This window comes from Dendropsophus ebraccatus, chromosome 3 (assembly GCF_027789765.1).
Source record: "Dendropsophus ebraccatus isolate aDenEbr1 chromosome 3, aDenEbr1.pat, whole genome shotgun sequence".
In the NCBI taxonomy this organism is placed as follows: domain Eukaryota; kingdom Metazoa; phylum Chordata; class Amphibia; order Anura; family Hylidae; genus Dendropsophus; species Dendropsophus ebraccatus.
In genome coordinates this window covers 200,098,576-200,170,664 of record NC_091456.1, presented here as the reverse complement: position 1 = coordinate 200,170,664, position 72,089 = coordinate 200,098,576, and the positions used below count along the sequence as shown (strand labels likewise).

The 72,089-nt window shown below is 50.8% G+C and overlaps 1 protein-coding gene across 2 annotated transcripts; it reads left to right on the top strand.

Annotated features, from left to right (window-relative positions):
* Nucleotides 1–12,007: 12,007 nt before the first annotated feature.
* On the top strand, nt 12,008–60,324 carry TESK1 (testis associated actin remodelling kinase 1). 2 transcript variants are annotated; one of them, XM_069963349.1, is made up of 11 exons: nt 12,008–12,231; nt 17,690–18,413; nt 44,815–44,936; nt 47,929–47,977; nt 48,075–48,221; nt 49,786–49,868; nt 50,115–50,196; nt 50,287–50,370; nt 54,617–54,706; nt 55,504–55,636; nt 57,965–60,324. In XM_069963349.1, exons 2-11 carry the CDS (start codon nt 18,228–18,230, stop codon nt 59,563–59,565), a joined length of 2,577 nt encoding a protein of 858 aa, XP_069819450.1. In that variant the 5' UTR covers nt 12,008–12,231; nt 17,690–18,227; the 3' UTR covers nt 59,566–60,324. The 2 variants fall into 2 exon arrangements, with proteins under 2 accessions (XP_069819450.1, XP_069819449.1); XM_069963348.1 differs by having other exon boundaries at nt 17,687–18,413.
* The last annotated feature ends 11,765 nt before the right edge of the window (nt 60,325–72,089 follow it).

The window sequence follows — 72,089 nt, the reverse complement described above, 5'->3', positions numbered from 1 at the left end:
ACACAGCAATGCTGACAATATTTCTGGATGGTCAGAGGACGTACTGGCCCATATCTCAGCCCTAGTGAATGGGACGAGGTGGGATGTGAGCAAGATGATATCGCCATAGTGCCAGCATTGTACAGTGCAAAAGTTTGGGCACCCATGGTCCATATTCCAGTTACTGGGAACAGTGAAGCAAGTTAAAGCAGCTGCCGAACACTCTTAAAATGGCAATTGTTGAGGCCATAAAGCAGAGGACGCTAGAATAGGGAGATAAGAAGAAGCAAAGTGTTTTCAGGTCACCATATCCTCAGTCCAAAATTACCTAAATTGACTTCTTTGGTATTCAAGCCTACGACAAGCTTGCTGTGATTAGTACGTCTCCACTGATATGTTCAAGACTGATATTTCTCATGGTGACTGTAATGGCACATGGCCGTGTCCGTTACCCCATACCTGCTCTGGGTTGCACTGCGCTGTGATCACCTTTCTCTCAGCTTCTCTTGCTCTGAGCTTGCCTCCTGGAGGATTGGGCTCCCTCTAGTGCCAGGCATGCTCCTGTCCACCTGTATTTATAAGCTCAGCCCACAGGTTCTGGAGTCTTCTGGTATGTTCTCCTGGGAGGATATATAATCTCCACCTTCTGCTCAGTTGTTGTTTGTCAGTCATTCAGCATACATGTCTGTTCTCCCTCACTGCCACTTCCTAGCGATCTTTTAGCTATTTGGATCTCAGTCCATTCCTAGTTCCAGCTCAGTTTTAGTCTGAACTACGTCCTAATGTTGCATCCTGCACTTCTACAACAGAGGAGGAGCACCTAGTCCTTGACTCCAGCACTTCTTCAGCTCTTCAGTTGGTGGTCGCTGAGGTCCTTCTCTGAGGAGTTTCCAGCAGCGGAGTCCATCCTGCCTTGCGGCGGGCGCTGGTGAAAACCGGGAGCTCCTTAGACTCTACTCCTCTGGGAAGGAACGCCGGCACTCCTCAGTGATCCACCTCCTAAGGTGGGGAATTGTACAATGTACTTTATTAATAGAGTCCATCTCTCAGCCTCCTGAATATACACAATATGTTGATAGATTTGTGTCAGCCATGTTTTGTTTAGTCCATTTTTAACAGTTATTTCTACATAACCTTGGATATGATGTATGATGTCCTTGTGATAATGATAATCTTACATGCTAGAGTCGTCCATCTTTGCTATCAGGATTCTCATGCATGATACACGCTTTTTTGGTCTTGCTATGGCACTTTAATGCTGAGTACAATTATTTTCTGCACCCCATGTATGGTGAGTTTGGTTTTATAAATGTTTATATAGGAGAGTCTGTGATTTGTATTCTGTTAGACTAATAAAGCTTGGCTTCAATTGTGACATGTTTGGTCTGGAAGATCAAGAGTAATGTCAGAGGCAGCAGCTCATAGATTACTAGAAATCAGACCTTCAGGAAGAGTTAGCAGATTCTGAAGTTGTGGTTAATAGGGCTACTGTTCAGCGACACAAATATGGTGGTCATGGAGTTATCCGAAAACCTCTCCTGCGTTCTCACCCCCAAAGAACATCTAACAAGCCAGATGCATTGTGGGAAGAAGTCCTGTGGACCAATGAGGTAACATAGAACTCTGTGGCTACAATGAGAACAGAGGTATGACTGGAGGAAAATGGGGCCAGAATTTCATGAGAAGACACCACTATAGCCACTAAGCATTGGGTCTCCATATCAGGACCACAAGGCAGCAGATCACTGGCCAGCAAAAGGACAATATAGTCTACTAGAATTACCCACCAGTGATACACAGGGAATGAACTAGCTGAAAGTGGTATAATCCAGGAGGAAAGGGGAACTATGAGCAGGTTAGATGAAAGTAAACACAAAAACACAACAAAATGCAACAGCTCACCGCAATGGCAAGATACAGACCCACTAGACATGAAAATAGGTAAAAGCATTCCCACAAAAATAATGAGGCTCTTGGTTACTATTTGCAAAGTGTGTAAACCACCCCGACAAGGTAGCCTCATACCAGGGCAGTCCTACACTGTACTATGGCCTCTCCATGGCGTATAATATGCCTTTGCTCTGGGCATGCAAGATCTATCTTATACCTGCAAAAATAATTGCACCACCTGGGTGGGATAGGTGGAGTCCACGACCAATTAGAGGCAGCCACTCCCCCAACTGGAACACAGAAAAAAAGACAAATTTGGTCAGCTCTCCTAGAACACCATTCACACTAAGCAGAAGCACGTTGCTATGGCTGAAATTGCAAACACACAAAAACACAGAAAAATGCAAGATACAGACCCACTACAGACATGAAAATAGTTAAAAGCAGCCCCCCCCCAAACTGCCAAAACATGAATGTTGTCTGCTGATATGTTCCTATAATGCACAGATGACGCAGGGGAGGAAGATATGTCTCTCACTTTCCTCCTCGCCACTATTCCAGTGCAGTTAGTCGTGGTCCCTACTGTCTGGTGAGACCGTTAGGCGTACTGGTGGGTTTTAGCACTGCTCATTCCCATAGCGCAGATCCAGCTCACTCCATTCATTATCATTAGAAGGGGGCAGGCACACTTTTATTTTTTCCTCTTCATGTTTAAAAGGTTTCACCATAAAATATACAAAAAAAAAAAAAAAAAAAAAAGGAAAAAAAAGGAACTTGTTTTCATTTCAGGGGGTTTAGTGTTTACACCATTCACCCTGTGGTAAAACTGACATGTTATCTATGTATCCTAAGTCAGTACGATTACAATGATATGTAACTTATATAACATTTATTTGATGGCATTTAAAAAATTTTAAACTTTTTTTTTCCATTGAATGTTTAAAATCCATCTATTCCCTCCTTATAACGCTGTTATCCTTTGCTCTATTCCCTCTGTATAATGCTGTTAAAGGAGTAGTGCGGCGCTCAGCAATTATTCACAGAATAACACACATTACAAAGTTATACAACTTTGTATTGTATGTTATGTCTGTGAATCGCCCCCTTCTCGTGTCCCCCCATCCCCGCACGTGTACCCGGAAGTGTGGTGCGCTATACATACCTGATCCGTGTCGACCGACCCCGTCCGCCATCTTCTTCAAAGACGCCATCTTCGCGAGGCCGGCCGACCCCCCTCTGCTGCGTCATAACTGTGCTCAGCCCCGATTGGCTGAGCACAGTTATGCTCAGCCAATCGCGGCTGAGCAGCTGATGACTGCAGAGGGAGGCCGGCATGCGGGACGGCTGCAGCGAGACGGCCGGCCTCCCGAAGATTGCATCGACAGAAGACGGGGGGTCGACACGCGTCAGGTATGTATATCGCACCACACTTCCGGGTACACATGCGGGGATGGGGGGACACGAGAAGGGGGCGATTCACAGATATAACATACATTACAAAGTAATGTTTGTTATTCTGTGAATAATTGCTGAGCGCCACACTACCACTTTAACCTTTGCTCTATTCCCTCCTTATAACGCTGTTGTCCTTTGCTCTATTCCCTCTATTTAACGCTGTTATCCTGTGCTCTATTCCCTCTATATAACGCTGTTATCCTTTGCTCTATCCCCTCCATATAACGCTGTTATCCTTTGCTCTATTCCCTCTATATAATGCTGTTATCCTTTGCTTTATCCCCTCCTTATAACACTGTTATCCTTTGCTCTATTCCCTCTGTATAACGCTGTTATCCTTTGCTCTATTCCCTTCTTATAACTGTTATGCTTTGCTCTATTCCCTCTGTATAACGCTGTTTTCCTTTGCTCTATTCCCTCCCTATAACACTGTTATCCTGTGCTCTATTCCCTCTGTATAACACTGTTATCCTGTGCTCTATTCCCTCCTTATAACGCTGTTATCCTTTGCTCTACTCTCTCCTTATAACGCTGTTATCCTTTGCTCTATTCCCTCTGTATAACGCTGTTATCCTTTGCTCTATCCCCTCCTTATAACGCTGTTATCCTTTGCTCTATTCCCTCTATATAACGCTGTTATCCTTTGCTCTATTCCCTCTGTATAACGCTGTTATCCTTTGCTCTATCCCCTCCATATAACACCGTTATCCTTTGCTCTATTCCCTCTATTTAACGCTGTTATCCTTTGCTCTATTCCCTCTATATAACGCTGTTATCCTTTGCTCTATTCCCTCTATATAACGCTGTTATCCTGTGCTCTATTCCCTCTGTATAACGCTGTTATCCTTTGCTCTATCCCCTCCATATAACGCTCTTATCCTTTGCTCTATTCCCTCTATATAACGCTGTTATCCTTTGCTCTATTCCCTCTATATATCACTGTTATCCTTTGCTCTATTCCCTCCATATAACGCTGTTATCCTTTGCTCTATTCCCTCTATATAACGCTGTTATCCTTTGCTCTATTCCCTCTGTATAACGCTGTTATGCTGTGCTCTATTCCCTCCTTATAACGCTGTTATCCTTTGCTCTATTCCCTCTATATATCACTGTTATCCTTTGCTCTATTCCCTCCATATAACGCTGTTATCCTTTGCTCTATTCCCTCTATATATCACTGTTATCCTTTGCTCTATTCCCTCCTTATAACGCTGTTATCCTGTGCTCTATTCCCTCTGTATAACGCTGTTATCCTTTGCTCTATTCCCTCTGTATAACGCTGTTATGCTGTGCTCTATTCCCTCCTTATACCACTGTTATCCTTTGCTCTATTCCCTCTATTTAACGCTGTTATCCTGTGCTCTATTCCCTCTGTATAACGCTGTTTTCCTTTGCTCTATTCCCTCCCTATAACACTGTTATCCTCTGCTCTATCCCCTCCTTATAATGCTGTTATCCTTTGCGCTATCCCCTCCTGTTATCCTTTGCTCTATTACCTCTATATAACGCTGTTATCCTTTGCTCTATTTCCTTCTTATAACACGGTTATCCTTTGCTCTATTCCCTCTGTATAACGCTGTTATCCTGTGCTCTATTCCCTCTGTATAACACTGTTATCCTGTGCTCTATTCCCTCTGTATAAGGCTGTTATCCTGTGCTCTATTCCCTCTGTATAACACTGTTATCCTTTTCTCTATTCCCTCCTTATAACGCTGTTATCCTTTTCTCTATTCCCTCTGTATAACGCTGTTATCCTTTGCTCTATCCCCTCCATATAACGCTCTTATCCTTTGCTCTATCCCCTCCTTATAACGCTGTTATCCTTTGCTCTATTCCCTCTGTATAACGCTGTTATCCTTTGCTCTATCCCCTCCTTATAACGCTGTTATCCTTTGCTCTATCCCCTCCTTATAACGCTGTTATCCTTTGCTCTATTCCCTCCTTATAACGCTGTTATCCTTTGCTCTATTCCCTCCTTATAACGCTGTTATCCTTTGCTCTATTCCCTCTGTATAACGCTGTTATCCTGTGCTCTATTCCCTCTGTATAACGCTGTTATCCTGTGCTCTATTCCCTCTGTATAACGCTGTTATCCTTTTCTCTATTCCCTCCTTATAACGCTATTATCCTTTGCTCTATCCCCTCCTTATAACGCTGTTATCCTTTGCTCTATTCCCTCTGTATAACGCTGTTATCCTTTGCTCTATTCCCTCCTTATAACGCTGTTATCCTGTGCTCTATTCCCTCCCTATAACACTGTTATCCTTTCCTCTATCCCCTCCATATAGCGCTGTTATCCTTTGCTCTATTCCCTCCTTATAACGCTGTTATCCTGTGCTCTGCTCTGGCTATATAGTTCAAGAGCGATTTGCCTAATGAGAATTTTATTAAGTATGTTAGACAATCTGTCATAGCCTTATCTCTTCTATCAGACCCTGCCTAGTCAGTATGAGATGGCCTTGGTGTCGGACCATCTCTTCTCAGTATAAGACTCCCTTTCCTCAGTACAGGGACATCTCTCCCTCTCTCTCCCTTTATGTCTGTCCTCAATATTTGGCCCTATTGCCTCAGTTCCAGATTCTACTCATCATCAGACTATATTGCCTTGGTATCAGATGTTCCTCACCATCAGACCCTATTGCCTCAGTATCAAGATCGACTCACCATTGCACCCTATCGCCTCGGTATGAGATTCTCCTCACCATGAGACCCTATCACCTTGGTATCAGAAGCTCCCCACCATCGCATCCTTTCACCTCGGTATCAGATTCTCACCATCAGACCCTATCACCTTGGTATCAGATTCACCTTAGTATGAGATTCTCCTCACCATCAGACCCTATCACCTTGGTATCAGATTCTCCTCACCATCAGACCCTATCACCTTGGTATCAGAAGCTCCCCACCATCGCATCCTTTCACCTCGGTATCAGATTCTCCTCACCATCAGACCCTATCACCTTGGTATCAGATTCACCTTAGTATGAGATTCTCCTCACCATCAGACCCTATCACCTTGGTATCAGATTCTCCTCACCATCAGACCCTATCACCTTGGTATCAGATTCTCCTCACCATCAGACCCTATCACCTTGGTATCAGATTCTCCTCACCATCAGACCCTATCACCTTGGTATCAGATTCTCCTCACCATCAGACCCTATCACCTTGGTATCAGATTCTCCTCACCATCAGACCCTATCACCTTGGTATCAGATTCTCCTCACCATCAGACCCTATCACCTTGGTATCAGATTCTCCTCACCATCAGACCCTATCACCTTGGTATCAGATTCTCCTCACCATCAGACCCTATCACCTTGGTATCAGATTCTCCTCACCATCAGACCCTATCACCTTGGTATCAGATTCTCCTCACCATCAGACCCTATCACCTCTGTATCAGATTCTCACCATCAGACCCTATCACCTTGGTATCAGATTCTCCTCACCATCGCACCATATCACCTCGGTATCAGATTCTCACCATCAGACCCTATCACCTCGGTATCAGATTCTCCTCACCATCGCACCATATCACCTCGGTATCAGATTCTCACCATCAGACCCTATCACCTCGGTATCAGATTCTCCTCACCATCAGACCATATCACCTTAGTATGAGATTCTCCTCACCATCAGACCCTATCACCTCGGTATCAGATTCTCACCATCAGACCCTATCACCTCGGTATCAGATTCTCCTCACCATCAGACCCTATCACCTTGGTATCAGATTCTCCTCACCATCAGACCCTATCACCTTGGTATCAGATTCTCCTCACCATCGCACCATATCACCTCGGTATCAGATTCTCCTCACCATCGCACCATATCACCTCGGTATCAGATTCTCCTCATCATAAGACCCTGTTGCCTTAGTGTCAGATTCTCCTTAACATCACACCCTTATGCCACAGTATCAGATTGTCCTTACCATCAGACCCTATCGCCTTGGTATAAGAATATCCTCACCATTGCCTCCATTTCAAATTCTCCTCACAATCGGACTTTCTCTCCTCTGTATCAGATTATTCTATCGGACCCTATCTACTCAGTATCAGATTTTCCTCACCATCGGGACCATCTCCTCCCATAATCATACACTCTATCAGATTCTCCTCAGCATTGGAAGCTCTCTCCTCTGCATCACGTTTTCCTCACCATCGGATCCTCTCTTCTTTATCGGATTCTCCACCATATCAGACCCTCTCTCCTCAGTATGGGATTTTCCTCAGTATCACACTGTCTCTGCTCAGTTTAGGATTCTCCTCAATATCGGAACCTCTCTCCTCAGTATCGGACCCTCTCTCCTCATTATTGGATTCTCCTCAGTATCAGACCCTCTCTCCTCAGTATGGGATTTTCCTCAGTATCAGACTGTCTCTGCTCAGTTTAGGATTCTCCTCAATATCGGAACCTCTCTCCTCAGTATCGGACCCTCTTTTCTCAGTATGGGATTCTCCTCAGTATCGGACCTTTTGTCCTCGGTATGGGATTCTCCTCAGTATCGGACTCTCTTTCCTCAGTATCTGACCCTCTCTACTTAGTTTCACCTCAGTATCTGACTCTCTCTTCTAAGTGTCAGATTCTCCTCAGTATCGCACTCTCTCTTTAGTATCAGATTCTCTTTAGTTTGGGACTCTTTCTCCTCTGTAGCGGATTCATCTCACCATCGGACCCTCTCTTCTTGGTATCATATTCGCCTCAATATTGGACTCTCCTCACTATCACACCCTCTCTCTCTGGTATCAGATTCTCCTCAGTATCAGACCCTCTCTCCTGGGTATCGGATTTTCCTCAGTAAGGGACCCTCTCTCCTCGGTATTGAATTCTCCTCGGTATCGGACCCTCTCTCCTCAGTATGGGATTCTCATCAGTATAGGCCCTCTCTCCTATGTATGGGATTATCCTCAGTATTGGACCCTCTCTCCTCGTTATTGAATTTTCCTCAGTACGGGACCCTCTCTCCTCGGTATTAAATTCTCCTCAGCATCGGACGCTCTTAACTCAGTATAGGATTCTCATCAGTATCAGACCCTCTCTCCTCAGTATCAGATTTTCATTATTAGACCCTCTCTCCTTGGTATTGAATTCTCCTCAGTATCGGACCCTCTCTCCTCTGTATGGGATTCTCATCAGTATCGGACACTCTCTCCTCAGTATCAAACCCTCTCTCCTCTGTATGGGATTCTCCTCAATATAGGACCCTCTCTCTTCAGTATCGGACCCTCTTTCCTTGGTATCGGATTTTCCTCAGTATCAGCCCCTCTCTCCTAAGTATCGGACCCTCTCTCCTCATTATCAGATTCTCCTTAGTATCGGACCCTCTCTCCTCAATATTGAATTCTCCTCGGTATCGGACCCTCTCCTCAGTATTGAATCCTCTCTCCTCAGTATCGGACCCTCTCTCCTCTGTACGGGATTCTCCTCAATATTGGACCCTCTCTCCTCAGTATCAGATTCTCCTCAGTATCGGCCCCTCTCCTTAGTATTGGACCCTGTCTGCTCAGTATGAGATTCTCCTCAGTATCGGCCCCTCTCTCCTCAGTATTGGCCCCTCTCTCCTCAGTATGGGATTCTCATCAGTATCGGACTCTCTCTCCTCAGTATCGGACCCTCTCTCCTCAGTATGGGGTTCTCCCCAGTATCGGACCCTCACTCCTCAGTATCGGCCCCTCTCTCCTCAGTATCAGATTCTCCTCAGTATCGGCCCTTCTCTCATCAGTATTTGACCCTCTCTGCTCAGTATGGGATTCTCCTCAGTATCGGACTCTCTCCCCTCAGTATCGGACCCTCTCTCCTCAATATGGGGTTCTCCTCAGTATCGGACCCTCTCTCCTCAGTATCAGATTCTCCTCAGTATCGGCCCTTCTCTCCACAGTATCGACCCCTCTCTCATCAGTATTGGACCCTCTCTGCTCAGGTTGGGATTCTCCTCAGTATCGGACCCTCTCTCCTCAATATGGGGTTCTCCTCAGTATCGGACCCTCACTCCTCAGTATCGGACCCTCACTCCTCAGTATCGTACCCTCTCTCCTCAGTATCGGACCCTCTCTCCTCAGTATCGGACCCTCACTCCTCAGTATCGGACCCTCACTCCTCAGTATGGGGTTCTTTTCAGTATCAAACCCCCTCTCTCCTCAGTATTGGACCCTCTCTCCTCAGTATGGGATTCTCCTCAGTATCGGACTCTCTCTCCTCAGTATCGGACCTTCTCTCCTCAGTATCGGACCTTCTCTCCTCAGTATCGGACCTTCTCTCCTCAGTATCGGACCCTCTCTCCTCAGTATGGGGTTCTTTTCAGTATCGGACCCTCTCTCCTCAGTATGGGGTTCTCCCCAGTATCGGACCCTCACTCCTCAGTATCGGACCCTCTCTCCTCAGTATCAGATTCTCCTCAGTATCGGCCCTTCTCTCATCAGTATTGGACCCTCTCTGCTCAGTATGGTATTCTCCTCAGTATCGGACTCTCTCTCCTCAATATGGGGTTCTCCTCAGTATCGGACCCTCACTCCTCAGTATCGTACCCTCACTCCTCAGTATAGTACCCTCTCTCCTCAGTATCAGATTCTCCTCAGTATCGGACTCTCTCTCCTCAGTATCGGACCCTCTCTCCTCAGTATCGGACCCTCTCTCCTCAGTATTGGACCCTCACTCCTCAGTATGGGGTTCTTTTCAGTATCGGACCCTCTCTCCTCAGTATGGGGTTCTTTTCAGTATCAAACCCCCTCTCTCCTCAGTATTGGACCCTTAATCCTCAGTATGGGATTCTCCTCAGTATCGGACTCTCTCTCCTCGGTATCGGACCTTCTCTCCTCAGTATCGGACCCTCTCTCCTCAGTATGGGGTTCTTTTCAGTATCGGACCCTCTCTCCTCAGTATGGGGTTCTTTTCAGTATCAAACCCTCTCTCCTCAGTATCGGACCCTCTCTCCTCAGTATGGGATTCTCCACAGTATCGGACTCTCTCTCCTCAGTATCGGACCCTCTCTCCTCAGTATGGGATTCTCCTCAGTATCGGACCCTCACTCCTCAGAATCGGACCCTCTCTCCTCAGTATGGGATTCTCCTCAGTATCAGACCCTCACTCCTCAGTATCGGACCCTCTCTCCTCAGTATGATCTTCTTTTGAGTATCGGACCCTCTCTCCTCAGTATCGGACCCTCACTCCTCAGTATGGGATTCTCCTTAGTATCGGACCCTCTCTCCTCTGTATCAGATTCTCCTCAGTATTGGACCCTCTCTCCTCAGTATCAGATTCTCCTCAATATCGGACCCTCTCTCCTCAATATAGAATTCTTCTCAGTAGTGGACCCTCTCTCCTCAGTATCGGCTCCACTATATGGGACTCTCCTCAGTATCGGACCCTCTTTCTTCTGTATGAGATTATCCTCAGTATCAGCCCCTCTCTCCTCAGTATGGGATTCTCCTCAGTATTGGACCCTCTTTCCTCAGTATGGGGTTCTTTTCAGTATCAAACCCCCTCTCTCCTCAGTATTGGACCCTCTCTCCTCAGTATGGGATTCTCCTCAGTATCGGACCTTCTCTCCTCAGTATCGGACCTTCTCTCCTCAGTATCGGACCTTCTCTCCTCAGTATCGGACCCTCTCTCCTCAGTATGGGGTTCTTTTCAGTATCGGACCCTCTCTCCTCAGTATGGGGTTCTCCCCAGTATCGGACCCTCACTCCTCAGTATCGGACCCTCTCTCCTCAGTATCAGATTCTCCTCAGTATCGGCCCTTCTCTCCTCAGTATCGACCCCTCTCCCATCAGTATTGGACCCTCTCTGCTCAGTATGGTATTCTCCTCAGTATCGGACTCTCTCTCCTCAATATGGGGTTCTCCTCAGTATTGGACCCTCACTCCTCAGTATCGTACCCTCACTCCTCAGTATCGTACCCTCACTCCTCAGTACCAGATTCTCCTCAGTATCGGACCCTCTCTCCTCAGTATCGGACCCTCACTCCTCAGTACGGGGTTCTTTTCAGTATCGGACGCTCTCTCCTCAGTATGGGGTTCTTTTCAGTATCAAACCCCCTCTCTTCTCAGTATTGGACCCTATCTCCTCAGTATGGGATTCTCCTCAGTATCGAGCCCTCTCTCCTCAGTATCGGACCCATTCTCCTCAGTATCGGACCCTCTCTCCTCAGTATCGGACCCTCTCTCCTCAGTATGGGATTCTCCTCAGTATCGGGCCCTCTCTCCTCAGTATGGGATTCTCCTCAGTATCGGGCCCTCTCTTCTCAGTATCGGACCCTCTCTCCTCAGTATGGGATTCTCCTCAGTATCGGGCCCTCTCTCCTCAGTATCGGACCCTCTCTCCTCAGTATGGGATTCTCCTCAGTATCGGACCCATTCTCCTCAGTATCGGACCCATTCTCCTCAGTATCGGGCCCTCTCTCCTCAGTATGGGATTCTCCTCAGTATCGGGCCCTCTCTTCTCAGTATCGGACCCTCTCTCCTCAGTATGGGATTCTCCTCAGTATCGGGCCCTCTCTCCTCAGTATCGGGCCCTCTCTTCTCGGGTCTGCTCCCCAGCTTTATCGCACTGTTTCTCGGTATCGCGCCGTCTCTATTCAGTGAAGGATCCCGTTTCCTTGGTAACGGGAGTTCCGGAATCCTCGCGCTTCTTCGGGAGTGACGTTTGAGGCGGAGACTTTCCTCTCGCCCCGCCCCCTCGCCGTCCCCACCCCGCCCCCGCCTCGGCCTCCGCTGCTCGCTGGCTCAGTGTCCGGGAGGCCTGGCTCGGATGTCGGGATCGCAGTGCGGGAGCAGCGGAAAGGACGCGGCCCGGGAGACAAGCGCACTGCGGCGGGAAGAAGCCGAAGCACCGGGGACCGAGCCCTGACCGGAGCCGGGTCAGCGGGTGTTAGCACGGTGACAGGAGGGCGTGATCAGATGACAGGTGGGTGTTATTAGGGCGACTGCCAGTTAGGAGGGTGTTGTCCTGGTGTTGTTTAGTTAGGAGGGTGTTATCAGGTGACAGGAGGGTGTTATTGGGGGGATCTGTAGTTAGGAGGGTGTTATCAGGTGACAGGAGGGTGTTATTGGGGGATCTGTAGTTAGGAGGGTGTTATCAGGTGACAGGAGGGTGTTATCAGGTGACAGGAGGGTGTTATCAGGTGACAGGAGGGTGTTATCAGGTGACAGGAGGGTGTTATTGGGGGGGATCTGTAGTTAGGGGGTTATCAGGTGACAGGAGGGTGTTATTGGGGGATCTGTAGTTAGGGGGTTATCAGGTGACAGGAGGGTGTTATTGGGGGGATCTGTAGTTAGGGGGTTATCGGGTGACAGGAGGGTGTTATTGGGGTGATCTGTAGTTAGGAGGGGGTTATCAGGTGACAGGAGGGTGTTATTGGGGGGATCTGTAGTTAGGGGGTTATCAGGTGACAGGAGGGTGTTATTGGGGGGGATCTGTAGTTAGGGGGTTATCAGGTGACAGGAGGGTGTTATTGGGGGATCTGTAGTTAGGAGGGGGTTATCAGGTGACAGGAGGGTGTTATTGGGGGGATCTGTAGTTAGGGGGTTATCGGGTGACAGGAGGGTGTTATTGGGGTGATCTGTAGTTAGGAGGGGGTTATCAGGTGACAGGAGGGTGTTATTGGGGGGATCTGTAGTTAGGGGGTTATCGGGTGACAGGAGGGTGTTATTGGGGTGATCTGTAGTTAGGAGGGTGTTATCAGGTGACAGGAGGGTGTTATTGGGGGAGCTGTAGTTAGGAGGGGGTTATCAGGTGACAGGAGGGTGTTATCAGGTGACAGGAGGGTGTTATTGGGGGAGCTGTAGTTAGGAGGGGGTTATCAGGTGACAGGAGGGTGTTATTGGGGGGATCTGTAGTTAGGAGGGTGTTATCAGGTGACAGGAGGGTGTTATTGGGGGGATCTGTAGTTAGGAGGGGGTTATCAGGTGACAGGAGGGTGTTATTGGGGGGGATCTGTAGTTAGGAAGGGGTTTTCAGGTGACAGGAGGGTGTTATTGGGGGATCTGTAGTTAGGAGGGGGTTATCAGGTGACAGGAGGGTGTTATTGGGGGATCTGTAGTTAGGAGGGTGTTATTGGGGGATCTGTAGTTAGGAGGGTGTTATCAGGGGACAGGAGGGTGTTATTGGGGGATCTGTAGTTAGGAGGGTGTTATCAGGGGACAGGAGGGTGTTATTGGGGGACAGGAGGGTGTTGGGGGGATCTGTAGTTAGGAGGGGGTTATCAGGTGACAGGAGGGTGTTATTGGGGGGGATCTGTAGTTAGGAGGGTGTTATCAGGGGACAGGAGGGTGTTATTGGGGGGGATCTGTAGTTAGGGGGTTATCAGGTGACAGGAGGGTGTTATTGGGGGGATCTGTAGTTAGGAGGGGGTTATCAGGTGACAGGAGAGTGTTATTGGGGGGATCTGTAGTTAGGAGGGGGTTATCAGGTGACAGGAGGGTGTTGGGGGGATCTGTAGTTAGGAGGGGGTTATCAGGTGACAGGAGGGTGTTATTGGGGGGATCTGTAGTTAGGAGGGGGTTATCGGGTGACAGGAGGGTGTTATTGGGGGGATCTGTAGTTAGGAGGGGGTTATCAGGTGACAGGAGGGTGTTATTGGGGGGATCTGTAGTTAGGAGGGGGTTATCAGGTGACAGGAGGGTGTTGGGGGGATCTGTAGTTAGGAGGGTGTTATCAGGGGACAGGAGGGTGTTATTGGGGGGATCTGTAGTTAGGAAGGGGTTTTCAGGTGACAGGAGGGTGTTATTGGGGGATCTGTAGTTAGGAGGGGGTTATCAGGTGACAGGAGGGTGTTATTGGGGGATCTGTAGTTAGGAGGGTGTTATTGGGGGGATCTGTAGTTAGGAGGGTGTTATCAGGGGACAGGAGGGTGTTATTGGGGGATCTGTAGTTAGGAGGGTGTTATCAGGGGACAGGAGGGTGTTATTGGGGGACAGGAGGGTGTTGGGGGGATCTGTAGTTAGGAGGGGGTTATCAGGTGACAGGAGGGTGTTATTGGGGGGGATCTGTAGTTAGGAGGGTGTTATCAGGTGACAGGAGGGTGTTATTGGGGGAGCTGTAGTTAGGAGGGTGTTATCAGGTGACAGGAGGGTGTAATTGGGGGGATCTGTAGTTAGGAGGGTGTTATCAGGGGACAGGAGGGTGTTATTGGGGGGGATCTGTAGTTAGGGGGTTATCAGGTGACAGGAGGGTGTTATTGGGGGGGATCTGTAGTTAGGGGGTTATCAGGTGACAGGAGGGTGTTATTGGGGGGATCTGTAGTTAGGAGGGTGTTATCAGGTGACAGGAAGGTGTTATTGGGGGGATCTGTAGTTAGGAGGGTGTTATCAGGGGACAGGAGGGTGTTATTGGGGGGGATCTGTAGTTAGGGGGTTATCAGGTGACAGGAGGGTGTTATTGGGGGGATCTGTAGTTAGGGGGTTATCAGGTGACAGGAGGGTGTTATTGGGGGGATCTGTAGTTAGGAGGGGGTTATCAGGTGACAGGAGAGTGTTATTGGGGGGATCTGTAGTTAGGAGGGGGTTATCAGGTGACAGGAGGGTGTTGGGGGGATCTGTAGTTAGGAGGGGGTTATCAGGTGACAGGAGGGTGTTATTGGGGGGATCTGTAGTTAGGAGGGGGTTATCAGGTGACAGGAGGGTGTTATTGGGGGATCTGTAGTTAGGAGGGTGTTATCAGGTGACAGGAGGGTGTTATTGGGGGGATCTGTAGTTAGGAGGGGGTTATCGGGTGACAGGAGGGTGTTATTGGGGGGATCTGTAGTTAGGAGGGGGTTATCAGGTGACAGGAGGGTGTTGGGGGGATCTGTAGTTAGGAGGGTGTTATCAGGGGACAGGAGGGTGTTATTGGGGGGGATCTGTAGTTAGGAAGGGGTTTTCAGGTGACAGGAGGGTGTTATTGGGGGATCTGTAGTTAGGAGGGGGTTATCAGGTGACAGGAGGGTGTTATTGGGGGATCTGTAGTTAGGAGGGTGTTATTGGGGGGATCTGTAGTTAGGAGGGTGTTATCAGGGGACAGGAGGGTGTTATTGGGGGATCTGTAGTTAGGAGGGTGTTATCAGGTGACAGGAGGGTGTTATTGGGGGATCTGTAGTTAGGGGGTTATCAGGTGACAGGAGGGTGTTATTGGGGGGATCTGTAGTTAGGAGGGTGTTATCAGGGGACAGGAGGGTGTTATTGGGGGGGATCTGTAGTTAGGAGGGGGTTATCAGGTGACAGGAGGGTGTTATTGGGGGGGATCTGTAGTTAGGGGGTTATCAGGTGACAGGAGGGTGTTATTGGGGGGGATCTGTAGTTAGGGGGTTATCAGGTGACAGGAGGGTGTTATTGGGGGGATCTGTAGTTAGGAGGGTGTTATCAGGTGACAGGAGGGTGTTATTGGGGGATCTGTAGTTAGGAGGGGGTTATCAGGTGACAGGAGAGTGTTATTGGGGGGATCTGTAGTTAGGAGGGGGTTATCAGGTGACAGGAGGGTGTTGGGGGATCTGTAGTTAGGAGGGGGTTATCAGGTGACAGGAGGGTGTTATTGGGGGGATCTGTAGTTAGGAGGGGGTTATCAGGTGACAGGAGGGTGTTATTGGGGGGATCTGTAGTTAGGAGGGGGTTATCGGGTGACAGGAGGGTGTTATTGGGGGATCTGTAGTTAGGAGGGGGTTATCAGGTGACAGGAGGGTGTTATTGGGGGGATCTGTAGTTAGGAGGGGGTTATCAGGTGACAGGAGGGTGTTATTGGGGGATCTGTAGTTAGGAGGGGGTTATCAGGTGACAGGAGGGTGTTATTGGGGGGGATCTGTAGTTAGGAGGGGGTTATCGGGTGACAGGAGGGTGTTGGGGGGATCTGTAGTTAGGAGGGGGTTATTAGGTGACAGGAGGGTGTTATTGGGGGATCTGTAGTTAGGAGGGAGTTATCAGGTGACAGGAGGGTGTTATTGGGGGATCTGTAGTTAGGAGGGGGTTATCAGGTGACAGGAGGGTGTTATTGGGGATCTGTAGTTAGGAGAGTGTTATCAGGTGACAGGAGGGTGTTATTGGGGGATCTGTAGTTAGGAGGGGGTTATCAGGTGACAGGAGGGTGTTATTGGGGGATCTGTAGTTAGGAGGGGGTTATCAGGTGACAGGAGGGTGTTATTGGGGGGATCTGTAGTTAGGGGGTTATCAGGTGACAGGAGGGTGTTATCAGGTGACAGGAGGGTGTTATCAGGTGACAGGAGGGTGTTTTTGGGGGGATCTGTAGTTAGGAGAGTGTTATCAGGTGACAGGAGGGTGTAATTGGGGGATCTGTAGTTAGGAGGGGGTTATCAGGTGACAGGAGGGTGTTATTGGGGGGATCTGTAGTTAGGGGGTTATCAGGCGACAGGAGGGTGTTATTGGGGGATCTGTAGTTAGGAGGGTGTTATCAGGGGACAGGAGGGTGTTATTGGGGGGGATCTGTAGTTAGGAGGGTGTTATCAGGTGACAGGAGGGTGTTATTGGGGGGATCTGTAGTTAGGAGGGTGTTATCAGGTGACAGGAGGGTGTTATTGGGGGATCTGTAGTTAGGAGGGGGTTATCAGGTGACAGGAGGGTGTTATCAGGTGACAGGAGGGTGTTATTGGGGGATCTGTAGTTAGGAGGGGGTTATCAGGTGACAGGAGGGTGTTATTGGGGGATCTGTAGTTAGGAGGGGGTTATCAGGTGACAGGAGGGTGTTATCGGATGACAGGAGGGTGTTGGGGGGATCTGTAGTTAGGAGGGGGTTATTGGGTGACAGGAGGGTGTTATTGGGGGATCTGTAGTTAGGAGGGGGTTATCGGGTGACAGGAGGGTGTTATCAGGTGACAGGAGGGTGTTATTGGGGGATCTGTAGTTAGGAAGGTGTTATCAGGTGACAGGAGGGTGTAATTGGGGGGATCTGTAGTTAGGAGGGTGTTATCAGGTGACAGGAGGTTGTTATTGGGGGGATCTGTAGTTAGGAGGGTGTTATCAGGTGACAGGAGGGTGTTATTGGGGGATCTGTAGTTAGGAGGGGTTAATCAGGTGACAGGAGGGTGTTATTGGGGGATCTGTAGTTAGGAGGGGTTAATCAGGTGACAGGAGGGTGTTATTGGGGCGATCTGCAGTTAGGTGGGTGTTATTGGTGAGATCTGTAGTTAGGAGGGTGTTATTGGTGAGATCTGTAGTTAGGAGGGTGTTATTTGGGCGATCTGTAGTTAGGTGGGTGTTATTGGGGCGATCTGTAGTTAGGTGGGTGTTATTGGTGAGATCTGTAGTTAGGTGGGTGTTATTGGGGCGATCTGTAGTTAGGTGGGTGTTATTCGGGTGATCTGTAGTTAGGAGGCGGTATGGGTGTTAGATAGAGGTCAGTTAGTTTAAAGGTCTCCATCTTGGATTTTGTTCACTAGAAGGCGTCCATCTCGGATTCCTGTAGATTGGAAGAGGTCTACCTTGGATTTCCATTGGCTAGAAGCATCCACATTGGATTCTGTTGGTTGGAGGGCCGCTATCTTGGATTTTGTTGTCCAGAAGGCATCTATCTTGGATTCTGCTGCCTGGAGGACCTCCATGTTGGATTCTGTTGACCGGAGGGCCTCTATCTTGAATTCTGCGGCCTGGAGGGCCTCCATCTTGGATTCTGCTGCCTGGAGGGCCTCCATCTTGGATTCTGCTGCCTGGAGGGCCTCCATCTTGGATTCTGCTGCCTGGAGGGCCTCCATCTTGGATTCTGCTGCCTGGAAGGTGTCGGTTTTGGGTTGTCGTTGGTTGTGGTGCAGCTGCACATGGGGATAACCTTGGTGGAGTTAGTGGATATATCTGGTTTGCTCTGGCCTGTGGCCCCTGGTGTGTGTCGGGGGCCACTCCTCTGGGACCGGCTGTTCCCTATGGACCATGTGAAGCCCCAGTGTCTTCCGTTGTGGATGTGAAGCATGTGACCGATCCTTGGATATGGATTCAGAAGGAGATGCGGAGAATGCCGGGGATGGGCATGGCTCTATGTTGACCACCCAAGGGTCATGCCGCCTGCGCCCCTCCTCCTACCGAGCTCTGCGCAGCGCCGTCTCTAACCTGGCCCGCATCGATGACTTCTACTGCGAGAAGATCGGATCCGGATTCTTCTCCGAAGTCTTCAAGGTGAGACCCCCAAGACGTCTGCTGTGTGGGTAATGTCTAGCCTCTTACTCTGTACCCCAATATAACCTCTCATCACTGATCACCGTACCCCAATTTCCTCTTACACTGGTTATTGTACCCCAATATCCTCCTATCACTGGCCTCTGTACCCCAATATAACTGATCCCCAATAACCTCCCATTAGTGGTCTCTGTCCCGGTCTGGCCGTGTATATGATGTATGTAGAGGACGGCCCCGGTCTGGCCGTGTATATGATGTATGTAGAGGACGGCCCCGGTCTGGCTGTATATATGATGTATGTAGAGGACGCCCCCGGTCTGGCCGTGTATATGATGTATGTAGAGGACGGCCCTGGTATGGCCGTGTATATGATGGATGTAGAGGACGGCCCCGGTCTGGCCGTGTATATGATGTATGTAGAGGACGGCCCCGGTCTGGCCGTGTATATGATGTATGTAGAGGACGGCCCCGGTCTGGCCGTGTATATGATGTATGTAGAGGACGGGCCCGGTCTGGCCGTGTATATGATGTATGTAGAGGACGGCCCCGGTCTGGCCGTGTATATGATGGATGTAGAGGACGGCCCCGGTCTGGCCGTGTATATGATGGATGTAGAGGACGGCCCCGGTCTGGCCGTGTATATGATGGATGTAGAGGACGGCCCCGGTCTGGCCGTGTATATGATGGATGTAGAGGACGGCCCCGGTCTGGCCGTGTATATGATGGATGTAGAGGACGGCTCCGGTCTGGCCGTGTATATGATGTATGTAGAGGACGGCCCCGGTCTGGCCGTGTATATGATGTATGTAGAGGACGGCCCCGGTCTGGCCGTGTATATGATGTATGTAGAGGACGGCCCCGGTCTGGCTGTGTATATGATGTATGTAGAGGACGGCCCCGGTCTGGCTGTATATATGATGTATGTAGAGGACGGCCCCGGTCTGGCTGTGTATATGATGTATGTAGAGGACGGCCCCGGTCTGGCCGTGTATATGATGTATGTAGAGGACGGCCCCGGTCTGGCCGTGTATATGATGTATGTAGAGGACGCCCCCGGTCTGGCCGTGTATATGATGTATGTAGAGGACGGCCCCGGTCTGGCTGTATATATGATGTATGTAGAGGACGGCCCCGGTCTGGCCGTGTATATGATGTATGTAGAGGACGCCCCCGGTCTGGCCGTGTATATGATGTATGTAGAGGACGGCCCCGGTCTGGCCGTGTATATGGTGTATGTAGAGGACGGCCCCGGTCTGGCCGTGTATATGATGGATGTAGAGGACGCCCCCGGTCTGGCCGTGTATATGATGTATGTAGAGGACGGCCCCGGTCTGGCCGTGTATATGATGTATGTAGAGGACGGCCCCGGTCTGGCTGTATATATGATGTATGTAGAGGACGGCCCCGGTCTGGCCGTGTATATGATGTATGTAGAGGACGGCCCCGGTCTGGCCGTGTATAAGATGTATGTAGAGGACGGCCCCGGTCTGGCCGTGTATATGATGTATGTAGAGGACGGCCCCGGTCTGGCCGTGTATATGATGTTTGTATAGGACGCCCCCAGTCTGTATGTTTCTTGGCCCAGAGCTGTTTTTGGGTACGTTCTGCGGTTACGTCACTGGTTGCTTCCGTCTTAGTGACAGCCCGAGGTCAGCATTGAGTAATATGCAGGATTCTAGGCTGGGAGCCAGAGACAAACACACAGGGATCCCCCCCTCCACCAAGACAACTGGGAGCTCTCCACCTCCGTATGCCAGTCAGTGTATACAGCCAGACCCATATTGTAGGTTCTGTGTGCTAACAGCAGGAGGTGTATATAACCAGCCCATACAGAGATCAGCATAAAGTCCACTGATCAGTTTTCTAGGGATCAGTCTTATTGTGAATCCACATTGGGAAAATCCAGTGATCGAAATAGACTAGAAGTGACCCCAGATCTGGCTGCCAACCGTTCTCTCATTAGTATATAGTGTATACGGAGAGTAGTGTCATCAGGGGAAACCCTCCAGTAAAACTTGTCAGCGAGTCTTGTGGAACTTTTCTAATTTGTTCTAGAATTGTTCTGTTGAACGGGCAAAGTCAGTCGGAAAACTGCAACCAAATGCAGCCCTGGTGTCTGACTAACATGTCTGACCCACACTTATCCCTCCTTATCACTGCTGGGAACGGCACCAGGCCAACTCCAACACCATTGTGTCTATTAGACTAACCAATTTTTTTACGATAAACGATTGCAAACTAGATCATTTATCGTTAACCTGAAATCGTTCACCATATTACACACAATGATATTCGTTAGTTCCGATCCTAACTACCATCGTCTACTCCATCCCAGCAAATGAAAGAACGATGTGAAAATACACTGTGAACGATTAATGATGATTTTGACGACGGATGAACAATTTCTCGTTGGTCGTTTGATTGTTGCCTGCATGTGCACAAAACGATTATAGTTTAAGTGAACCTGTCGTTATAAAAAACTTTTCACATGTCATAGAGGCATGTCAGAAGTTTGGATCGTTCCGGATCTGAGTACTCGGACTCGTTCTGATCGGAAGAGAGAGCTGGGAGAAGATGCGCTGCAGCGCGTCCACTCTTCCCTCTGAGTTAAAAAAAAGTCGGACTTAGGGTCCTATTACACAGAGCGATTTTTAACTATTAATGACTAATGATAAACGATCGCAAACGAGATTGTTTATTGTTAACCTGAAATCGTTCACCGTATTACACAGAACGATAGTCGTTAGTTACGATCGTTACTATGATTGTTATTGCGATCGTTACTATGACCGTTTACTCCTGATCCCAGCAAAACAATGGACAATGTACAATTACACTGAACGATTAGTGAAAAAATTTGGAACTTTAGCGAACGAATGTGGAATTACAGCGAACGATTAACGATAATTTTAGGTTCAGATCTAACGACATACAAACGATTTTTAGATCGTTGCCTGCAATTACACAGAACGATTATCGTTTAAATTCGAATGATATAACGATTTTTTGCACGATAATCGTTCTGTGGAATAGTACCCTTATAATGGGCTCCTATGGCTGCAGCCGCGGTGCTCTCCTCGCTCTATCTCCCGATCGGTACGTGTGAGAGTGCTCAGACTCGGACCGATCAAAACTTTTGACATGTCTCTGATACAGTATGTGAAATGTTTTTATAAGGACTGGTACACTTAAAATTCGAACAAAATAATGATAATTCGCACAATAATCATCCCGTGTAATAGAGCCCTAAGCAGTGAAGAAAAATGGTCTGTTAAGATGGATCCAGATCTCTGTGGAGAAACTTGGCCGGTCTGATGGATCCAGATCTCTATAGAGAAACATGGCCGGTCTGATGGATCCAGATCTCTATAGAGAAACTTGGCCGGTCTGATGGATCCAGATCTCTATAGAGAAACAAGGCCAGTCAGATGCATCCAGATCTCTATAGAGAAACACGGCCGGTCAGATGGGTCCAGATCTCTGTGGAGAAACATGGCCGGTCAGATGGATCCAAATCTCTATGGAGAAACATGGCTGGTCAAATGGATCCAGATCTCTGTGGAGAAACATGACTGGTCAAATGGATCCAGATCTCTGTGGAGAAACGTGGTCGGTCAGATGGATCCAGATCTCTGTGGAGAAACAAGGCCGGTCAAATGGATCCAGATCTCTATAGAGAAACATGACCGGTCAGGTGGATCCAGATCTCTATGGAGAAACATGGCTGGTCAAATAAATCCAGATCTCTGTGGAGAAACATGACTGGTCAAATGGATCCAGATCTCTGTGGAGAAATGTGGTAGGTCAGATGGATCCAGATCTCTTTGGAGAAACGTGGCCGGTCACATGGATCCAGATCTTCGTAGAGAAACAAGGCCGGTCACATGGATCCAGATCTCTGTAGCACAATGCATAAGCAGAATTAAGCCCTTCCTGTCAGGTGTGAATAGTTCAAACACAGACTGATGGAGAAGGTGTAATGGTAGAGGGAATGTTTTCTTGGCAGACTCTGATACCTACGCATGGACATTTGGGCACCAGGACTTATCTAAGCATTGTGGTCAGCCAAGTTCCTCCCTCCTTAGTGGTTGTTTCCACTGTGGCAGAAGGAGACTAATCCTACCTTCCCGGCTTCACATCCCCAGACATTTATCCTGTAGAGGAGAAGGTAGAGCGGGTCATTCAGAGGACGTCACTGAATGTGTGGCAAGAAGTGTGTGAAGTGATCCTGTGCTCGTTGGCCAATGTTCCTGCCGAAGGATCTCATCACCTAAAATATTCTATGCCAAGAAGAATTGTTGCAGTTCTTAAGTCCAAAAGAGGTCCAGTGCTCTCACTAGATGGGGGGTCTGTGATTTAGGGGCAGCCAGTGTATAGATACGTAGAGCAGGTTTTGTAGAAGTACGGAGCAGTGAATACAGCTCTGCATGTAAGATATGTATAGCCTTCAGACAGGTGTAACAGACGCTAATCACTGGTCATGTCCGTGATGCACCATCTAGACCCAGAGATCCCTGTGTCAATGTGAGTGTAAAGTTTATGTGTAGATGCTGATGTATTATAGCTGGTAGAGGTGATAGTGTATATAGCTGGTAGGAGTGATGGTGTATATAGCTGGTAGGAGTGATGGTGTATGTAGCTGGTAGAGGTGATGGTGTATTATAGCTGGTAGGAGTGATGGTGTATATAGCTGGTAGGAGTGATGGTGTATATAGCTGGTAGAGGTGATGGTGTATTGTAGCTGGTAGAGGTGATGGTGTATTGTAGCTGGTAGAGCTGATGGTGTAATATAGCTGGTAGAGCTGATGGTGTATATAGCTGGTAGAGGTGATGGTGTATTGTAGCTGGTAGAGGTGATGGTGTATTGTAGCTGGTAGAGGTGATGGTGTATATAGCTGGTAGAGGTGATGGTGTATTGTAGCTGGTAGAGGTGATGGTGTATTGTAGCTGGTAGAGCTGATGGTGTAATATAGCTGGTAGGAGTGATGGTGTATTGTAGCTGGTAGAGCTGATGGTGTATTGTAGCTGGTAGAGGTGATGGTGTATTGTAGCTGGTAGAGGTGATGGTGTATATAGCTGGTAGAGCTGATGGTGTATATAGCTGGTAGAGGTGATGGTGTAATATAGCTGGTAGAGGTGATGGTGTATTGTAGCTGGTAGAGGTGATGGTGTATTGTAGCTGGTAGGAGTGATGGTGTATTGTAGCTGGTAGAGCAGATGGTGTATGTAGCTGGTAGAGGTGATGGTGTATATAGCTGGTAGAGGTGATGGTGTATTATAGCTGGTAGGAGTGATGGTGTATATAGCTGGTAGGAGTGATGGTGTATATAGCTGGTAGAGGTGATGGTGTATTGTAGCTGGTAGAGCTGATGGTGTATTGTAGCTGGTAGAGGTGATGGTGTATTGTAGCTGGTAGAGGTGATGGTGTATTGTAGCTGGTAGAGGTGATGGTGTATTGTAGCTGGTAGAGCTGATGGTGTATTGTAGCTGGTAGAGCTGATGGTGTATTGTAGCTGGTAGAGCTGATGGTGTATTGTAGCTGGTAGAGCTGATGGTGTATATAGCTGGTAGAGGTGATGGTGTATTGTAGCTGGTAGAGGTGATGGTGTATTGTAGCTGGTAGAGGTGATGGTGTATTGTAGCTGGTAGAGGTGATGGTGTATTGTAGCTGGTAGAGCTGATGGTGTATATAGCTGGTAGAGCTGATGGTGTATATAGCTGGTAGAGGTGATGGTGTATTGTAGCTGGTAGAGGTGATGGTGTATATAGCTGGTAGAGGTGATGGTGTATTGTAGCTGGTAGAGGTGATGGTGTATTGTAGCTGGTAGGAGTGATGGTGTATTGTAGCTGGTAGGAGTGATGGTGTATTGTAGCTGGTAGAGGTGATGGTGTATTGTAGCTGGTAGGAGTGATGGTGTATATAGCTGGTAGAGCTGATGGTGTATTGTAGCTGGTAGAGGTGATGGTGTATTATAGCTGGTAGAGGTGATGGTGTATTATAGCTGGTAGAGGTGATGGTGTATATAGCTGGTAGAGGTGATGGTGTATATAGCTGGTAGAGCTGATGGTGTATATAGCTGGTAGAGGTGATGGTGTATTATAGCTGGTAGAGGTGATGGTGTATTATAGCTGGTAGAGGTGATGGTGTATATAGCTGGTAGGAGTGATGGTGTATTGTAGCTGGTAGAGGTGATGGTGTATTGTAGCTGGTAGAGGTGATGGTGTATATAGCTGGTAGAGGTGATGGTGTATATAGCTGGTAGAGCTGATGGTGTATATAGCTGGTAGAGGTGATGGTGTATTATAGCTGGTAGAGGTGATGGTGTATATAGCTGGTAGAGGTGATGGTGTATTATAGCTGGTAGAGGTGATGGTGTATTGTAGCTGGTAGAGGTGATGGTGTATTATAGCTGGTAGAGGTGATGGTGTATATAGCTGGTAGAGGTGATGGTGTATTATAGCTGGTAGAGGTGATGGTGTATTGTAGCTGGTAGAGGTGATGGTGTATTGTAGCTGGTAGAGGTGATGGTGTATTATAGCTGGTAGAGGTGATGGTGTATATAGCTGGTAGGAGTGATGGTGTATATAGCTGGTAGAGGTGATGGTGTATATAGCTGGTAGAGCTGATGGTGTATATAGCTGGTAGAGGTGATGGTGTATTGTAGCTGGTAGAGGTGATGGTGTATTGTAGCTGGTAGAGCTGATGGTGTATATAGCTGGTAGAGGTGATGGTGTATATAGCTGGTAGAGGTGATGGTGTATTGTAGCTGGTAGAGGTGATGGTGTATTATAGCTGGTAGAGGTGATGGTGTATATAGCTGGTAGAGGTGATGGTGTATATAGCTGGTAGAGGTGATGGTGTATTGTAGCTGGTAGGAGTGATGGTGTATATAGCTGGTAGAGCTGATGGTGTATATAGCTGGTAGAGCTGATGGTGTATTGTAGCTGGTAGAGGTGATGGTGTATTATAGCTGGTAGAGGTGATGGTGTATATAGCTGGTAGAGGTGATGGTGTATATAGCTGGTAGAGCTGATGGTGTATATAGCTGGTAGAGGTGATGGTGTATTATAGCTGGTAGAGGTGATGGTGTATATAGCTGGTAGGAGTGATGGTGTATTGTAGCTGGTAGAGGTGATGGTGTATTGTAGCTGGTAGGAGTGATGGTGTATATAGCTGGTAGGAGTGATGGTGTATTGTAGCTGGTAGAGGTGATGGTGTATATAGCTGGTAGGAGTGATGGTGTATTATAGCTGGTAGAGGTGATGGTGTATATAGCTGGTAGGAGTGATGGTGTATATAGCTGGTAGGAGTGATGGTGTATTGTAGCTGGTAGAGGTGATGGTGTATATAGCTGGTAGAGCTGATGGTGTATTGTAGCTGGTAGAGGTGATGGTGTAATATAGCTGGTAGAGCTGATGGTGTATTATAGCTGGTAGAGGTGATGGTGTATTGTAGCTGGTAGGAGTGATGGTGTATATAGCTGGTAGAGCTGATGGTGTATTGTAGCTGGTAGAGGTGATAGTGTATATAGCTGGTAGAGCTGATGGTGTATATAGCTGGTAGAGGTGATGGTGTATTGTAGCTGGTAGGAGTGATGGTGTATTATAGCTGGTAGAGGTGATGGTGTATTGTAGCTGGTAGAGGTGATGGTGTATATAGCTGGTAGAGCTGATGGTGTATTGTAGCTGGTAGAGGTGATGGTGTATTGTAGCTGGTAGAGGTGATGGTGTATTGTAGCTGGTAGAGGTGATGGTGTATTGTAGCTGGTAGGAGTGATGGTGTATATAGCTGGTAGAGGTGATGGTGTATATAGCTGGTAGAGCTGATGGTGTATATAGCTGGTAGAGCTGATGGTGTATTGTAGCTGGTAGGAGTGATGGTGTATTATAGCTGGTAGAGGTGATGGTGTATATAGCTGGTAGAGCTGATGGTGTATTGTAGCTGGTAGAGCTGATGGTGTATATAGCTGGTAGAGGTGATGGTGTATATAGCTGGTAGGAGTGATGGTGTATATAGCTGGTAGAGGTGATAGTGTATATAGCTGGTAGAGGTGATGGTGTATTATAGCTGGTAGAGGTGATGGTGTATTGTAGCTGGTAGGAGTGATGGTGTATTATAGCTGGTAGAGGTGATGGTGTATATAGCTGGTAGAGGTGATGGTGTATTGTAGCTGGTAGGAGTGATGGTGTATATAGCTGGTAGGAGTGATGGTGTATTATAGCTGGTAGAGGTGATGGTGTATTGTAGCTGGTAGGAGTGATGGTGTATATAGCTGGTAGGAGTGATAGTGTATTATAGCTGGTAGAGGTGATGGTGTATTGTAGCTGGTAGAGGTGATGGTGTATATAGCTGGTAGAGCTGATGGTGTAATATAGCTGGTAGAGGTGATGGTGTATATAGCTGGTAGAGCTGATGGTGTATTGTAGCTGGTAGGAGTGATGGTGTATATAGCTGGTAGAGGTGATGGTGTATATAGCTGGTAGAGGTGATGGTGTATATAGCTGGTAGAGGTGATGGTGTATATAGCTGGTAGAGCTGATGGTGTATTGTAGCTGGTAGAGGTGATGGTGTATTATAGCTGGTAGAGGTAATGGTGTATATAGCTGGTAGGAGTGATGGTGTATTGTAGCTGGTAGAGGTGATGCTGTATTATAGCTGGTAGGAGTGATGGTGTATTATAGCTGGTAGAGCTGATGGTGTATTGTAGCTGGTAGAGGTGATGGTGTATATAGCTGGTAGAGGTGATGGTGTATATAGCTGGTAGAGCTGATGGTGTATTGTAGCTGGTAGAGGTGATAGTGTATATAGCTGGTAGAGCTGATGGTGTATATAGCTGGTAGAGGTGATGGTGTATTGTAGCTGGTAGAGGTGATGGTGTATTGTAGCTGGTAGAGGTGATGGTGTATTGTAGCTGGTAGGAGTGATGGTGTATATAGCTGGTAGAGGTGATGGTGTATATAGCTGGTAGAGCTGATGGTGTATTGTAGCTGGTAGGAGTGATGGTGTATTATAGCTGGTAGAGGTGATGGTGTATATAGCTGGTAGAGCTGATGGTGTATTGTAGCTGGTAGAGCTGATGGTGTATATAGCTGGTAGAGGTGATGGTGTATTATAGCTGGTAGAGGTGATGGTGTATATAGCTGGTAGAGGTGATGGTGTATATAGCTGGTAGAGCTGATGGTGTATATAGCTGGTAGAGGTGATGGTGTATTGTAGCTGGTAGAGCTGATGGTGTATATAGCTGGTAGAGGTGATGGTGTATTGTAGCTGGTAGAGGTGATGGTGTATTATAGCTGGTAGGAGTGATGGTGTATTATAGCTGGTAGAGGTGATGGTGTATTATAGCTGGTAGAGGTGATGGTGTATTGTAGCTGGTAGAGGTGATGGTATATAGCTGGTAGAGCTGATGGTGTATATAGCTGGTAGAGGTGATGGTGTATTGTAGCTGGTAGAGGTGATGGTGTATTGTAGCTGGTAGGAGTGATGGTGTATTATAGCTGGTAGAGGTGATGGTGTATTGTAGCTGGTAGAGGTGATGGTGTATATAGCTGGTAGAGCTGATGGTGTAATATAGCTGGTAGAGGTGATGGTGTATTATAGCTGGTAGAGGTGATGGTGTATTGTAGCTGGTAGAGGTGATGGTGTATATAGCTGGTAGAGCTGATGGTGTAATATAGCTGGTAGAGGTGATGGTGTATTATAGCTGGTAGAGCTGATGGTGTATTGTAGCTGGTAGGAGTGATGGTGTATATAGCTGGTAGAGGTGATGGTGTATATAGCTGGTAGAGGTGATGGTGTATATAGCTGGTAGAGGTGATGGTGTATATAGCTGGTAGAGCTGATGGTGTATTGTAGCTGGTAGAGGTGATGCTGTATTATAGCTGGTAGGAGTGATGGTGTATTGTAGCTGGTAGAGGTGATGCTGTATTATAGCTGGTAGAGCTGATGGTTTATGTATGAAGGAGCTGGCAGCATCTAGACCCAGACATCCCCGTGTGAATACAGACCAAATAACATAGATGTAGTACCCCTAGGTGAACGCGTCTCCCTCGGGATCAGTACAAATAAACCTTTGTGGTTGAGATGTTAGATGAGGCCGTAGAGAGGCACGTGTCACTTTGCTGATGGTGATTTACACCTTTATCATCCTAAGGAAAGCGTCAGGTCTGTTGTTCAGGTTATGACAGGGTTAATCCGTGCTGAGCGTTCACTTTACCAGGGCGTCTTAATGCCGTAATAAGGGGCTTATGTCAGACTCGGAGGATTTGCATCTGGCGCCTTTTACTGTTTTCCTCCCAGATCTGACTGCTAACACCTAATACAGTGAGACGGGAGGGACTCGTCAGGGGCCTATGAGAAAATGGTGGGGGTTGGTGGTAATATAGATGGTGGTTATGGAGGATCATCTGTGGGTTGGTGGTGATAGGGGTGTAGCATTAGCTTCTTGGGGGCCGGGTTATAGCGGTTGCTTGATATATAAGGGTCTTTTAGGGTAATGGATGGGTATGTGCACACTTTGGAAAATATGTTGCGGAATCCGCTGCTTGCGGACGTTCATTCTTTGGATGGACGACGGAATTGGCCTGTGCATAGAATGTAGTCTATGACATGGGCAGACCCGAGGTGGGTCCAGTGGTGGTGTATATGTGATTGTGCAATATCTACTTTTATATAATGCCCTGGATGGCTTCATAAAATCAAGTATGGGAGGGGATAGGTGGGTGTCAGGGGTCTTGTGTTTTGTACTTGGTAAGGGATAGCTGGTTGTGAGTGTGATATATCTGTACTCGGTGAAGGATAGCTGGTTGTGAGGGTCTTGTGTTTGTACTCGGTGAGGAATAGGCGGTTGTGAGGGTGTATTTGTACTTGGTGATGGATAGGTGGGTGTGAGGGTGTATTTGTACTTGGTGATGGATAGGTGGGTGTGAGGGTGTATTTGTACTTGGTGATGGATAGGTGGGTGTGAGGGTCATATATCTGTACTCGGTATGGGATAACTGGTTGTGAGGGTCTTGTGTTTGTACTCGGCGAGGCATAGGTGGTTGTGAGGGTCTTGTATTTGTACTCGGCGAGGCATAGGTGGTTGTGAGTGTCATATATCTGTACTCGGCGAGGCATAGGTGGTTGTGAGTGTCATATATCTGTACTCGGCGAGGCATAGGTGGTTGTGAGGGTCTTGTATTTGTACTCGGTGAGGGATAGGTGGGTGTCAGGGTCTTGTATTTGTACTCGGCGAGGCATAGGTGGTTGTGAGGGTCTTGTATTTGTACTCGGTGAGGGATAGGTGGGTGTCAGGGTCTTGTATTTGTACTCGGTGAGGGATAGGTGGGTGTCAGGGTCTTGTATTTGTACTCTGTGAGGGATAGGGGGTAGTCGGGGTCTTGTATTTGTGCTTGGCGAGGGAGAGGTGGGTGTCGGGGTCTTGTATTTGTACTCGGTGAGGGAGAGGTGGGTGTCAGGGTCTTGTGTTTGTACTTAGTGAGGGAGAGGTGGGTGTCTGGGTCTTGTATTTGTACTCGGTGAGGGAGAGGTGGGTGTCTGGGTCTTGTATTTGTACTCGGTAAGGGAGAGGTGGGTGTCGGGGTCTTGTATTTGTACTCGGTGAGGGAGAGGTGGGTGTCGGGGTCTTGTGTTTGTACTTAGTGAGGCAGAGGTGGGTGTCAGGGTCTTGTATTTGTACTTAGTGAGGGAGAGGTGGGTGTCAGGGTCTTGTATTTGTACTCGGTGAGGGAGAGGTGGGTGTCGGGGTCTTGTGTTTGTACTCGGTGAGGGATAGGGGGGTGTCGGGGTCTTGTATTTGTACTCGGTGAGGGAGAGGTGGGTGTCTGGGTCTTGTGTTTGTACTCGGTGAGGGAGAGGTGGGTGTCGGGGTCTTGTGTTTGTACTTGGCGAGGGATAGGTGGGTGTCAGGGTCTTGTGTTTGTACTTAGTGAGGGAGAGGTGGGTGTCGGGGTCTTGTGTTTGTACTTAGTGAGGGAGAGGTGGGTGTCGGGGTCTTGTGTTTGTACTCGGTGAGGGAGAGGTGGGTGTCAGGGTCTTGTGTTTGTACTTGGCGAGGGATAGGTGGGTGTTGGGGTCTTGTGTTTGTACTCGGTGAGGGAGAGGTGGGTGTCTGGGTCTTGTATTTGTACTCTGTAAGGGAGAGGTGGGTGTCAGGGTCTTGTATTTGTACTCTGTAAGGGATAGGTGGGTGTCAGGGTCTTGTATTTGTACTCTGTGAGGGATAGGGGGTAGTCGGGGTCTTGTGTTTGTACTTGGCGAGGGATAGGTGGGTGTTGGGGTCTTGTGTTTGTACTCGGTGAGGGAGAGGTGGGTGTCGGGGTCTTGTATTTGTACTCGGTGAGGGAGAGGTGGGTGTCGGGGTCTTGTATTTGTACTCGGTGAGGGAGAGGTGGGTGTCGGGGTCTTGTATTTGTACTCGGTAAGGGAGAGGTGGGTGTCGGGGTCTTGTATTTGTACTCTGTGAGGGAGAGGTGGGTGTCGGGGTCTTGTATTTGTACTTGGTGAGGGATAGGGGGGTGTCGGGGTCTTGTGTTTATAGTCAGAAGTGAGGATTTCCGTATGTCGCCTCTGTATCTGGTTGCTGTATATAAATACTCAGCGCTCTGGCTGCGGCTCAGACTGCCGGTTACTATCGGGCAGGCAGACGGGCTCGGGGGGCTGGGATCTTCTCTTATATGGAGCCGTCTCCTTCTGGCCCTGTTTCATTCCATATGAGTGACTGTGATCGGGGTTCCTGGCGTCACCGGATAGATAGGGTCCACTCCCGGACCACACATCTCCTGGCAGACGTCACCAGACTCAGGTTCTCTCTATCCTGACGTTGGCTTCTGGCAGGGTTTCCTGTGACCCTGGGGAACCCCACCCTGTTCCAATCACAAGAAGCACTCTGCACCTCTCCCTGTATACACACAGGGCCACAACCGGCTCTTATCATTACTGGTGGTGTACTTTGTATCCGCCATTCACCTCAGCTTATTCACACTATATGTGTATAGTATAATCACCAGGACCATGTGCCGGGAGCAAAGGATTATATACTGTATGGGGCGGGTGTATGTGAGAGGCCGGGAGCAGAGTATTATGTACAGTATGGAGAGGCCGGGAGCAGAGTATTATATACAGTATGGAAAGGTGTATGTGAGAGGCCGGGAGCAGAGTATTATGTACAGTATGGAGAGGCCGGGAGCAGAGTATTATGTACAGTATGGAGAGGTCGGGAGCAGAGTATTATATACAGTATAGAGAGGCCGGGAGCAGAGTATTATGTACAGTATAGAGAGGCCGGGAGCAGAGTATTATGTACAGTATGGAGAGGCCGGGAGCAGAGTATTATGTACAGTATGGAGAGGTCGGGAGCAGAGTATTATATACAGTATAGAGAGGCCGGGAGCAGAGTATTATGTACAGTATGGAGAGGCCGGGAGCAGAGTATTATATACAGTATGGAGAGGCTGGGAGCAGAGTATTATATACAGTATGGAGAGGCCGGGAGCAGAGTATTATATACTGTATGGGGCGGGTGTATGTGAGAGGCCGGGAGCAGAGTATTATGTACAGTATGGGGCGGGTGTATGTGAGAGGCCGGGAGCAGAGTATTCTGTACAGTATGGAGAGGTGTATGTGAGAGGCCGGGAGCAGAGTATTATATACAGTATGGGGCGGGTGTATGTGAGAGGCCGGGAGCAGAGTATTATATACAGTATGGGGCGGGTGTATGTGAGAGGCCGGGAGCAGAGTATTATGTACAGTATGGAGAGGTGTATGTGAGAGGCCGGGAGCAGAGTATTATATACAGTATGTGAGAGGCCGGGAGCAGAGTATAATGTACAGTACAGGGCGGTGTATGTGAGAGGCCGGGAGCAGAGTATTATATACAGTATGGAGAGGTGTATGTGAGAGGCCGGGAGCAGAGTATTATATACAGTATGGGGCGGGTGTATGTGAGAGGCCGGGAGCAGAGTATTATGTACAGTATGGGGCGGGTGTATGTGAGAGGCCGGGAGCAGAGTATTATATACAGTATGGAGAGGTGTATGTGAGAGGCCGGGAGCAGAGTATAATATACAGTATGGAGAGGCCGGGAGCAGAGTATTATATACAGTATGGAGAGGTGTATGTGAGAGGCCGGGAGCAGAGTATAATATACAGTATGGAGAGGCCGGGAGCAGAGTATTATATACAGTATGGAGAGGCCGGGAGCAGAGTATTATATACAGTATGGAGAGGCCGGGAGCAGAGTATTATATACAGTATGGAGAGGTGTATGTGAGAGGCCGGGAGCAGAGTATTATATACAGTATAGAGAGGCCGGGAGCAGAGTATTATATACAGTATAGAGAGGCCGGGAGCAGAGTATAATATACAGTATGGAGAGGCCGGGAGCAGAGTATTATGTACAGTATAGAGAGGTGTATGTGAGAGGCCGGGAGCAGAGTATTATGTACAGTATGGAGAGGCCGGGAGCAGAGTATTATATACAGTATAGAGAGGCCGGGAGCAGAGTATTATACACAGTACGATAGTATATACAGGTCCTTATTATTATGTATGAGGGGCAGGTAGTGTTGCGGACAGTCGGTCGCTCCTGTTACCGTTTCTGGCTCTGGTTATAGTTCTCACCTCCACCTGCTTATTACCATGAATTATGGAGGAGCTCTGCGGTACGAGGCGGACTACAGGCGCAGCAGCTTTTGTCTCTTATGTCTCCTGTGAGGTAACGTTCCTCTCAGTCATGAATCTGCTGGTGTCATATATATCAGGCACCTGTAGTAGTATACAGGGTCGGGGGACTCCCAGGAGTCCGGGCACTGGTGTCATATATATCAGGCACCTGTAGTAGTACACAGGGTCGGGGGACTCCCAGGAGTCCGGCAGCAGCTCATATATATCAGGCACCTGTAGTAGTATACAGGGTCGGGGGACTCCCAGGAGTCCGGGCAGCAGCTCATATATATCAGGCACCTGTAGTAGTATACAGGGTCGGGGGACTCCCAGGAGTCCGGGCAGCAGCTCATATATATCAGGCACCTGTAGTAGTATACAGGGTCGGGGGACTCCCAGGAGTCCGGGCAGCAGCTCATATATATCAGGCACCTGTAGTAGTATACAGGGTCGGGGGACTCCCAGGAGTCCGGGCAACAGCTCATATATATCAGGCACCTGTAGTAGTATACAGGGTCGGGGGACTCCCAGGAGTCCGGGCAACAGCTCATATATATCAGGCACCTGTAGTAGTATACAGGGTCGGGGGACTCCCAGGAGTCCAGGCAGCAGCTCATATATATCAGGCACCTGTAGTAGTATACAGGGTCGGGGGACTCCCAGGAGTCCGGGCAGCAGCTCATATATATCAGGCACCTGTAGTAGTATACAGGGTCGGGGGACTCCCAGGAGTCCGGGCAACAGCTCATATATATCAGGCACCTGTAGTAGTATACAGGGTCGGGGGACTCCCAGGAGTCCGGGCAGCAGCTCATATATATCAGGCACCTGTAGTAGTATACAGGGTCGGGGGACTCCCAGGAGTCCGGGCAGCAGCTCATATATATCAGGCACCTGTAGTAGTATACAGGGTCGGGGGACTCCCAGGAGTCCGGGCAGCAGCTCATAGAAAGATTCTACTCTGATTTCCTCGTTTTTCCTGTTCATGGTGGTTTCTACTGGTTTCTACTGACTCCTAACGTTTAGGACTGTGACCGTCTTGTGGTCCGTGAAGTGGTGTTGAGGACGTTGTGGTCTCCACCTGGCCTTCTCTAGAGGCCGATCACCCAACCACCAGGTTGTGTGCTGTGTGTGCTGCACGTCCATGGACACTTGTGATCTTCTTCCTCCTCTGTTGACTTGGACCTTCTCACGATGAGAATAAGATGGGGCCTCAGGTTGTGTCCTTGTTGAGGATCTTGTTCCTTTCGATCTCTGGGTGTTGAGAACGTCCGTCCTTAGATGTGCCCATACTTCTCTCCTCCTGTATCATCCAGCCTTCATCCCCTCGTCCAGGAGTGTGCTCCTCAGGGGGCTTCATCTTACATCTCCATGCTCTATGGTCCGGTTTGTTGGCCAGTAGTTATATACCAAGTATATGAGGATTCATGTATCTCGGCTACGCTGCGGATCTCCCGTATCTGAGTCCTTGGGGTACATTAGGTTGTGAGTGGTAATAGCCATTAGTGCTGGGACAGATTTGCCACCTTCCTAACTGGACCTCCCCTTAGACTGAAGCCGCCCCGGGGATCAGCTGACTCCACAGATTTGGCTTCTTTAAAGGGGAAGTCTGTCACAGCGCCAAAAAAAATTGTTGGGTCTAGGGGAACATAAAAGGAAGCCATACTTACCTGTCCTGGTGCCCATGTAGCACCGCGTTCTTCTCCGGGATCCCAGCCCACTGTCTTCTCAGCTCTCCGGCCACGTCACAACTCGCCAGTCAGTGACTAAGGTGGGACACCGCTGCAGTCACTTATCGGTTGAGCACTCTAAACCCCACCCTCTTGTGACGTTCAGCCTGAGTCTAAAAGTACCAAGAAACAGGCAGAAGAGGACACCCGGGAGGGTACCGGAGCCCGGTGATGGGGCACAGCGCCGACACAGGTAAGCATGTTATGTGCCAAAGCCCCCCACCTCCGCCGCAATCCTCCGTTAGTCCCCAGCAATTAGTATTTATTGTGCGAGAAGTATAAAGGCCGCCAGGAATATGCGGGTGTGACCCCAGATAGTGATGGACGGACCTCTCAGACTGTTCAGGTTCGACACTGGTCATGTGATTCCTTGTGACTGCCCAGGTTGGATGCCGCCCTAGGGAGTCCTGGAAAACATGGACACAGCCCTGGGCATATGGCGGGAGCGCTCAGAATTACTTCTCCGGTCCTAAGCTGGTGCCCCACCTATAATGCAAGAGCGTACCACTATAAATGTTCAGGAACCCCGAGCACCGCAGGTCATGTGATTCATTAGTCACGTGCCGGTTATGGAGCGTCCGAGGTCATAATCATGTGGCATTTATTGGACCGGATCATCTGGTAACCGCGCAGCCGGCTGCGTACACGGAGGGAGGAGTGTGCCCTTACTCATCTATAATTACTGACCTTACAGTGCTAAACGTTACTAGCGGAGACTGTAAAAGTATTCACACCCCTACACGTAGTCATTATACTGTCAGTAACTGGATCCTGCAAAGTGATCCCTGTGTAAGTGAGAAAGGGGAGAACCTGGCGGTGTATGGGGAGGAAGGGGAGTACCTGGCGGTGTATGGGGAGGAGGGGGTGTACCTGGCAGTGTATGGGGAGGAAGGGGAGAACCTGGCGGTGTATGGGGAGGAAGGGGAGAACCTGGCGGTGTATGGGGAGGAGGGGGAGTACCTGGCGGTGTATGGGGAGGAAGGGGAGTACCTGGCGGTGTATGGGGAGGAGGGGGAGTACCTGGCGGTGTATGGGGAGGAGGGGGAGTACCTGCAGTGTATGGGGAGGAGGGGGATGACTCTCCAAGATTATCCATTCCTAATCTCCTCAGACCCACCAAACCCCCCCCCCCCCCCCGTGTTCGCCCACCGCACATTGTACGAGGTGACAACACTATTATCCTACATGGGAGGGGGAAGCTAAGGGGCGGCGTCTGGGCTGCAGCCGTATACGGGGAGAGTGATGTCAGCCGCAGCTGCTGGAGACACCGGAGACTCACACACCCCGCCATGTGTACTAATAAGGAGCGGAGACACTGAGGAGCATATCATCACTCCCATCATCCCTGACCCCAGGAGCTGACACTCTAATCTCCTATCACACACAGTGTATCATCACTCCCATCATCCCTGACCCCAGGAGCTGACACTCTAATCTCCTATCACACACAGTGTATCATCACTCCCATCCTCCTCCCTGACCCCAGGAGCTGACACTCTAATCTCCTATCACACACAGTGTACCATCACTCCCATCATCCTCCCTGACCCCAGTAGCTGACACTCTAATCTCCTATCACACACAGTGTATCATCACTCCCATCCTCCTCCCTGACCCCAGGAGCTGACACTCTAATCTCCTATCACACACAGTGTATCATCACTCCCATCATCCCTGACCCCAGCAGCTGACACTCTAATCTCCTATCACACACAGTGTACCATCACTCCCATCATCCTCCCTGACCCCAGGAGCTGACACTCTAATCTCCTATCACACACAGTGTATCATCACTCCCATCATCCTCCCTGACCCCAGGAGCTGACACTCTAATCTCCTATCACACACAGTGTATCATCACTCCCATCATCCTCCCTGACCCCAGGAGCTGACACTCTAATCTCCTATCACACACAGTGTATCATCACTCCCATCATCCTCCTCCCTGACCCCAGGAGCTGACACTCTAATCTCCTATCACACACAGTGTATCATCACTCCCATCCTCCTCCCTGACCCCAGGAGCTGGCACTCTAATCTCCTATCACACACAGTGTATCATCACTCCCATCATCCTCCCTGACCCCAGGAGCTGACACTCTAATCTCCTATCACACACAGTGTACCATCACTCCCATCATCCTCCGTGACCCCAGGAGCTGACACTCTACTATCACACACAGTGTATCATCACTCCCATCATCCTCCCTGACCCCAGGAGCTGACACTCTAATCTCCTATCACACACAGTGTACCATCACTCCCATCATCCTCCTCCCTGACCCCAGGAGCTGACACTCTAATCTCCTATCACACACAGTGTATCATCACTCCCATCATCCTCCCTGACCCCAGGAGCTGACACTCTAATCTCCTATCACACACAGTGTATCATCACTCCCATCATCCTTTAGGTGATTGTCCTTTTGGGTCGTTCTTGCAGCTTGAGGTTGTGGGGGGGCCGTTCTTCTCATCTGACGTCCACTCATGATGTCATTGTCCTCTCAGTGATCACAAGGGATCCAAGTCCCCAGATACAAAGCCCCCAAACCATGGCCGTTCCCCCTTCACCATGCTGCTCAGCTGGGCAGGGGGCTCTTCTTCCTCTTATGTGTTGTACATTGGTGCTTTCTTGTTCTCTTCTTCCTCCTCCGGCTATATTTTCCCATGGATGGGGGAGGAACCTTCTATGGTCTCCAGTAGAGTTGAGTTATTCGCCCAACTAAATGAAGCCAATCGATATGGTTGATCAGCAAGCGACTTATCAGCCTGCTGCCTCTCATCTCTGCCCTTCTCCCTGCCGCTTCTCTCCGGGGGTCGGGAAAAAGCTGTGTCCAGTCCTGGGAAACTCCTCCCTATCCACCCGAGCTGGAGCAGAGCAGGGTGGAAAGGCGGCCGGCTGATAAGTCAGTCGCTGATCAAAGCGATTCGCTAATCTCTGGTCTCTAGCGGCCACCATGTCTGATTGAGCAGTGGTGGTCTCTTCTACCACCACGTCCGTCGTCTTTGCTTCTCCATAGTGTGCACACGGACAGAGGGTTTGGTGTCTGTAGAGTCTTCTGCTGACCTCGTGCTCTTCCCCTCGGTCTCTGTCACCGCTCAGGATCTCTTGTAGTGTCCTTCATCTAACATTCGGTAACATTTGCCGCCATTGTGGGTCTATAACGCACCATCTCCGAGAGGGGTGTGTATGGCAGTGTTCACACTGAGCCGTCTTAAAGGAGAAGTCCCTCCAAATTTAAATAGGGGAGGAAGGTGGTGGTGCTGGGAAATAATAACCTCCCCTGTCCCCTGTTCCTCCATGGTGCTACTCCTGCTGACCACTGCTGGAAGTCACGGCCCGGCTGAGCGATTGTCCCCAAGGCAGTCAGTGACTAATACATGTCCCGCCCCAGTCACTGATTGGCTGAGTCACAGATGGCTTTCAACGGGACGGATGAGTTAGGGACCCAGACCCCACAGGCCTGTAATGTGACCCCCCCCCCCCCCGGGACCCCATAACCTGGATGTCCCTTGTGGTATCAGCAGCAGATCCTGTCAGTTGTAAGGTGCAGATCACTGCCCATCCCTCTCACCATCCCCCTCACCATCCCTCTGCCCATCCCTCTCACCATCCCCCTCACCATCCCTCCGCCCATCTTTCTGCACATCCCTCCGCCCATCCCTCTCCCCTTCCGTCTGCCCATCCCTCCGCCCATCTTTCTGCACATCCCTCTGACCATCCCTCCGCCCATCCCTCCGCCCATCTTCCTGCAAATCCTTTCTGCACATCCCTCCGCCCAACCCTCTCCCCTTCTGTCTGCCCATCCCTCTGCCCATCCCTCTGCCCATCCCTCTGCCCATCCCTCTGCCCATCCCTCTGCCCATCCCTCTGCCCATCCCTCTGCCCATCCCTCTGCCCATCCCTCCGCCCATCCCTCTGCCCATCCCTCCGCCCATCCCTCCGCCCATCCCTCTGCCCATCCCTCCGCCCATCTTTCTGCACATCCCTCCGCCCAACCCTCTCCCCTTCTGTCTGCCCATCCCTCCGCCCATCTTCCTGCCCATCCCTCCGCCCAACCCTCTCCCCTTCTGTCTGCCCATCCCTCCGCCCATCTTTCTGCCCATCCCTCTCCCCTTCTGTCTGCCCATCCCTCTGCCCATCCCTCCGCCCATCTTCCTGCCCATCCCTCTCCCCTTCTGTCTGCCCATCCCTCTGCCCATCCCTCCGCCCATCCCTCCGCCCATCCCTCTGCCCATCCCTCCGCCCATCCCTCTGCCCATACCTCTGCCCATCCCTCCGCCCATCCCTCTGCCCCACCATCTTGTCCTCCGCTTATAGTGCATCCTGCCGCCATCTCTTCCCTGTTCGTATGATGGAGAACGTCATCCATCAGACCTGACACCTTCTTTCATTGCTCCAGTTCTGACACCCATTTTAGACACTTTCGGACGGGGACCAGGGTCACATGGTCCGTGTGTCCGTTCTGTGGGACCTCATACACCATGAGCCGCCATGTCCTGTGTGGTCTGACACCTGTCCGTCATTGCCAGCTGGACATTTTTCAGCAGTTTGCTCTATGGCAGCTTTCCTGTGGGATCAGAGCAGAGGGGCTAGGCTGTGGCCCCCATAACCCTGTCCCTACACACTAGTTGTCCCTCCTTGACCCCCATGACCCTGTCCCTTCCACCATGTACGGGGAACCCCCCACAAGTTGTGACCCCGGCGTCTATATATCTCAGTCCCTGGTATCACCTGTCGGGGGTATTAATGTTCTGGCTGATGGCTGACAGTCTGGTGATGACGGCCGCACAACCTTCACATTCCAGTCTTATCACGGCCAACGCCTCCTGGTAGCAGGCGGAGTACCTGTCACCGGGAGCCGGAGGAGGTCATGTGGTACAAAGTGCACGGGGATGGTGGTGAGGAGGCACAATCTATGACATCACAGTCACATGTCCTCCCCCCATCCCCAGCAGCAGTGGTCCGGTGCCCCCCTCCCCCATCCCCAGCAGCAGTGGTCCGGTGCCCCCCTCCCCCCATCCCCAGCAGCAGTGGTCCGGTGCCCCCATCCCCAGCAGCAGTGGTCCGGTGCCCCCCTCCCCCATCCCCAGCAGCAGTGGTCCGGTTCCCCCCATCCCCAGCAGCAGTGGCCCGCTGCCACCCTCCCGCAGCAGCAGTGGTCCGGTGCCTCCCTCCCATCCCCAGCAGCAGTGGTCCGGTGCCCCCCATCCCCAGCAGCAGTGGTCCGGTGCCCCCCTCCCCCCATCCCCAGCAGCAGTGGTCCGATGCCCCCCATCCCCAGCAGCAGTGGTCCGTTGCCCCTCCCCCTATCCCCAGCAGCAGTGGTCCGGTGCCCCCTTCCTCCATCCCCAGCAGCAGTGGTCCGGTGCCCCCCTCCCCCCATCCCCAGCAGCAGTGGTCCGGTGCCCCCCTCCTCCATCCCCAGCAGCAGTGGTCCGGTGCCCCCCTCCCCCCATCCCCAGCAGCAGTGGTCCGGTGCCCCCCTCCTCCATCCCCAGCAGCAGTGGTCCGGTGCCCCCCTCCCCCCACCCCCAGCAGCAGTGGTCCGGTGCGTTTCCCCCCCCCCCTTCCCCATCCCCAGCAGCAGTGGTCCGGTGCCCCCCTCCCCCCATCCCCAGCAGCAGTGGTCCGGTGCGTTCCCCCCCCCCCTTCCCCATCCCCAGCAGAAGTGGTCCGGTGCCCCCCTCCCCCCATCCCCAGCAGCAGTGGTCCGGTGCCCCCCATCCCCAGCAGCAGTGGTCCGGTGCCCCCCTCCCCCCATCCCCAGCAGCAGTGGTCCGGTGCCCCCCATCCCCAGCAGCAGTGGTCCGGTGCCTCCCCCCCCCCCCCCCCCAATCCCCAGCAGCAGTGGTCCGTTGCCCCTCCCCCTATCCCCAGCAGCAGTGGTCCGGTGCCCCCCTCCCCCCCGCCCCCCCCATCCCCAGCAGCCGTGGTCCGGTGCGTTCCCCCCCCATCCCCAGCAGCAGTGGTCCGTTGCCCCTCCCCCTATCCCCAGCAGCAGTGGTCCGGTGCCCCCCTCCCCCCCCCCCCCCCATCCCCAGCAGCCGTGGTCCGGTGCGTTCCCCCCCAATCCCAAGCAGTAGTGGTCTGTTGCCCCTCCCCCTATCCCCAGCAGCAGTGGTCCGGTGCATTCTCCCCCCCCCCAAGCCGCAGTGGTCAGGACGGGGTTAATAGTGAGGAGCCGCCATTCTTGCATCTCTCCTGCACCCCCACCCCCCTCCTATGTGCAGATCACCTTTTCAGGTCAGAACGGTTCCCGGGTTTACAGTCTGCAGGTCACACCGTATTACACAACATTATTACAGCGCTTATTACTTATTATTATAACGTGATATCTGTAGATGGAACAATAACGGCACTCCAGGGTTATAATGGTCTTATCCGGGGTTATAACGGTCTTATCCAGGGTTATAATGGTCTTATCCGGGGTTATAATGGTCTTATCCGGGGTTATAATGGTCTTATCCAGGGTTATAATGGTCTTATCCAGGGTTATAACGGTCTTATCCGGGGTCATAACGGTCTTATCCAGGGTTATAATGGTCTTATCCAGGGTTATAACGGTCTTATCCGGGGTTATAATGGTCTTATCCAGGGTTATAACGGTCTTATCCGGGGTTATAATGGTCTTATCCGGGGTTATAATGGTCTTATCCAGGGTTATAACGGTCTTATCCGGGGTTATAATGGTCTTATCCGGGGTTATAACGGTCTTATCCAGGGTTATAATGGTCTTATCCGCGGTTATAACGGTCTTATCCGGGGTTATAACGGTCTTATCCGGGGTTATAACGGTCTTATCCGCGGTTATAATGGTCTTATCCGGGGTTCTAATGGTCTTATCCGGGGTTATAACGGTCTTATCCGGGGTTCTAATGGTCTTATCCGCGGTTATAATGGTCTTATCCGGGGTTCTAATGGTCTTATCCGGGGTTCTAATGGTCTTATCCGGGGTTCTAATGGTCTTATCCGGGGTTATAACGGTCTTATCCGGGGTTCTAATGGTCTTATCCGGGGTTATAACGGTCTTATCCGGGGTTCTAATGGTCTTATCCGGGGTTATAACGGTCTTATCCGGGGTTATAACGGTCTTATCCGGGGTTATAACGGTCTTATCCGGGGTCATAACGGTCTTATCCGGGGTCATAACGGTCTTATCCGGGGTCATAACGGTCTTATCCGGGGTTCTAATGGTCTTATCCGGGGTTATAACGGTCTTATCCGGGGTTATAACGGTCTTATCCGGGGTTATAACGGTCTTATCCGGGGTTATAACGGTCTTATCCGGGGTCATAACGGTCTTATCCGGGGTTATAATGGTCTTATCCGGGGTTATAATGGTCTTATCCGGGGTTGTAACGGTCTTATCCGGGGTTATAATGGTCTTATCCGGGGTTATAACGGTCTTATCCGGGGTTATAATGGTCTTATCCGCGGTTATAACGGTCTTATCCGCGGTTATAACGGTCTTATCCGGGGTTCTAATGGTCTTATCCGGGGTTATAACGGTCTTATCCGGGGTTATAATGGTCTTATCCGGGGTTATAACGGTCTTATCCGGGGTCATAACGGTCTTATCCGGGGTTATAATGGTCTTATCCGGGGTTATAACGGTCTTATCCGGGGTTCTAATGGTCTTATCCGGGGTTATAACGGTCTTATCCGGGGTCATAACGGTCTTATCCGGGGTCATAACGGTCTTATCCGGGGTCATAACGGTCTTATCCGGGGTCATAACGTTCTTATCTGGGGTCATAACGTTCTTATCCGGGGTCATAACGGTCTTATCCGGGGTCATAACGGTCTTATCCGGGGTCATAACGGTCTTATCCGGGGTCATAACGGTCTTATCCGGGATCATAACGGTCTTATCCGGGGTTATAATGGTCTGCAGCGGCCGTTGTGTCCCCCTCCTCCATACACGTCTCCCCCACATCTGTCAGGTTTGGGGGCTGCTGATGGGGGCAGCATCCTACGTGCATTTTCTATTGGGTTCCAGTCCTCCCGGGTGGTTCGGGGCTGATTCCTGACCTTAATCACAATTCTCCTTACCCCACGAGGGGAGATCCTGCATGGACCCCCAGACCAGGGAAGATTGACAGTCATCCTGTGTTCTCACATAATTACTCCAAGAGTTGTGGCCTTCTCAGCAAGCTGCTTTGTCCTGTAGCCTATCCCAGCCTTGTGCAGGTCTACAATATTGTCCCTGGTGTCCTTAGACAGCTCTTTGGTCTTGGTCATGGTGGAGAGCATGGAGTGTGATGAGTGTGTGGTTAATAAGCAGGTTATGTGATCAGGGCCCCTTATACACAGGACAGTACCCTCTATGGGATGGATAATAGGCAGGTCATGTGATCAGGCCCCCTTATACACAGGGTAGTACCCTATATGGGATGGATAATAGGCAGGTCATGTGATCAGGTCCCCTTATACACAGGGCAGTACCCTATATGGGATGGATAATAGGCAGGTCATGTGATCAGGTCCCCTTATACACAGGGCAGTACCCTATATGGGATGGATAATAGGCAGGTCATGTGATCAGGGCCCCTTATACACAGGACAGTACCCTATATGGGATGGATTATAGGCAGGTCATGTGATCAGGTCCCCTTATACACAGGGCAGTACCCTATATGGGATGGATAATAGGCAGGTCATGTGATCAGGGCCCCTTATACACAGGACAGTACCCTATATGGGATGGATTATAGGCAGGTCATGTGATCAGGTCCCCTTATACACAGGGCAGTACCCTATATGGGATGGATAATAGGCAGGTCATGTGATCAGGTTCCCTTATACACAGGGCAGTACCCTATATGGGATGGATTGTAGGCAGGTCATGTGATCAGGTCCCCTTATACACAGGGCAGTACCCTATATGGGATGGATAATAGGCAGGTCATGTGATCAGGTCCCCTTATACACAGGGCAGTACCCTATATGGGATGGATAATAGGCAGGTCATGTGATCAGGTCCCCTTATACACAGGGCAGTACCCTATATGGGATGGATAATAGGCAGGTCATGTGATCAGGTTCCCTTATACACAGGGCAGTACCCTATATGGGATGGATTGTAGGCAGGTCATGTGATCAGGTCCCCTTATACACAGGGCAGTACCCTATATGGGATGGATAATAGGCAGGTCATGTGATCAGGTCCCCTTATACACAGGGCAGTACCCTATATGGGATGGATAATAGGCAGGTCATGTGATCAGGTCCCCTTATACACAGGACAGTACCCTATATGGGATGGAGAATAGGCAGGTCATGTGATCAGGGCCCCTTATACACAGGGCAGTACCCTATATGGGATGGATAATAGGCAGGTCATGTGATCAGGTTCCCTTATACACAGGGCAGTACCCTATATGGGATGGATAATAGGCAGGTCATGTGATCAGGCCCCCTTATACACAGGGCAGTACCCTATATGGGATGGATAATAGGCAGGTCATGTGATCAGGGCCCCTTATACACAGGACAGTACCCTATATGGGATGGATAATAGGCAGGTCATGTGATCAGGGCCCCTTATACACAGGGCAGTACCCTATATGGGATGGATAATAGGCAGGTCATGTGATCAGGTCCCCTTATACACAGGGCAGTACCCTATATGGGATGGATAATAGGCAGGTCATGTGATCAGGTCCCCTTATACACAGGACAGTACCCTATATGGGATGGAGAATAGGCAGGTCATGTGATCAGGGCCCCTTATACACAGGGCAGTACCCTATATGGGATGGATAATAGGCAGGTCATGTGATCAGGGCCCCTTATACACAGGGCAGTACCCTATATGGGATGGAGAATAGGCAGGTCATGTGATCAGGGCCCCTTATACACAGGGCAGTACCCTATATGGGATGGTAATAGGCAGGTCATGTGATCAGGTCCCCTTATACACAGGGCAGTACCCTATATGGGATGGATAATAGGCAGGTCATGTGATGTGCTGATGACGGATCTTTTTCTCCATGTCTCCAGGTGCGGCATCGTCAGTCCGGCCAAATCATGGTGCTCAAGATGAACAAGATGATGAGTAACCGCGCCAACATGCTCCGAGAGGTGCAACTGATGAACCGGCTGTGTCACCCCAATATCCTGAGGTAACACTCACCCCAATATCCTGAGGTAACACCCCAATATCCTGAGGTAACACTCACCCCAATATCCTGAGGTAACACTCACCCCAATATCCTGAGGTAACACTCACCCCAATACCCTGAGGTAACACTCACCCCAATACCCTGAGGTAACACTCACCCCAATACCCTGAGGTAACACTCCCCCCAATATCCTGAGGTAACACTCCCCCCAATATCCTGAGGTAACACTCCCCCCAATATCCTGAGGTAACACTCCCCCCAATATCCTGAGGTAACACTCCCCCCAATATCCTGAGGTAACACTCCCCCCAATATCCTGAGGTAACACTCCCCCCAATATCCTGAGGTAACACTCCCCCCAATATCCTGAGGTAACACTCCCCCCAATATCCTGAGGTAACACTCCCCCCAATATCCTGAGGTAACACTCCCCCCAATATCCTGAGGTAACACTCCCCCCCCCCATATCCTGAGGTAACGCTCACCCCAATATCCTGAGGTAACGCTCACCCCAATATCCTAAGGTAACACCCCAATATCCTGAGGTAACACCCCAATATCCTGAGGTAACGCTCACCCCAATATCCTGAGGTAACGCTCACCCCAATATCCTGAGGTAACGCTCACCCCAATATCCTGAGGTAACGCTCACCCCAATATCCTGAGGTAACGCTCACCCCAATATCCTGAGGCAACGCTCACCCCAATATCCTGAGGCAACGCTCACCCCAATATCCTGAGGCAACGCTCACCCCAATATCCTGAGGCAACGCTCACCCCAATATCCTGAGGCAACGCTCACCCCAATATCCTGAGGCAACGCTCACCCCAATATCCTGAGGCAACGCTCACCCCAATATCCTGAGGCAACGCTCACCCCAATATCCTGAGGCAACGCTCACCCCAATATCCTGAGGCAACGCTCACCCCAATATCCTGAGGCAACGCTCACCCCAATATCCTGAGGCAACGCTCACCCCAATATCCTGAGGCAACGCTCACCCCAATATCCTGAGGCAACGCTCACCCCAATATCCTGAGGCAACGCTCACCCCAATATCCTGAGGCAACGCTCACCCCAATATCCTGAGGCAACGCTCACCCCAATATCCTGAGGCAACGCTCACCCCAATATCCTGAGGCAACGCTCACCCCAATATCCTGAGGCAACGCTCACCCCAATATCCTGAGGCAACGCTCACCCTCACGTCACCCCAATATCCTGAGGTAACACTCACCCTTGTGTCACCCCAATATCCTGAGGTAACACTCACCCTTGTGTCACCCCAATATCCTGAGGTAACACTCACCCTTGCATCACCCCAATGTCTTGAGGTAACACCCTTGCATCACCCCAATATCCTGAGGTAACACTCACCCTCGCATCACCCCAATATCCTGAGGTAACACTCACCCTCGCATTACCCCAATGTCCTGAGGTAACGCTCACCCCAATATCCTGAGGTAACACTCACCCTCGCATCACCCCAATATCCTGAGGTAACACTCACCCTTGCATCACCCCAATGTCCTGAGGTAACGCTCACCCTCACATCACCCCAATATCCCTCACATCACCCCAATATCCTGAGGTAATGCTCACCCTCACATCACCCCAATATCCTGAGGTAACACTCACCCTTGCATTACCCCAATATCCTGAGGTAACACCCCCCCCCCCCAATATCCTGAGGTAATGCTCACCCCAATATCCTGAGGTAACACTCCCCCCAATATCCTGAGGTAACACTCCCCCCAATATCCTGAGGTAACACTCCCCCCAATATCCTGAGGTAACACTCCCCCCAATATCCTGAGGTAACACTCCCCCCAATATCCTGAGGTAACACTCCCCCCAATATCCTGAGGTAACACTCACCCTCGCATTACCCCAATGTCCTGAGGTAACACTCCCCCCAATATCCTGAGGTAACACTCACCCTCGCATCACCCCAATATCCTGAGGTAACACTCACCCTCGCATTACCCCAATGTCCTGAGGTTATACTCACCCTCGCATTACCCCAATGTCCTGAGGTAACGCTCACCCTCACATCACCCCAATATCCCTCCCGTCACCCCAATATCCCTCACATCACCCCAATATCCTGAGGTAATGCTCACCCTCACATCACCCCAATATCCTGAGGTAACACTCACCCCAATATCCTGAGGTAACGCTCAGCCCAATATCCTGAGTTAACACTCCCCCCAATATCCTGAGTTAACACTCACCCCAATATCCTGAGGTAACACTTACCTTCGCATCACCCCAATATCCTGAGGTAACGCTCACCCTTCCATCACCCCAATATCCTGAGGTAACACTCAACCTCAGATCACCCCAACATCCTGAGGTAACACTCCCCCCCCCCCATATCCTGAGGTAATGCTCACCCCAATATCCTGAGGTAACACTCCCCCCAATATCCTGAGGTAACACTCACCCCAATATCCTGAGGTAACACTCACCCCAATATCCTGAGGTAACACTCCCCCCAATATCCTGAGGTAACACTCCCCCCAATATCCTGAGGTAACACTCACCCCAATATCCTGAGGTAACACTCCCCCCAATATCCTGAGGTAACACTCCCCCCAATATCCTGAGGTAACACTCACCCTCACATTACCCCGACCCCCCATGGTGCATGGTGTGCGTCTTCCCTCATTAATAGCCCATTGTTGCCCCTCCCCCACCCTGTGTCTAATGCAGTGACATGCGGCAGTGGGCGGAGCTTATCACTGTCACATGTTTGGTCCCAGCCCTCCTCCCCTCATTGATAGCCCTCTCGGCTAGTTGGTGCCCCCAGTGACACCCGGCAGTGGGCGGAGCTTATCTCGCTCACTCTCACATCATGTTTGGTTCCACCTCCCCTCATTAATAGCCCTCTCGGCAGTCCATTGCCCCTCCTCCCCCATGTGCGTGTGATGCGGTGACGCCCAGCAGTGGGCGGAGCTTTTCTCACTCTTGGTTCTTTCTCTTGCTCAGGTTTATGGGTGTCTGTGTGCAGCAGGGGCAGCTTCACGCCCTGACGGAGGTAAGTGGGGAGCAGGGGGTCAGTGACCGCAAGCAGCTGCAGAATGCCGCCACCCGGTGCATGCTGGGATACCTCCTGATGTCTCTTCTCTCCGCAGTATATTAATGGCGGGAACCTGGAGCAGCTGCTGCAGAGCGAGAGTCCTCTGTCCTGGACGGTGCGGGTGAAGCTGAGCCTGGACATCGCCCGAGGCCTCCGCTACCTGCACTCCAAGGGCGTCTTCCACCGCGACCTCACCTCCAAGGTAACCGACCCTGTTATATATCATCCTCCTCCGCTGCGGGGTCACCGTGTCCCATACTTATCCCTCTGTTATATATCCTCTTCCTCCTCTGCGGGGTCACCGTGTCCCATACTTATCCCTCTGTTATATATCCTCTTCCTCCTCTGCGGGGTCACCGTGTCCCATACTTATCCCTCTGTTATATATCATCCTCCTCCGCTGCGGGGTCACCGTGTCCCATACTTATCCCTCTGTTATATATCCTCCTCTTCCTCCGCTGCGAGGTCACCGTGTCCCATACTTATCCCTCTGTTATATATCCTCCTCCTCCTCCTCTGCGGGGTCACCGTGTCCCATACTTATCCCTCTGTTATATATCCTCCGCTGCGAGGTCACCGTGTCCCATACTTATCCCTCTGTTATATATCCTCCTCCTCCTCCTCCTCTGCGGGGTCACTGTGTCCCATACTTATCCCTCTGTTATATATCCTCCTCCTCCTCTGCGGGGTCACCGTGTCCCATACTTATCCCTCTGTTATATATCCTCCTCCTCCTCCGCTGCGGGGTCACCGTGTCCCATACTTATCCCTCGGTTATATATCCTCCTCCTCCTCTGCGGGGTCACCGTATCCCATACTTATCCCTCTGTTATATATCCTCCTCCTCCTCCTCTGCGTGGTCACCGTGTCCCATACTTATCCCTCTGTTATATATCCTCCTCTTCCTCCGCTGCGGGGGTCACCGTGTCCCATACTTATCCCTCTGTTATATATCCTCTTCCTCCGCTGCGGGGTCACCGTGTCCCATACTTATCCCTCTGTTATATATCCTCCTCCTCTGCGGGGTCACCGTGTCCCATACTTATCCCTCTGTTATATATCCTCCTCCTCCTCTGCGGGGTCACCGTGTCCCATACTTATCCCTCTGTTATATATCCTCCTCCTCCTCCTCTGCGGGGTCACCGTGTCCCATACTTATCCCTCTGTTATATATCCTCCTCCTCCTCCGCTGCGAGGTCACCGTGTCCCATACTTATCCCTCTGTTATATATCCTCCTCCTCCTCCGCTGCGGGGTCACCGTGTCCCATACTTATCCCTCTGTTATATATCCTCCTCCTCCTCCGCTGCGGGGTCACCGTGTCCCATACTTATCCCTCTGTTATATATCCTCCTCCTCCTCCTCTGCGGGGTCACCGTGTCCCATACTTATCCCTCTGTTATATATCCTCCTCCTCCTCCGCTGCGGGGTCACCGTGTCCCATACTTATCCCTCTGTTATATATCCTCCTCCTCCTCCGCTGCGGGGTCACCGTGTCCCATACTTATCCCTCTGTTATATATCCTCCTCCTCCTCCGCTGCGAGGTCACCGTGTCCCATACTTATCCTTCTGTTATATATCCTCCTCCTCCTCCTCCTCCTCTGCTGCGGGGTCACCGTGTCCCATACTTATCCCTCTGTTATATATCCTCCTCCTCCTCCTCTGCGGGGTCACCGTGTCCCATACTTATCCCTCTGTTATATATCCTCCTCCTCCTCTGCTGCGGGGTCACCGTGTCCCATACTGATGCGGCTTCTCTCTCCTAGAACTGCCTGGTGCGCTACGATGACAGCGGGTACACCGCCGTTGTGGCCGATTTCGGATTGGCTGAAAAAATTCCTGATGGCAGGTGAGAGTGCTGCATCATGTGACCTGACACTCATCAAGCGATGCTCAGTAGGCGGGCTATGACAGACATTTAGCAATGGTCTGCAGGGTAGCTATGATGGACACTTATTGCGCAATTTTCTGCAGTGGAGCTATGACGGACGCTTATTGCGCGATGGTCTGCAGGGTAGTAGCAGAGGGGTTATGAAGGACACTTATTGCGCAACGCTCTGCTGACGCCTCTCTGGGCGCTCTCTTTCTCTCTCAGTCAGACGGAGCCGCTGTCGGTGGTGGGCTCCCCCTACTGGATGGCCCCTGAAGTGCTGCGGGGGGATCTCTACGATGAGAAGGTGAGGATGTATATATATCACACTATAGTCTGTGGTGTATGATGATTTGGGGTCCTCACCCCCTCATCCCCTCCTTCTCTCCACTTCCAGGCTGACGTCTTCGCCTTCGGGATCATATTATGTGAGATAATCGCACGGATCCCCGCAGACCCCGACTATCTCCCCCGCACCGAGGTGAGGAACCCATATATACAGATATATACAGGAGAGACCTGTATGGGGGGATGTGTAATAGTAAGGTCACTGTGATCAGGACCCCCCATATGTACAGATATATACAGGAGACGTGCTGTGTGTCCTCCCTGTATTACTCTATATAGATGTGTAATAGTAAGGTCACTGTGATCAGGACCCCATATATACAGATATATACAGGAGACGTGCTGTGTGTCCTCCCTGTATTACTCTATATAGATGTGTAATAGTAAGGTCACTGGGATCAGGACCCCCCATATATACAGATATATACAGGAGACGTGCTGTGTGTCCTCCCTGTATTACTCTATATGGGATGTGTAATAGTAAGGTCACTGTGATCAGGACCCCATATATACAGATATATACAGGAGACTTGCTGTGTCCTCCCTGTATTACTCTATATGGGATGTGTAATAGTAAGGTCACTGTGATCAGGACCCCATATATACAGATATATACAGGAGACTTGCTGTGTCCTCCCTGTATTACTCTATATGGGATGTGTAATAGTAAGGTCACTGTGATCAGGACCCCATATATACAGATATATACAGGAGACTTGCTGTGTCCTCCCTGTATTACTCTATATGGGGGGTGTAATAGTAAGGTCACTGGGATCAGGACCCCATATATACAGATATATACAGGAGACGTGCTGTGTCCTCCCTGTATTACTGTATATAGATGTGTAATAGTGAGGTCACTGTGATCAGGACCCCCCATATATATAGATATATACAGGAGACGTGCTGTGTGTCCTCCCTGTATTACTCTATATGGGATGTGTAATAGTAAGGTCACTGTGATCAGGACCCCCCATATATACAGATATATACAGGAGACGTGCTGTGTGTCCTCCCTGCATTACTCTATATGGGATGTGTAATAGTAAGGTCACTGTGATCAGGACCCCCCATATATACAGATATATACAGGAGACGTGCTGTGTGTCCTCCCTGTATTACTCTATATGGGATGTGTAATAGTAAGGTCACTGTGATCAGGACCCCCCATATATACAGATATATACAGGAGACGTGCTGTGTGTCCTCCCTGTATTACTCTATATGGGATGTGTAATAGTAAGGTCACTGTGATCAGGACCCCATATATACAGATATATACAGGAGAAGTGCTGTGTGTCCTCCCTGTATTACTCTATATAGATGTGTAATAGTAAGGTCACTGTGATCAGGACCCCATATATACAGATATATACAGGAGACGTGCTGTGTGTCCTCCCTGTATTACTCTATATAGATGTGTAATAGTAAGGTCACTGTGATCAGGACCCCATATATACAGATATATACAGGAGACTTGCTGTGTCCTCCCTGTATTACTCTATATGGGATGTGTAATACTAAGGTCACTGTGATCAGGACCCCCCATATATACAGATATATACAGGAGACTTGCTGTGTCCTCCCTGTATTACTGTATATAGATGTGTAATAGTAAGGTCACTGGGATCAGGACCCCCCATATATACAGATATATACAGGAGACGTGCTGTGTGTCCTCCCTGCATTACTCTATATAGATGTGTAATAGTAAGGTCACTGGGATCAGGACCCCATATATACAGATATATACAGGAGACGTGCTGTGTGTCCTCCCTGTATTACTTTATATAGATGTGTAATAGTAAGGTCACTGTGATCAGGACCCCCCATATATACAGATATATACAGGAGACGTGCTGTGTGTCCTCCCTGTATTACTCTATATAGATGTGTAATAGTAAGGTCACTGAGATCAGGACCCCCCCATATATACAGATATATACAGGAGACGTGCTGTGTGTCCTCCCTGTATTACTCTATATGGGGGGTGTAATAGTAAGGTCACTGTGATCAGGACCCCATATATACAGATATATACAGGAGACGTGCTGTGTGTCCTCCCTGTATTACTGTATATAGATGTGTAATAGTAAGGTCATTGTGATCAGGACCCCATATATACAGATATATACAGGAGACGTGCTGTGTGTCCTCCCTGTATTACTCTATATAGATGTGTAATAGTAAGGTCACTGTGATCAGGACCCCCCATATATACAGATATATACAGGAGAAGTGCTGTGTGTCCTCCCTGTATTACTCTATATGGGATGTGTAATAGTAAGGTCACTGTGATCAGGACCCCCCATATATACAGATATATACAGGAGACGTGCTGTGTGTCCTCCCTGCATTACTGTATATGGGATGTGTAATAGTAAGGTCACTGTGATCAGGACCCCATATATACAGATATATACAGGAGACGTGCTGTGTCCTCCCTGTATTACTCTATATAGATGTGTAATAGTAAGGTCACTGTGATCAGGACCCCCCATATATACAGATATATACAGGAGACGTGCTGTGTGTCCTCCCTGTATTACTCTATATGGGATGTGTAATAGTAAGGTCACTGTGATCAGGACCCCATATATACAGATATATACAGGAGAAGTGCTGTGTGTCCTCCCTGTATTACTCTATATAGATGTGTAATAGTAAGGTCACTGAGATCAGGACCCCATATATACAGATATATACAGGAGACGTGCTGTGTGTCCTCCCTGTATTACTCTATATAGATGTGTAATAGTAAGGTCACTGTGATCAGGACCCCCCATATATACAGATATATACAGGAGACGTGCTGTGTGTCCTCCCTGTATTACTGTATATAGATGTGTAATAGTAAGGTCATTGTGATCAGGACCCCATATATACAGATATATACAGGAGACTTGCTGTGTGTCCTCCCTGTATTACTCTATATAGATGTGTAATAGTAAGGTCACTGTGATCAGGACCCCCCCATATATACAGATATATACAGGAGACGTGCTGTGTGTCCTCCCTGTATTACTCTATATGGGGGGTGTAATAGTAAGGTCACTGTGATCAGGACCCCCCATATATACAGATATATACAGGAGACGTGCTGTGTGTCCTCCCTGTATTACTCTATATAGATGTGTAATAGTAAGGTCACTGTGATCAGGACCCCCCATATATACAGATATATACAGGAGACGTGCTGTGCGTCCTCCCTGTATTACTCTATATGGGGGGATGTGTAATAGTAAGGTCACTGGGATCAGGACCCCATATATACAGATATATACAGGAGACGTGCTGTGTGTCCTCCCTGCATTACTCTATATGGGGGGATGTGTAATAGTAAGGTCACTGGGATCAGGACCCCATATATACAGATATATACAGGAGACGTGCTGTGTGTCCTCCCTGTATTACTCTATATAGATGTGTAATAGTAAGGTCACTGGGATCAGGACCCCATATATACAGATATATACAGGAGACGTGCTGTGTGTCCTCCCTGCATTACTCTATATGGGGGGATGTGTAATAGTAAGGTCACTGGGATCAGGACCCCATATATACAGATATATACAGGAGACGTGCTGTGTCCTCCCTGTATTACTCTATATGGGGGGTGTAATAGTAAGGTCACTGGGATCAGGACCCCCCATATATACAGATATATACAGGAGACGTGCTGTGTGTCCTCCCTGTATTACTCTATATAGATGTGTAATAGTAAGGTCACTGTGATCAGGACCCCATATATACAGATATATACAGGAGACGTGCTGTGTGTCCTCCCTGTATTACTCTATATAGATGTGTAATAGTAAGGTCACTGTGATCAGGACCCCATATATACAGATATATACAGGAGACGTGCTGTGCGTCCTCCCTGTATTACTCTATATGGGATGTGTAATAGTAAGGTCACTGTGATCAGGACCCCATATATACAGATATATACAGGAGAAGTGCTGTGTGTCCTCCCTGTATTACTCTATATGGGATGTGTAATAGTAAGGTCACTGTGATCAGGACCCCATATATACAGATATATACAGGAGACGTGCTGTGTGTCCTCCCTGTATTACTCTATATGGGGGGATGTGTAATAGTAAGGTCATTGTGATCAGGACCCCATATATACAGATATATACAGGAGACGTGCTGTGTGTCCTCCCTGTATTACTGTATATAGATGTGTAATAGTAAGGTCACTGTGATCAGGACCCCATATATACAGATATATACAGGAGACGTGCTGTGTCCTCCCTGTATTACTCTATATGGGATGTGTAATAGTGAGGTCACTGGGATCAGGACCCCGGGGGTGGGGGGGGGGCCTCTTGTCCTTTTGAGTCGTCTCTTATTTTTTGCTTTGGTTTCTGCAGGACTTTGGGTTGGATATCAAGTCTTTCCGGGAGATGGTCCCCACTGGCTGCCCCCCTGCCTTCTTACAGCTGGCGTTCCACTGCTGCCGGGTACGTAGGTTCCTCACTATTATCGCCGCGTTCCTAAGAAATAACACTTTGCGGTTCCTGGTGTAAACACATCGACATGTAACAGCAGAATAGTGAGTGCAGCTCTGGAGAATGAGACATGATGTAACAGCAGAATAGTGAGTGCAGCTCTGGAGAATGAGACATGATGTAACAGCAGAATAGTGAGTGCAGCTCTGGAGAATGAGACAGGATGTAACAGCAGAATAGTGAGTGCAGCTCTGGAGAATGAGACAGGATGTAACAGCAGAATAGTGAGTGCAGCTCTGGAGAATGAGACAGGATGTAACAGCAGAATAGTGAGTGCAGCTCTGGAGAATGAGACATGATGTAACAGCAGAATAGTGAGTGCAGCTCTGGAGGATGAGACAGGATGTAATAGCAGAATAGTGAGTGCAGCTCTGGAGGATGAGACATGATGTAACAGCAGAACAGTGAGTGCAGCTCTGGAGAATGAGACATGATGTAACAGCAGAATAGTGAGTGCAGCTCTGGAGAATGAGACATGATGTAACAGCAGAATAGTGAGTGCAGCTCTGGAGAATGAGACATGATGTAACAGCAGAATAGTGAGTGCAGCTCTGGAGGAGGAGACATGATGTAACAGCAGAATAGTGAGTGCAGCTCTGGAGAATGAGACATGATGTAACAGCAGAATAGTGAGTGCAGCTCTGGAGGATGAGACAGGATGTAACAGCAGAATAGTGAGTGCAGCTCTGGAGTACAAGATATGCTGTACCCTCTGTATTACTGTTGATGATTTCCCTTCTTACCTATAGATGGCAGCAGAGTCCAGGCCGTCGTTCTGTGAGGTGAGTCAGCGACTTGATGCCATCCTAGACAGTATGGACGTCCCTATATCTCCACATAAAGCTCAGAAGGAAGCGGTGGAGGTGAAAGCAGCGGGCATGGGTGAGTTGTCAGTGACCCCCATCCTCCTAGAATTCCTTTATTTCCCCCCTCTTACCTTTATCTTCCTTTGCTCCTCCTGACCTGTAGGGGGCACTGATAATATTACTGTATAATAATATATTTTATATGGGTCTCACTCTCTCTGGGAGGGGGGGAGGGGGTAACACCAGGCTGTTCTCTCGGGGAGGGGGGGGGTAACACCAGGCTGTTCTCTCGGGGAGGGGGGGTAACACCAGGCTGTTCTCTCGGGGAGGGGGGTAACACCAGGCTGTTCTCATCGGGGAGGGGGGGTAACACCAGGCTGTTCTCCTCGGGGAGGGGGGTAACACCAGGCTGTTCTCTCGGGGAGGGGGGTAACACCAGGCTGTTCTCTGGGGGAGGGGGGGGTAACTCCAGGCTGTTCTCTCGTGGAGGGGGGGGTAACTCCAGGCTGTTCTCTCGTGGAGGGGAGGAGGGGGGTAACACCAGGCTGTTCTCTCGTGGAGGGGAGGAGGGGGGTAACACCAGGCTGTTCTCTCGTGGAGGGGAGGAGGGGGGTAACACCAGGCTGTTCTCTCGGGGAGGGGAGGAGGGGGGTAACTCCAGGCTGTTCTCTCGGGGAGGGGAGGAGGGGGGTAACACCAGGCTCTTCTCTCACGGAGGGGCGGTGGGGGTAACACCAGGCTTTTCTCTCACGGAGGGGAGGAGGGGGGTAACACCAGGCTGTTCTCTCGTGGAGGGGAGGAGGGGGGTAACTCCAGGCTGTTCTCTCGTGGAGGGGAGGAGGGGGGTAACACCAGGCTCTTCTCTCGGGGAGGGGCGGTGGGGGTAACACCAGGCTCTTCTCTCACGGAGGGGCGGTGGGGGTAACACCAGGCTCTTCTCTCACGGAGGGGGAGTGGGGGGGGGGTAACACCAGGCTCTTCTCTCTGGGAGGGGGGTATCACCAGGCTGTTTCCTCAGGAGCAGTGACATCCCTCCCGTCCATCCCCATCTCCCCCGACATCCTCTGTCCCCCATTCAGCCCAGTGCACCTTCTGCCGATTAGCCACTGGTTTTGCTGACCTTAAAGAGAACCTATCATCTAAATTTCACTGTCCCTAATATTAAAGTATATCTTTCCCTAAGTCTATCTGCAAAGGCAGTCTGTATCTTATGCCTTACCTACTCTTTCGTATCTGTGTAAGCAAGGCCGGGCGCCGCCATCTTGATGACGTCATTTGCGTTCCACCGTTGGAACGCAAGTTGCGTCATCAAGATGGCGGCGCCGGCCTTGCTGCACAGAAACAGAGGATTAGGTAAAGTAGAAGACTGTAAAGGCAGTCTGTATCCCTATGAAGTCTATTTATGAAGATACAGACTGTCTTTGCAGTCTGTATCTTCTACTTTATCTAATCCTCTGTTCTGTGCAGCAAGGCCGGCGCCGCCATCTTGTTGACGTAACTTGCGTTCCAGCGGTGGAACGCAAGTGACGTCATCAAGATGGCGGGCCCCCCCCGGCCTTGCTGCCGCTCTGCATGACAGGAGTTTCCTGTCTCGCGCCGGCTCTTTTGAAAAGAGCCGGCGCGAGGCAGGAAAGTAAAACAGAAATATTTAAAAAACGCAGCTTTAAAATTAATTAATTATATTTACAAATATTGTTAAAATTAGGATTTACATCTAATTAGGGAATAAAAAAAATTCATTTTCGCCCGTGATTGGTTCTCTTTAAGTGTTTGTGGCCTTTCCATGATTGTTCTTAAAGTGATATTGTCGCCTCCTTTCCATTTCCGGAGTTCTCAGCACCTTCCTCTGCTTATATTCGGAAGATTTCATATGTTATCGGATAAAGGATTTTTTTGTGGTGCCCTATATCTCCGCCTGCATCGGCACCGTAGACCCCGCCCCATCCATGACATAATTCCGCCCCCTCCGTGGTGTTATTGGAATGGGCCACCCTAGAGAAACAGGCCGATTCTGAGGAGGCAGGTCCTAGGCCTCTATGTCATCTCATTCCAATGACCTCACAGAAGGGCGGGGCTTAGGCATTGATGGCGTCACGGATGGGGGGGGCCAACAATGCTGATGTAGGCGAGGGTATGGGTTATTACGGCCATGAAATCCCACCCATACGGCACTGTCCACCAACTGTAACATGCATTTTAAAGGTGAGAGACCACCAAGAAAACCTTTATCTAGTAAGATATGAAATCTCCAGAATATCGGCTTAAGAAAGTGCTTAGACCTCCTGATATGGAAGGGGAGTGACAATATCTCTTTAACGTGAGTCATAGCCCACGACCTCCACCTCCGCACTCCATGATGCCCTGTGTATTATAACATTATAACCAGCTTTAACTTCTCGCGTAGGTGGAGGGAGTTCTGAGAACTCGAATATCCATGAGCGGACCTGGGATCACCCAACGCCCCCAGACCAGCGCTTATCCCGGAGTCAGTCTGATATCTTCTCTCCTCCGGCACCCCTAGCTCTCCGCTCTCACGGCCCCTACACGGACCTGTTACCCGACACTCCCGCGCGCTTCAATCCCTTCTCACAGAGGGAAGATCTTAAAGGAGGAAGAATCAAACTCTACGACACCCCAAGCAAATCGGTGATCTCACTGACCTTTGACCTCCCGCCACCAATGTCCTACCAGATGAACAGTCCTGTAACCCCAGAGCCCATGGTGGATGCCCAATGTGAATTCTCCGATGTGGCGACGAAGCAGAGACGATGCAGATCTCTTCCTTCCTCGCCCGAGATTGTACGTAGAGGAAGCCCTTGCCCTGTCACCACCCCAGTCCAAAGAGGCCATCGAGATAAAGGAGACAGCAATGACCTCTGGCACACGCCTAACTTTGGCTCCGTAGAGACTGACAGCAGCACCAGGACAGTCAATGGCTTCTTACCGGACTATTTTCCGAGTTCTCGTCTTCCGGAGAGCTCTTCCGACAATCTGTCAAGTGTGAAATCTCCCAAAAATCTGCCATCCAATGGGATTTCCAGCCCTCTGTTAGGTAATAGCTGGTCCAGCACTAAATCCCGTGGTCCAGAATGGAGACAGCATTCTGACCTGACGATTCTCAGTGAGACACTAAAGGACTTCATGAAGGAGATGCCTACTGAAGGGGGCGTCCCACACTGTTATGGGGACAAGGCTACAAGAAGCCCTCTGTGTGGAGACAATCCAACGCAGGGTCAAGAAGTCATAGATGCTTCCACCAATGTCCAAGAATGGAGGGGTGACCGTTTCTCTGGGGAGCTTCCTGCTCCAGGAGGGCAGAAGTCTCCAGAGAGATCTAAGGACTGGAACAGAAAGTGGAAATCCAATGGAGCATCATCAGGGGGTCATCCAGAGCCGGACCAGCCTGGGACGGGAGAACCCATGGATTGCTCGAGCAGTCCTGACAGCACAGAAGAGAATACGTTTTGCTCAAGGTTGCCGCACTTACAAACCAACGGGTCTCTTCTCGCTCCTTCCTCTCCTGCTCACTCTTCATCATCTTCCACCCCCTCGTCTTCCCGTTCTCCGTCACCTCCAGTCAGTACTTGGCAATTGGATCCCCAAGGTGTTCCAAATAGGTTGAGCCTCACGGACAACAACAACGTGGTCAGTAGTAAGCCCATCCGCTGGGTCGGACTGCTCAACACGCATCCGCTGGGTTCTCTGGAGGGTAATTTATGGGAAGGAAGCTTGCCTGGCCTGGGGTGTGAAGGTGCTGAGAGCGGTAGCATGGCTCCTCTACACGCATCTTCCAGCTCTGTCCTGGACCATGAGGAGACCGTGTCGTGTCCTGCCTGCTGTTTGGGGGGATTTAGTTTCATATCGGTGTGCCGCAGGTCACCCCCAGATACATCCCGCTATCAGAACCTGAACTGTGAGGCCAGCCGAGGACTCATTCACACAGCACCGAGGCTCGGCTCTCCCCGACCAGGACCCAGTAGGAAGCTGCCAGAAGCACAGACTTAGTGGTGTAGTCAGACCGATGCCGCCAGTCCTGTCCTGATGGCCGCCGGCTGGGGTGGCTTTGTTTACATAGGGTGGAGCTTCCATAGCGGTTGCACCCAGTGCTCGTCTTTACTCTGAGTTTGCACTCTGCTTTAGCTACTACCGGCGCAGATGAGCAAAGACTAAGGAAAAACCGTTTTGTTGTACAGAAGAAATGTCCTAGGCGTGGTCTGCACAAGCGTGGCCGTGATCTAGGGGTCCTTTGGGTCTATTTATGTCTAGCACGTCCTGAGCCGCGGCCCCTCATCCCTCTACACTACCAGTCCTTCTGCCTGTATGCTAACAGTAGGAATGAACAGCATGCAGCCTGCAGGTCCATGAGCCAGTGCACAGAAATTACTAGAACTCTGCGGAGAGATTCTGGTATAATGAATGCCCGTGTGCTTCTCAGTGTGGCTGCCTGTACTGCCCCTCAGAGCCTGTCTAGTATAGTCTAGTATACAGCAGGTCTTGTCTACAATATAGCACTAACTCCTGTGCACTGCAGCGGCAGCATGTCCAGTACTCTGCAGCGGCAGCTTGTCCAGTACTCTGCAGCGGCAGCTTGTCCAGTACTCTGCAGCGGCAGCATGTCCAGTACTCTGCAGCGGCAGCTTGTCCAGTACTCTGCAGCGGCAGCTTGTCCAATACTCTGCAGCGGCAGCCTGTCCAGTACTCTGCAGCGGCAGCTTGTCCAGTACTCTGCAGCGGAAGCTTGTCCAGTACTCTGCAGCGGCAGCTCGTCCTGTACCCTGCAGCGGCAGCTTGTCCAATACTCTGCAGCGGCAGCTTGTCCAGTACTCTGCAGCGGCAGCTTGTCCAGTACTCTGCAGCGACTGCTTGTCCAGTATTCTGCAGCGGCAGCCTGTCCAGTACTCTGCAGCGGCAGCCTGTCCAGCACTCTGCAGCGGCAGCTTGTCCAGTACTCTGCAGCGGCAGCCTGTCCAGTACTCTGCAGCGGCAGCTTGTCCAGTACTCTGCAGCGGCAGCTTGTCCAGTACTCTGCAGCGGCAGCTCGTCCTGTACCCTGCAGCGGCAGCTCGTCCTGTACCCTGCAGCGGCAGCTCGTCCTGTACCCTGCAGCTGCAGCTCGTCCTGTACCCTGCAGCGGCAGCTCGTCCTGTACCCTGCAGCCGCAGCTTGTCCAGTACTCTGCAGCGGCAGCTTGTCCTGTACCCTGCAGCGGCAGCTTGTCCTGTACCCTGCAGCGGCAGCTCGTCCTGTACCCTGCAGCTGCAGCTCGTCCTGTACCCTGCAGCGGCAGCTCGTCCTGTACCCTGCAGCCGCAGCTTGTCCAGTACTCTGCAGTGGACCTGTGGCTGCAGTGATATCCATTAGACCTGCGGCTGCAGAGCCTCAAGCTGCCATGATATTCATTAGACCTGTGGCTGCAGAGCATCCAGCTGCCATGATCTTCACCTGCGCATTCAGCTCCGTGGATCTGTACAAGACCTTTGGCTGCAGAGCTTCCAACTATCAGTATTTTTGGTAGACCTTTGGCTGCAGAGCATTGCACTCTGTATTTTCGGTAAACCTTTGGCTGCAGAGCATTGCACTCTCAGTATTTTTGGTAGACCTTTGGCTGCAGAGCATTGCACTCTCTGTATTTTTGGTAGACCTTTGGCTGCAGAGCATTGCACTCTCAGTATTTTTGGTAGACCTTTGGCTGCAGAGCATTGCACTCTCTGTATTTTTGGTAGACCTTTGGCTGCAGAGCATTGCACTCTCAGTATTTTTGGTAGACCTTTGGCTGCAGAGCATTGCACTCTCTGTATTTTTGGTAGACCTTTGGCTGCAGAGCATTGCACTCTCTGTATTTTCAGTAGACCTTTGGCTGCAGAGCATTGCACTCTCTGTATTTTCGGTAAACCTTTGGCTGCAGAGCATTGCACACTCTGTATTTTCGGTAGACCTTTGGCTGCAGAGCATTGCACTCTCTGTATTTTCGGTAGACCTTTGGCTGCAGAGCATTGCACTCTCTATTTTCGGTAAACCTTTGGCTGCAGAGCATTGCACACTCTGTATTTTCGGTAAACCTTTGGCTGCAGAGTAGGAAGCCCCTGGGATCTTCATCACCTCTGACAATCTTCTGTCTGATCCTCTCTATTTTGGTTCTTCACCCCCGTGAGCACTTTATCCCCCGTGTCCCCTCTGTAAAGCACTTTATGTCCCATCACTGAATTTATAAAACGACTTTGCCTCGATAAAGACTTTGATGCTGCGGGTGGCGCTGATGATGGTGGTGACCCCGTCCCCTGTCAGTGTCTCTTCCCCGGTTATGCTACTGACACATCTGTTGAACTTAAGCACTTAACCTCCCTGTGCGCCCCTCCCCCTCCCGCTATATACACTGTAACCTCCCTGTGTGCCCCTTCCCCTCCCGCTATATACACTGTAACCTCCCTGTGCGCCCCTCCCCCTCCCACTATATACACTGTAACCTCCCTGTGTGCCCCTCCCCCTCCCGCTATATACACTGTAACCTCCCTGTGCGCCCCTCCCGCTATATACACTGTAACCTCCCTGTGCGCCCCTCCCCCTCCCGCTATATACACTGTAACCTCCCTGTGCGCCCCTCCCCCTCCCGCTATATACACTGTAACCTCCCTGTGTGCCCCTTCCCCTCCCGCTATATACACTGTAACCTCCCTGTGCGCCCCTTCCCCTCCCGCTATATACACTGTAACCTCCCTGTGTGCCCCTTCCCCTCCCGCTATATACACTGTAACCTCCCTGTGTGCCCCTTCCCCTCCCGCTATATACACTGTATCCTCCTTGTGCGCCCCTCCCCCTCCCGCTATATCCACTGTAACCTCCCTGTGCGCCCCTCCCCCTCCCGCTATATACACTGTAACCTCCCTGTGTGCCCCTCCCCCTCCCGCTATATACACTGTAACCTCCCTGTGTGCCCCTTCCCCTCCCGCTATATACACTGTAACCTCCCTGTGCGCCCCTCCCCCTCCCGCTATATACACTGTAACCTCCCTGTGCGCCCCTTCCCCTCCCGCTATATACACTGTAACCTCCCTGTGCGCCCCTTCCCCTCCCCCTCCCGCTATATACACTGTAACCTCCTTGTGTGCCCCTCCCCCTCCCGCTATATACACTGTAACCTCCCTGTGTGCCCCTCCCCCTCCCGCTATATACACTGTAACCTCCCTGTGCGCCCCTTCCCCTCCCGCTATATACACTGTAACCTCCCTGTGTGCCCCTTCCCCTCCCGCTATATACACTGTATCCTCCTTGTGTGCCCCTTCCCCTCCCGCTATATACACTGTAACCTCCCTGTGTGCCCCTCCCCCTCCCGCTATATACACTGTAACCTCCCTGTGCGCCCCTCCCGCTATATACACTGTAACCTCCCTGTGTGCCCCTCCCCCTCCCGCTATATACACTGTAACCTCCCTGTGCGCCCCTTCCCCTCCCCTCCCGCTATATACACTGTAACCTCCTTGTGTGCCCCTCCCCCTCCCGCTATATACACTGTAACCTCCCTGTGCGCCCCTTCCCCTCCCCCCTCCCGCTATATACACTGTAACCTCCTTGTGTGCCCCTCCCCCTCCCGCTATATACACTGTAACCTCCCTGTGTGCCCCTCCCCCTCCCGCTATATACACTGTAACCTCCCTGTGCGCCCCTTCCCCTCCCGCTATATACACTGTAACCTCCCTGTGCGCCCCTCCCCCCTCCCGCACCTGCTATATACACTGTAACCTCCCTGTGTGCCCCTTCCCCTCCCGCTATATACACTGTAACCTCCCTGTGTGCCCCTTCCCCTCCCGCTATATACACTGTAACCTCCCTGTGCGCCCCTCCCCCTCCCGCACCTGCTATATACACTGTAACCTCCCTGTGCGCCCCTTCCCCTCCCCCTCCCGCTATATACACTGTAACCTCCCTGTGCGCCCCTCCCCCTCCCGCTATATACACTGTAACCTCCCTGTGCGCCCCTCCCGCTATATACACTGTAACCTCCCTGTGTGCCCCTTCCCCTCCCGCTATATACACTGTAACCTCCCTGTGTGCCCCTTCCCCTCCCGCTATATACACTGTAACCTCCCTGTGTGCCCCTCCCCCTCCCGCTATATACACTGTAACCTCCCTGTGCGCCCCTCCCGCTATATACACTGTAAACTCCCTGTGCGCCCCTTCCCCTCCCGCTATATACACTGTAACCTCCCTGTGTGCCCCTCCCCCTCCCGCTATATACACTGTAACCTCCCTGTGTGCCCCTCCCCCTCCCGCTATATACACTGTAACATCCCTGTGCGCCTCTCCCGCTATATACACTGTAACCTCCCTGTACGCCCCTCCCCCTCCCTCACCTGCTATATACACTGTAACCTCCCTCTGCGCCCCTCCCGCTATATACACTGTAACCTCCCTGTGCGCCCCTTCCCCTCCCGCACCTGCTATATACACTGTAACCTCCCTGTGTGCCCCTCCCCCTCCCGCTATATACACTGTAACCTCCCTGTGCGCCACTTCCCCTCCCGCTATATACACTGTAACCTCCCTGTGTGCCCCTCCCGCTATATACACTGTAACCTCCCTGTGTGCCCCTCCCGCTATATACACTGTAACCTCCTTGTGTGCCCCTCCCGCTATATACACTGTAACCTCCCTGTGTGCCCCTCCCCCTCCCGCTATATACACTGTAACCTCCCTGTGTGCCCCTTTCCCTCCCGCTATATACACTGTAACCTCCCTGTGCGCCCCTTCCCCTCCCGCTATATACACTGTAACCTCCCTGTGCGCCCCTTCCCATCCAGCTATATACACTGTAACCTCCCTGTGCACCCCTTCCCCTCCCGCTATATACACTGTAACCTCCCTGTGCGCCCCTTCCCCTCCCGCACCTGCTATATACACTGTAACCTCCCTGTGCGCCCCTCCCCCTCCCGCTATATACACTGTAACCTCCCTGTGCGCCCCTTCCCCTCCCGCACCTGCTATATACACTGTAACCTCCCTGTGCGCCCCTTCCCCTCCCCCTCCCGCTATATACACTGTAACCTCCCTGTGCGCCCCTCCCCCTCCCGCTATATACACTGTAACCTCCCTGTGCGCCCCTTTCCCTCCCACTATATACACTGTATCCTCCTTGTGTGCCCCTTCCCCTCCCGCTATATACACTGTAACCTCCCTGTGTGCCCCTCCCCCTCCCCGCTACTATACACTGTAACCTCACTGTGCGCCCCTTCCCCTCCCGCTATATACACTGTAACCTCCCTGTGTGCCCCTTCCCCTCCCGCACCTGCTATATACACTGTAACCTCCCTGTGCGCCCCTCCCCCTCCCCGCTATATACACTGTAACCTCCCTGTGCGCCCCTTCCCCCTCCCGCACCTGCTATATACACTGTAACCTCCCTGTGCGCCCCTTCCCCTCCCCCTCCCGCTATATACACTGTAACCTCCCTGTGCGCCCCTCCCCCTCCCGCTATATATACAATGTAACCTCCCTGTGCGCCCCTTTCCCTCCCACTATATACACTGTATCCTCCTTGTGTGCCCCTTCCCCTCCCGCTATATACACTGTAACCTCCCTGTGTGCCCCTCCCCCTCCCGCTATATACACTGTAACCTCCCTGTGCGCCCCTCCCGCTATATACACTGTAACCTCCCTGTGTGCCCCTTCCCCTCCCGCACCTGCTATATACACTGTAACCTCCCTGTGCGCCCCTTCCCCTCCCCCTCCCGCACCTGCTATATACACTGTAACCTCCCTGTGCGCCCCTCCCGCTATATACACTGTAACCTCCCTGTGCGCCCCTCCCCCTCCCGCTATATACACTGTATCCTCCCTGTGCGCCCCTCCCGCTATATACACTGTAACCTCCCTGTGTGCCCCTCCCCCTCCCGCTATATACACTGTAACCTCCCTGTGCGCCCCTTCCCCTCCCGCTATATACACTGTAACCTCCCTGTGTGCCCCTCCCCCTCCCGCTATATACACTGTAACCTCCCTGTGCGCCCCTTCCCCTCCCGCTATATACACTGTAACCTCCCTGTGGGCCCCTCCCCCTCCCGCTATATACACTGTAACCTCCCTGTGCGCCCCTCCCGCTATATACACTGTAACCTCCCTGTGCGCCCCTTCCCCTCCCACTATATACACTGTAACCTCCCTGTGCGCCCCTCCCGCTATATACACTGTAACCTCCCTGTGCGCCCCTCCCCCTCCCGCTATATACACTGTAACCTCCCTGTGCGCCCCTCCCCCTCCCGCACCTGCTATATACACTGTAACCTCCCTGTGCGCCCCTCCCGCTATATACACTGTAACCTCCCTGTGCGCCCCTTCCCCTCCCGCTATATACACTGTAACCTCCCTGTGCGCCCCTTCCCCTCCCGCTATATACACTGTAACCTCCCTGTGCGCCCCTTCCCCTCCCGCTATATACACTGTAACCTCCCTGTGCGCCCCTCCCGCTATATACACTGTAACCTCCCTGTGCGCCCCTCCCCCTCCCGCACCTGCTATATACACTGTAACCTCCCTGTGCGCCCCTCCCCCTCCCGCACCTGCTATATACACTGTAACCTCCCTGTGCGCCCCTCCCGCTATATACACTGTAACCTTTCTGTGCGCCCCTTCCCCTCCCGCTATATCACTGTACCTCCCTGTGCGCCCCTCCCCCTCCCGCACCTGCTATATACACTGTAACCTCCCTGTGCGCCCCTCCCGCTATATACACTGTAACCTCCCTGTGCGCCCCTCCCCCTCCAGCTATATACACTGTAACCTCCCTGTGCGCCCCTTCCCCTCCCGCACCTGCTATATACACTGTAACCTCCCTGTGCGCCCCTTCCCCTCCCCCTCCCGCACCTGCTATATACACTGTAACCTCCCTGTGCGCCCCTCCCCCTCCCGCTATATACACTGTAACCTCCCTGTGCGCCCCTCCCGCTATATACACTGTAACCTCCCTGTGCGCCCCTCCCCCTCCCGCACCTGCTATATACACTGTAACCTCCCTGTGCGCCCCTCCCCCTCCCGCACCTGCTATATACACTGTAACCTCCCTGTGCGCCCCTCCCGCTATATACACTGTAACCTTTCTGTGCGCCCCTTCCCCTCCCGCTATATACACTGTAACCTCCCTGTGCGCCCCTCCCCCTCCCGCACCTGCTATATACACTGTAACCTCCCTGTGCGCCCCTCCCGCTATATACACTGTAACCTCCCTGTGCGCCCCTCCCGCTATATACACTGTAACCTCCCTGTGCGCCCCTCCCCCTCCAGCTATATACACTGTAACCTCCCTGTGCGCCCCTTCCCCTCCCGCACCTGCTATATACACTGTAACCTCCCTGTGCGCCCCTTCCCCTCCCCCTCCCGCACCTGCTATATACACTGTAACCTCCCTGTGCGCCCTCCCCTCCCGCTATATACACTGTACCTCCCTGTGCGCCCCTCCCGCTATATACACTGTAACCTCCCTGTGCGCCCCTTCCCCTCCCGCTATATACACTGTAACCTCCCTGTGCGCCCCTCCCGCTATATATACACTGTAACCTCCCTGTGCGCCCCTCCCCCTCCCGCACCTGCTATATACACTGTAACCTCCCTGTGCGCCCCTCCCACTATATACACTGTAACCTCCCTGTGCGCCCCTTCCCCTCCCGCTATATACACTGTAACCTCCCTGTGCGCCCCTCCCCCTCCCGCACCTGCTATATACACTGTAACCTCCCTGTGCGCCCCTTCCCCTCCCGCTATATACACTGTAACCTCCCTGTGCGCCCCTCCCGCTATATACACTGTAACCTCCCTGTGCGCCCCTCCCCCTCCAGCTATATACACTGTAACCTCCCTGTGCGCCCCTTCCCCTCCCGCACCTGCTATATACACTGTAACCTCCCTGTGCGCCCCTCCCCCTCCCGCACCTGCTATATACACTGTAACCTCCCTGTGCGCCCCTCCCGCTATATACACTGTAACCTCCCTGTGCGCCCCTTCCCCTCCCGCTATATACACTGTAACCTCCCTGTGCGCCCCTCCCGCTATATACACTGTAACCTCCCTGTGCGCCCCTCCCGCTATATACACTGTAACCTCCCTGTGCACCCCTCCCCCTCCCGCTATATACACTGTAACCTCCCTGTGCGCCCCTCCCGCACCTGCTATATACACTGTAACCTCCCTGTGCGCCCCTCCCGCTATATACACTGTAACCTCCCTGTGCGCCCCTTCCCCTCCCGCTATATACACTGTAACCTCCCTGTGCGCCCCTCCCGCTATATACACTGTAACCTCCCTGTGCGCCCTCCCGCTATATACACTGTAACCTCCCTGTGCGCCCCTCCCCCCTCCCGCACCTGCTATATACACTGTAACCTCCCTGTGCGCCCCTCCCGCTATATACACTGTAACCTCCCTGTGCGCCCCTCCCGCTATATACACTGTAACCTCCCTGTGCGCCCCTTCCCCTCCCGCTATATACACTGTAACCTCCCTGTGCGCCCCTCCCGCTATATACACTGTAACCTCCCTGTGCGCCCCTCCCGCTATATACACTGTAACCTCCCTGTGCGCCCCTCCCCCTCCCGCACCTGCTATATACACTGTAACCTCCCTGTGCGCCCCTCCCGCTATATACACTGTAACCTCCCTGTGCACCCCTTCCCCTCCCGCTATATACACTGTAACCTCCCTGTGCGCCCCTCCCCCTCCCGCACCTGCTATATACACTGTAACCTCCCTGTACGCCCCTCCCGCTATATACACTGTAACCTCCCTGTGCTCCCCTCCCGCTATATACACTGTAACCTCCCTGTACGCCCCTTTCCCTCCCGCTATATACACTGTAACCTCCCTGTACGCCCCTTTCCCTCCCGCTATATACACTGTAACCTCCCTGTGCGCCCCTCCCGCTATATACACTGTAACCTCCCTGTACGCCCCTTTCCCTCCCACTATATACACTGTAACCTCCCTGTGCGCCTCTCCCGCTATATACACTGTAACCTCCCTGTGTGCCCCTCCCCCTCCCGCACCTGCTATATACACTGTAACCTCCCTGTGCGCCCCTTCCCGACATGCTCATCCTATATGCATTGTCCCCCGTTCATATTGCTTTACACTACCTCAATGTGTGTAACACTGACACCCCCCCCCCCTAGCATAGGGCATTCTCTAGAACATTCTGTGACCCTTTTCTCTGCTGATTTTGTTACATAACCTACAAACTCCTGAGTCCTGTTCACTAGAGATGACCGAATATCGGCAACTGCCAGGTCCAATTGAACTTGAACCTTCAGCATTTGATTCCCGCTGCCTTCCTGTTCCTTGGGGAAGGTGGAGACCGAGTACAGCCTGGAAAACAAATACAGCCTATTACCAAGTCTGTATCCCTGTTTTCCAGGCGGTACTCGGGCTGTCTCCACCTTCCCCACGGAACGGGAAGGCAGCGGGAATCAAATGCTGAAGGTTCAAGTTCAATCTAACCTGACAGTTCCCGATGTTCGATCATCTCTACTGTTCAGCTCCTCTTCCTATAGTGGGAGAGTCCTATGTCCTTTAAGAGCAATATTAAGGTGGCAGACAAGGAGGTCCCCTTCCCTTCTATGCAATCTGTCATTTTGGGAGCAGAGAACCCCTGGCATGGACCCCCCGACCCCCCCCCCCAAGCGATGAGCCCCAGGATCAGCTGTGGTCCTTCTCCGTATAGGCCCCATGAATTACTTAGCAGATTTTGTAGCACTTCTAAAAGGGCTTCAGTCCCCGAGGCCCCGGATGAACAGGTGTAGCGTTGGGTCAACCATTATTCTTCCCCATAGAAGATCCAGGTCTCTCCTGAGCCCCCCGCCGCCCCCCGGTACCTGATGCTTCTGCCTTTGACCGTTAAGGGCTCTATATCTGTGGATTTCCTCTCTGTACATCATGCAGTTTGATCACAATGATCCTCAAAGTTTTTGCTCTTTGATCTTTGACATTTTTGCAGCTTTTCCTTGAGAATCTAGTTTTCATTAACCCCCCCCCCCCCCCCCCCCTTGTAAATAAAGGTTTCCGCTCGCAATCCCGCGGCCCCCGATCCTGTAACTGTGCACTGCCGATTTGAGTTTATTTTCTTTTGATTTTTATTTTATTTTAAAAATGGTACCCAAAAGAATGCTAGTAATATATACAAAGCTTATTTAAAATGTTTCAATAAAATTATATATTATAAAAGACTAAAACGCCTGTTGGGTCGTCTTATGGAGCGTTTACCGGATTTGGATTGGTCGCTGACCGCACCGGAGATATTATCTGTTTGCTTATTGCAGAGAACACATCACTCCAGCCGCACCTTAAAGAAGCCAACCAATTTAGATACCAGGCAATGTAAAGATTTCCATCATGTCCTCCCTTTCCCTTCTTCCCCCTGTAACATATGTAAAGGTTTCCATCATGTCCTCCCTTTCCCTTCTTCCTCCTGTAACATATATAAAGGTTTCCATCATGTCTCCCCTTTCCCTTCTTCCTCCTGTAACATATATAAAGGTTTCCATCATGTCCTCCCTTTCCCTTCTTCCCCCTCCTGTAACATATATAAAGGTTTCCATCATGTCCTCCCTTTCCCTTCTTCCTCCTGTAACATATATAAAGGTTTCCATCATGTCCTCCCTTTCCCTTCTTCCTCCTGTAACATATATAAAGGTTTACATCATGTCCTGCCTTTCCCTTCTTCCTCCTCTAACATATACACTCTCCGGCCACTTTATTAGGTACACCTGTCCAACTGCACGTTACCACTTAATTTCTAATCAGCCAATCACATGGCGGCAACTCAGTGCATTTAGGCATGTAGACATGGTCAAGACAATCTCCTGCAGTTCAAACCGAGCATCAGTATGGGGAAGAAAGGTGATGTGAGGCCTTTGAACGTGGCATGGTTGTTGGTGCCAGAAGGGCTGGTCTGAGTATTTCAGAAACTGCTGATCTACTGGGATTTTCACGCACAACCATCTCTAGGGTTTACAGAGAATGGTCTGAAAAAGAAAAACCATCCAGTGAGCGGCAGTTCTGTGGGCGGAAATGCCTTGTTGATGCCAGAAGTCAGAGGAGAATGGGCAGACTGGTTCCAGCTGATAGAAAGGCAACAGTGACTCAAATAGCCAACCGTTACAACCAAGGTAGGCAGAAGAGCATCTCTGAACGCACAGTACGGCCAACTCTGAGGCAGATGGGCTACAGCAGCAGAAGACCACACCGGGTGCCACTCCGCTCAGCTAAGAACAGGAAACTGAGGCTACAATTTGCACAAGCTCATCGAAATTGGACAGTAGAAGATTGGAAAAACGTTGCCTGGTCTGATGAGTCTCGATTTCTGCTGCGACATTCGGATGGTAGGGTCACAATTTGGTGTCAACAACATGAAAGCATGGATCCATCCTGCCTTGTATCAATGGTTCAGGCTGGTGGTGGTGGTGTCATGGTGTGGGGAATATTTTCTTGGCACTCTTTGGGCCCCTTGGTACCAATTGAGCATCATTGCAACGCCACAGCCTACCTGAGTATTGTTGCTGACCATGTCCATCCCTTTATGACCACAATGGACCCAACATCTGATGGCGACTTTCAGCAGGATAATGCGCCATGTCATAAAGCTAGAATCATCTCAGACTGGTTTCTTGAACATGACAATGAGTTCACTGTACTCCAATGGCCTCCACAGTCACCAGATCTCAATCCAATAGAGCATCTTTGGGATGTGGTGGAACGGGAGATTGGCATCATGGATGTGCAGCCGACAAATCTGCGGCAACTGTGTGATGTCATCATGTCACTATGGACCAAAATCTCTGAGGAAGCTTCCAGCACCTTGTTGTATCTATGCCACCAAGAATTGGGGCCGTTCTGAGGGCAAAAGGGGGTCCAACCCGTTACTAGCATGGTGTACCTAATAAAGTGGCCGGTGAGTGTATAAAGGTTTCCATCATGTCCTCCCTTTCCCTTCTTCCTCCTGTAACATATATAAAGGTTTCCATCATCTCCTCCCCTTTCCCTTCTTCCTCCTGTAACATATATAAAGGGGTTTCCATCATGTCCCCACTTTCCCTTCTTCCCCCTGTAACATATATAAAGGTTTCCATCATGTCCCTCCTTTCCCTTCTTCCTCCTGTAACATATATAAAGGTTTCCATCATGTCCTCCCTTTCCCTTCTTCCCTCCTGTAACATATATAAAGGTTTCCATCATGTCCCCCCTTTCCCTTCTTCCCCCTGTAACATATATAAAGGTTTCCATCATGTCCTCCCTTTCCCTTCTTCCTCCTGTAACATATATAAAGGTTTCCATCATCTCCTCCCCTTTCCCTTCTTCCTCCTGTAACATATATAAAGGGGTTTCCATCATGTCCCCACTTTCCCTTCTTCCTCCTGTAACATATATAATGGTTTCCATCATGTCCTTCCTTTCCCTTCTTCCTCCTGTAACATATATAAAGGTTTCCATCATGTCCTCCCTTTCCCTTCTTCCTCCTGTAACATATATAAACGTTTCCATCATGTCCTCTCTTT

Coding starts and splice junctions, on each gene's coding strand:
- TESK1 (XM_069963349.1), top strand. CDS start 18,228: ATGGATTCAGAAGGAGATGCGGAGAATGCCGGGGATGGGCATGGCTCT. Junction 47,978..48,074: donor AGCTTCACGCCCTGACGGAG/GTAAGTGGGGAG, acceptor TTCTCTCCGCAG/TATATTAATGGCGGGAACCT. Junction 48,222..49,785: donor ACCGCGACCTCACCTCCAAG/GTAACCGACCCT, acceptor TCTCTCTCCTAG/AACTGCCTGGTGCGCTACGA.